Below are 72089 nucleotides of genomic sequence, written 5' to 3' on the forward strand. Positions count from 1 at the left end.
GAGAGAACTGAGCGTTCTGATTCTGCTGGGAACATGTTCGAGAGACTAGCCAAAGTTAAGTCACCATACTTTAAGGGGAAAACTGATCTTACCTTTTTAGAGAACTGGGTTAGAGAGTTTGAGAAACGGTTTGGGGCTGTGAACTGTATTGAGAACATGAGAGTGGGTCAAGTTGTACTGTACTTGAAAGATGAAGCTGATTTATGGTTGGGAGAAAATGGAGCTAGACTTAGCGCTGTTGAGGGATTCAATCGAGATTCGTTTGTTACTGCCCTAAGGAAAAAGTTTTATCCTCCTTTTATGAGAAAGCAAAAGGCACAAGAATTCATAAACCTTAGGATGAAAGTATGACCATTGCCGATTACTATAGCAAACTTATAATATCGTCAAGGTTTGCACCTGAGATTGTAGCCACAGAGGAGCTAAAGGCTCTGAGGTTTAAGCAAGGTTTGACTGAGGAGATCCAATTAGGATTAGGTAAGGAAACCTTTACATCTTTGGATACTGCTCATATTTATGGTTTGCTGTCTAGAAGGGACAAGAAAAATATTGTTGTTAGGGAGAAAAGAAAAGAGTAAAATGTTGGGGAAAACCAAGGGAAACCAGGGTTTAACCAATCCGGATATGGGAGTTCGAAGCCTATAGGGTCGCAGAATAACCTAGGGAACCACAATAAGTCTTCCAATGAGAACAACAACCATAATAAGGCACCGGGTAAACTATTCTTGATGAGTCGAAATGAAGCCGAACATTCTGCAGGCGTAGTTCATGTTACTTTTCCTATTAACTTTGTGCTAGTTGAAACGTTGTTTGATTTGGGAGTAACTCATTCTTTTGTTTTGTCATCTGTCATTAAGAGTCTGAAGTTAGTAGATTTTGAATGATTGATTTACCTGTTATTATGCCTACTGGTGTAACCATAAGGTGTATATTATGGAAGAACTTGCCTTTGAAGATAAAAGATTGCGTTTTCCCTTCTGATTTGATAAAAGTTTAATCTGAGGGACCTGGATGTAATTCTGGGGATGGACTGGCTAAGTTTGTACAAGGCTAAGGTAGACTGTGAAATTCATAAAGTAAGTTTAAGGAACTCTATTGAAAGGTTGAGCTCATGTAGATGTTTTGAGAAGTCGAAGAACCTTAGTTATTTCTGTAATGCAAGTGAGGAAATCGATGAATAGAGAGTGTGAACGATTTTTCTGTAGTGTGTTAGAGGTGAGTAAAGAGGTTGGAGTTAAATTCGAGGATGTTGCCATTGTGAGTGGATTCATTGATGTGTTTCCGAGTGAAATTGCAAGTATGTTACCAGCTAGAGCATTTGAGTTCACTATAGAGTTAAATCCTGAAACGACACCTATAAATGATCTAATTAGGACACAATTGCAAGAGTTGTTTCGTTAAGGAGTATGTTAGGCCTAGTGCGTCACCGTGAGGAGCTCCTGTGTCGTTTATTAAGGAGAAAGATAAGAGTATGGAATTGTGCATCGAATTTAGGGAACTAAACACCATCAAGAACAAGTACCCTTTGCCTAGGATAGATGACATGTTGGATTAATTGAATTGGGCGAGTGTGTTCTCGAAAACTGATTTGTGTTTGAAGTACCACCAATTTAGAATAGCTGATAAGGGCCTAAGACCTCATTAGGATTCGTATTGTCATTGTGGGTTTAGAATAATGTCTTTTAGGTTAACCAATGTACCTGCATTAATTATGGATTTGATGAATGAGATTTTCTACGAATTCCGAATTAAGTTCGTTATTATGTTATTGATGATATCCCGATTTATTCAAGGAACAAGAAAGAGCATGACAAACACTTGAGGATTACTTGGAGACGCTTAGAAAGAATCTAGTTTTATTAAATGAAGTATACAAATCTTGAAGTCATATGTGTATAAGTGACACCGACGGAAAAGTGAAGGACTAAATTGATTGAGAACTATGTTACGTAAGGGAATAAATTTAAGAGAAGATTTGAGTGGTCCAGGATCGTTTGAAATCATCTGTTGTCTTGAAAAGATGGTAATGTATGAATTGGTGAAAGTGCTAAGAGTTAAGCCCAAGAGTTATACACCCATGAAAGGCGTAATGAGGATCACTAGAAAGAGAAAGCTGAGTAGAAGGAGTTTCTGTAAATCCTACTAAGAATCAAGCTGTGAGTGAGTGACCTACTCCAAAGGAACGTGTCTGATATCTGAAGTTTCCTAGGCCTAGCTGACTATTATAGGGGGTTTATGGAAGACTTTTCGAACAAAGAAAAACCAATGACCATTTTGATGAAAAAGGAATCGAAATTCGAGTGGAGTGAGAAATGTGAGAAAGCTTTCTAGAATTTAAAAGAGCGTTTGACCTCCGCACCTGTCGTCGCGACAATTGAAACCTCATGAAATCAATTACCCTACCCATGACCTAGAGTCAGCTGTTATTGTGTTCACTTTGAACGATTTGGAGACATTATCTTTATGGGGCAACATTTGAGATCCTTACCAACCATAAAAGTCTGAAACTTTGGCAAAAAGGTCTAGTGAATCTTGGGGACGACATTGAAAATGAGTACTGCTTTCCACCATGCGATCGATGGACAAACTGAGATTACTAACGGAAAATATGTTGAGAGACTGTGTTATTGACTTGAAAAGTAATTGGGAAGACCATCTAGATTCGATTGAGTTTCTTGCAACAATAGTAACTATGTGAGCTTTAAGATAGCACTTATTGAGGCATTGTGTGGAAAGAAGTGTAGAAATCCAAAGTTATTCCCTGAGATGAGTTACGAGGGCGTAACTCGTTTTCTTTAAGGGGGGTAGAATGCGATAGAAATTCGCGCTTTTTACCTATTTTTATGGTATTTTTATGCTTATTTTAGCAAATTATGCACGTTGATGCAAGTAATTAGATTCTCTGCATAAGAAAAGCGTGTTCATGAGTAACACAAACAACTTTAAGTTGGCAAAAGAGTGCACATAGGTGGCACAAGTACTCCTCTAGTAAGAACGAGTTAAAGACTTTTGAAAAATGTGTGAGTTTTCGTGTCAAGTTTCGGGACGAAACTTCTTTTAAGAGGGGTAGATTGTAATCCCCGTAAATTTATAAAGTTATTAATATATTTTAACGTTTAATTATTTATATTTAAATGAAATTTGTGAATTTTAGAAATAAATATATATTAAATGTATATTTATTTTATTTAAATGCATTTCAAATATTTTAATGATTTATGAAATCAAACATTTTTGGAATCATAATTCAAAAAAGAAAGATTTGAAACATAGAAACAATTCGGTTTTAGAAAAGTATTCCTATTCGGGTTTGACTCGAACACTATTAAAGTTAGAAAAAGAATCCTAATTCTAGCCCAATTAAAATAGCCAAGCCCAACTCTCTTCTCCTTGCTCTTCACGTGAAACAGAAAAGAAAAAAAAAAAAAACCCTCATAAACTCTCAAACTTGCTCTTCCTCCCTTTCACGTGAAGCAGTAACTAAATCTCCTCCTTGCTGCGCCGCCACCTCCGTTGGCCAACCACCCCCCAACCGCCGGCGCTAGCCTCCTCAACCGTCCGGTCAGTTCCTTCTGGTACTCCTCTTTCGTTCTTCTTTTTCTTTATTTTGTTTTTCTCTCCTCCTTAATGCTTGTTTTTATGTTCACTCAACTAGACACCTCCGGCCACCGCCGTTCGCACCACCGTCTCGCGCTGTGCCACCGACCACCCGTGCGCAAGCCATCGTTGTTGCCTTCGGCCAGCATTCTTCTTGCTTCCCTTTTCTTTGCTTTCTTCTTTCGCAAGCTACACCACCATTCGCGCCACCACCGTTGGCTGTACCCGCTAATCGTGCCGCCCAGCCAGCGACCACCGTACCTGCTGCCGTCGTGCCTTGCCTGCTGGCAGCCTTGCTCTCTCCCTCTTTTGGTTAATTCCTTTTAAACCCTAAGCTAATTTAATTATTTAATTACGTTTTATTAATTCAATTTATATTTTTCTTGAGTTAAGTTTATGATTTTATGATTTAATTACGAATTTAAGACTTACTTGTTTGCATAATTAAATTATCAAATTTCAGATTACATAATTCGATTGAAACAAGAATTTGAATTATTTAAGACATGAATTTTAATGTTTTAATGGTTTTAAATCATGGTAGAATGAGTATGAATTATTGAAACTATTATTTTTATGTTCTAAGCATGATAAGTTGGTTTTGGGAAGTTTGTAAACGAATTTATATTGCTGAAAATTTAAGTATGATATTTGCAAAGAGTTTTCAACGAATTTCAATCTTTAATTCAATAATTGTTATGCTAGGAAATCAAATATTCAAGTTTTGTTATTGGAGAAAAGTTCTAAATATGTTTAGGATGTAGTTAGAATGTGTTAGTATAGTTGTGAATGATTAGAAGTTGATTGGGAATATTTGTTGGTTGTTTTAGGCGGAGAATTCTCTGTAGGCGACTTTTGAATTATTAAAGTGGTCTTGCAGTTTGTTTACACAAGGTACGTACATACCTGTGTGCTTGGAATGTGTGCTAATTGTTGAAACCATGTTGAATTATTGATGAACTTGGTTATGTTGATATCGTTGATGAATTTAGTCAGGTTGAATATTGCATGTTTAATACTGTTGGTTAGACATATTGAACCTATATTGCATTTTGAGGATTATAGCATGTTAGTATGGATGATTGATACAAACATGTTTGATTGGGAACACTAGATTACTTTGTATATAATTCAGATCAGTGGATTGTTGTTCCCCTTTAGCTTTTCACTACTTTATGAGGGCCGAGGACCTCATTTAGTAAGTTGAAACCTTATACCCATATACAGGGTTGATCAGTATTAAAGGAAGGATTGGAGTTAATTGGAATGAGTCTTGTTTGATGCCTTTGTGATCACTTACTTAATTCCAAGATAAAAACAGTTGTAAATAAATGTGGATTGTATGCCTTATGTGATTGTTGAGTCATAACAGAGTGTCAATTTGTAAATCATGTAAAGTGAAACTGAGTAGCAATAGCTTTAGACTGTGCACGTCTAAAGTGACGGACAAACATGAGTTGGGGTTCATGGTGGTAGCCCATGGCCTTTAATTCGGACCGGATTGATCACCGTGTCCTATTTTTTTATTCAAACGTTCCTCGATATCGCAGGTCACTGAGGTTACGGAGTCGCGCCCGTACCTCGTCTTCCTTAGTGAAGCCTCTAGCTAGAAAACTCGGTCCATTATCTATTTCAACTAAAATAATATTATTGTTATTAAAGTCCAGTCTAGCCTAGTCTAGTTAAGTATGGTCGTCAAATTATCATGTTTGTCTGCCCTTATTTATGTTCATTAATATCATGTTAGGATGGTTCGTTGATAGTATCATGTTAGGATTATTATTGCTTTTAGTATGTAGTACTCAACTTTGCTGATTACGTGCTTTGTTTGTGTGTGTTGATCATGGCTATGCCTTTTTGATCCTGTGATGACCCATCTTTGGTGAGCAGTCTCTAAGGATCAATAAGCGTTGTCCATCTACAGGTTTGAAGATGATGCATCATTGGGATCGGGATTAGAGAGCTTGTAGTTATATTTGTTTTATTAAGTGATTTGGTTTGTTAACTTGGATTTGAAAGTTGTCGTACTATTCGTATTTCCTTATTTCCGTTAATTGGTTTTGGACTTAATATGTAATCGATTATTTATGAACCTAAAAGTTAGTTTTATATTTTCCGCTGCAAAATTCTGAATAAGCCGTTACGTTTTCACACGGGCGATAATGCCTTGATAATTATCTACGTTTTATATTAAAAGGTTATTTTAGAAAAGAGAGAATTGTCGGGGTGTTACAGTTATACATATATTTATAACTCTTAAATGAATTTGAGAGGTGAAAAGATAAATTTGATTTGAATCTTAAGGAGTCTTAACAATAATTTAAGTATTTAATATCAATTGAATGCCGACATGGCATTAGAAGAAAGTCTTAAGACAAAACCCCATTGATCTTGCTCTTATTATATTCACAATAATTAATTGCTCCATTATACTCATACTATCCTTTATAAAACGTATTAACCAGTATTACTTCCGTTTTATAATGATTTTTTTGGTTACTATTTTATGCAAATATTAAAATAAAGAAATAGAGTGTGTAAAAGATGGGTGAATATAATAAAATATGGATACAATAAGAAAAATGTGTAAAAATGTAGGTAGATGTAAGAAAAAAATAAAAAAAAAAACTGGGTGAAAAATTGGTAAATATAGTGGGGTTAAAAGGGATAATGTAGTAAATTTTTATGATAAAAAATAGAATAAAGAACAATGTAAAAACATTATAAAACGGACTAAAATAAAGTGTAATTTTTTTTTTGAAACAGATGTAGTACGAAGTATTGTACAACCCATATTTCTCATGTTGTTTACAAATTAGAGACAGAGGTCACAAGTTTGAGTCTTGTACAACACAAATATCTTTTTTTAAATAAATGTCCATGACATAGAATATTGGAGTTAGATTCATAATATGAGAGTGTCACGTGGCCCATGATCCCATTGTCAGATTTCGATGGTAACACAAGATCAATGAGTATCCGACTAATCAACAACCTTCCCACTTTGAAGTCTCGTATGCGAAATCAATAGAAAGTTAAATTTTGTTCTTCATGATTAGTTGATTATTTATACGAAGTATTTTTAAAAAACGAGCTTGAATTATTTTATGTTTTGGCTAATGTATCATTTTAATTTAGTTCCGATTCCAAATTACGGGTACTCAATATTGAAATCGGCGTTTACAAGGTAGCCCAACAGATCGAGTACCTGTTCCAAAATATTTGAGAACTGAAAGCCAGAATCTAATGCAACATGTTCTCAACTTTGAGAACTGGAACACCCACGTACATTAGTCCTATACTCCTATAGGTTGTATAAGCCAAACTGCATGTTGCTTATTATAGAGGGGAAAGATCATTAGTGTGTGAAGCAGAAGAGCGATTAACTCCCAAATTCAGCAATGCTATGCAAGTCAGGCTTCCATTGCTCCCCGCCACCAAGATGCCTACCTACGCGTCTGCTGCCACCGCTCCTACTGATGCTACTCCCTGTCCCGTGACCATCCTGCAAAACATTTTTTGTCACATTTTGGCATTGTTAGATATTAGTCTTCAAATTGTGTGACTGTGTGAGTAGGAGTATTCTCCCACATAGAAGATAAATGAAGTTTTGGTTGTTTTTAAATATACCCATGTGCCTCATATATTGAATATGAGATGGCTTGGCTTATTGGGCCTATTGGAGCATTAATATAGTTATATATTATTAATCAAGATTTAGCACTATTAATTAATTAATTCAAATAAGGGAAGTTATTGGAGAATGGTTTAATTTGCTGTATTCTATTCTTGATTAGGAAATCCTGGGGCTAGATTAGCTTTGAATCCCATCAGCAATATAGTTGGGGGTACGATAAAATTTAAGGTTTTTCAAATTTGTACAACAATTTTTTTTTGAGATTTATGGTCAAATTCCTATTGAAAAGATGAGCATATATTCAGGGGAAATAAAAAGATCATGCTTTCTCAGCAAAGTTTTAATGAAACACCTAGATAAACATGTCGTTGAATGAATCAATTAAGTTCAGCGCAAGAGCACTAAATTAAGTACTGAATTCCCTGCTACTCATTAAGCTAATCACATGTGTCAATATATCACCATGATGGAATATCAAACGTCAAAACTATCAGCTAATTAGGCATACCCATTAGATATATGAAAACATATCAACCATAACATTTTTGCATTGGGTCGTCATTTTTGTACAGTGTCATCATCGATCATTCATCCAGACTATCCTACGTACCCACAAGGATCACCTCCAAGCCAACCAACCTAACAATAGTACCCCAATATACCTCAAATAATTCACAAATGATAACGAAGCAAACAACCAGTAATGGAGGGAAGTTAACAATCAAATGCGGAAGACTAAAATGCAAGCAACACACTAACTAGTATACGTGGAAACCCCCTCTGACTGAAAACCAAAAACCATGGGACTTGTGAGGAGTCCACAATGAAGCCAAGTCAACCGTAGAAAGATTTAAAACCCTGCAATACTTCCATACATAAGAGATGAACAATTGTGAAATAAAAGATGAAGAATATCACTAAATTCCTTAACTTTTGTCCAGCTGCGACCACAGACGAACCAGAGCTCAAAACGACAATCCAATACCTAAAAAAGAGGGCCTATTTGTCCCCAACAGACTTTTTTTATGTTGTATGATAGATAGGAAGCATTTTGTAGCTTCCAAATGGAAAGTCTATTATTCTTGACAAGTTATGCATCTACCCCATAACTACTGCATGTATAGAGAGAAAGTACAGTAAGTAATTGCCTAACTATTAGGCAATTAGCCAGACTCATTTGAGTCATTTCACAAGAGTATTTTACTCCACCAAACAATTAAACAACTCCTACGGTAAAAGTAATTACGGACAGCAAAAGATTAGAAACATGCACGTCAGCAAGTGTACTACTTCAGCTCAAAACAAAAGGACGAGTAGTCTTGTACAAAAGCTCACTCTGTTCCAATGATGCAGGATTATTAAGCGATTAATTTAAAATATCACTTGAGTAGTGCAAATCATCAGGTCCCATACAATTTTTAACTAAAGAGATAATCCCTCTGCCCTTAATATTCGACATATTTTGACCGGATACGCTTGTCAATACACAACTTTGACCATCAATATTTTTAACTACATATTATACAAACTTATAAAAATATTAATATTTAGAAAATATATATTAAGATGAAACCAACAATATATTACTCCCTCCGTATTTTTTTAAGAGATACACTTGCCTTTTCCGGCCGTATTTATTTAAGAGATACACTTGCCATTTTTAGTAACTTATCAACCCAACCATCTAATTAAATAATACTCCCTCCGTCCCAAAATTATCTTCCTACTTTCCTAAACGAGCGTCCCAAAATTATCTTCCTGTTTCTAATTTTGGCTACTAAGGCCCCCACTTTCTCATGTACTATATTAATTAAAATTGAATTGAAAACTCCACCCATGTACTATATTCCACTTTTCCCATGTACTATATTCCACTTTTCCTATGTACTATATTCTCTTTCACATGTACTTTATTCCACTTTTCCATACAACTCCATCATCATTTGTACTTTATTCCACTTTTTCATGTACTATATTCCACTTTTCTTAAAATCCGTGTTTTTGGTCAAACAGGAAGATAATTATGGGACGGAGGGAGTACATCTAATATACCATATCACCCACCATCCTATTAAACAAATATTTTCATAAACCCACCCCACCCTCCACCCACCAAAATGACATGGTCCCCACATATTTAATTATTAAAATATCTATCCAACCCCACTTGCTTTATTATTTTATTTTATTCAATTATTCTTCTTAATGTCCGTGCCCGACCAAGTGTATCTCTCAAAAAAATACGGATGGAGTATATAATAACAATTATTTTCATAGACTAGAAATAAAATAGGGTCAAAGTGAATTATGTGAATAGTGAAAAAAGTCAAAATAGATCGAGTATTAAGGGATGGAGGAAGTATGATGTATGAAGTACAGTATTCTCCCAATTCACTAGTCATTTTCATCAAAAAGTTCAAGTACAGGTACCTATTTTGACTTATTTTTGTTAGTAATAAGTTAAAATAAACCGACTGTTTCTCAGATAAAGTTAATTATTCAACACCAAGTGAAATTTAGAATTAATTATTTCACGAAAACCTAGGTAGGTAGACAAAATCATAATTAACATGTTTTTATTCATAAAAATAGGAATATATCAGCAATCCTCTAGGAATCAATGTGCACACAGTTCATAATTTATCGACCATGAATAAAGTTTTTTTTTTTTTAATAAAATAAAATACCTGGGTTTGATCGACACTCAAGACACCACTATCGTTGTGTAATTTCCCTAATTTCACGGTCTTCTTCGATGCAAACTCCTTAATAACATCTACAAAAACACACAATTAAACCAAAAATAATAATTCATTACTAATTTTATTAATTAAGATTAAATTAATAATGTGGAGCAATTAAACCTTCAAAGGTGATGAGGCGATAAACGTGACCAACGTGCAAAATGTCAGTAGGTCTAAGAAGTTGAAGTTGATGTTTCACACCACCCTGTGGTGGTGGCGCGTTACTAGCTGTGACAATCGGATCAGACGACGGCGGTTCAACCACAAGCGCGACGTAGTGGCCAGGATTCGAACTCATGACCTCGTTTGCGCTGATCGCCCAATACATTCTCTCCACCTTGCCGTTTCCTGGATGTTGAACCACCACTTCCGCCGCCACCTGCGCCGCCGCCTGGCAATTCCCCATTTTTTTTATTAATTATTTTTTTAAGATCGATCGGAAGAATTAAGGTGGAGTAATAATTTTGAGGAGAGAGAATTAATTAACAGGAATTGAATTGCGATCAGACGATAGATGAAATGCGGGGAGTATGGCGGAATATCGAGACACTAACGAGTAACGAATTGACACAAATAAACTCTCTTTTTATTAGGGTTAATTAGGACATGAGCTAAAAAATAATGTTGGTTTTTATCGTGGATTTTTAGGGTTAATAAAAATTATCCTTTTAAAACTATAAAATTAATTATGTAACATTTTAAAATATTTATTCATAAAAAAAATATAATATTAAAGTTAATTAAAACATATTAAAAGTTGTCAAAAATCGATATTTACCATAAAAAAGGGTAAAACTTACATCAGTAAGCAATTAATTTATTGTACTCCTTATGTGTGCCACAATTGAATCGTTTAGTCTAGAAATAATTTTATTAGTTTTGGAAGGGGCAATGGGGAGGAATTGCAAAAATCCATAACGGCTATGTATTGCCAAATACATAACATGTATAAAAATGGTATGAAAAATGAAAATAATGATATAAAATAAGAACAATAGTATAAAAAAAATGAACAAATGTATGAAAAACAAGAACAATAGTATAAAAAAATGAACAAATGTATAAAAAATAAGAACAATGGTATAAAAAAAAGAATGGTATAAAAATTAAGAAAAGTGGCATTTTTATGTGAACAATGACGTTTTTATGTGATGCGAAATTATCATCATACCCGTATGATGTGTTTATAAAAATATAATAGTGTGTCGTCTCTCAGTTCTCGGCAGCGGGGAGGTTTATTTGTTCAAGAAAGGCAGGAATGGAAGGGAGAAAATGCAGAAATATATGAACTAGCATTAATGCACGAGATGTGTGTGCGCTTTACGTTTTTACAAACTTTTATATAAGGCGGTCTCACACAAAAGACCGTCTTGGTGTCATATAAGTTAAACAATGAAATCAATTAGTTAAGTACTAGAATTAATTAGTGAAGCACTGAAAATAATTAGTCAAGCAATAAAACCAATTAGTTAAGCAATCAAAGTGATCTTTTCAGTAAGACGGTATTACATAAAAGTTGCCGGTTTTTTTATATATATGTATTATAATATTATAAAAGAAAGTCTTTCAAAGTACGTAGATGATTAATAAGATTAAGCAAATGAAAAGATTCTATGTAATTTGTATGAAAGTACCTTTTTTAGAAAAAAATGATCTGATTTGTTTTTCATTTAAATAAACTAGATTTTAGCCCGTGCGATGCACGGATTCTATTAAATTGTATTAGATTAGTTTTTGATTTTGCATTGAATTTCATATTAGATTTATTTTTTTAACGGATTTTTCATGAAATGCCCCCGAGGTTTGCTTTAATGCACCAAATACCCCTAAACTTTCCAGAATGCACCAAATACCCTCGAGGTTTTAATAAATAACACAAAATGCCCATAATAAGCATTTTCCGTCCATTCCGTTAAGTCTCCGTTAACATTATTTTACTTTTTTACCCTTATTCAACAATTTTCTCTACTAATCATAATATTACCACTTAATTAAATTAATTAAACCCCTAAAAATAATAATTAACTATTATCTAAAAAATTAAGACCCTAAAAATCTAATTAATTAAAAAAAACAAAAATTGACCCAAAATATGTACGTGAAGTTAATTGCTTGTTCATCACCACACCACCATCATCATCTTTCTCATCATCATCATCTCAAACCACCATGAAAGCGTTATTTCCATCGACCGGCGCCATCATTATCATCATCTTTCTCATCTCAAACCACCATCATCTTTCTCATATCATCATCTTTCTCATCTCAAACCACCATGGAATTGAAGCGTCATTTCCATCGACCGACGCCATGTTCGGTAATCTGAAGCTCCGATCCTGTGAGTTTAGAGATGGAGATGATATGAGACCATCTGATGGAGGTATAGAGGATTCGTAGATCCTCCAGCCATTTTAACCAGGTGGGAATCAATGGAACACGATTTTGCGATTTAGGTTTAAATTGATTTGGGGAAAATCAATTTGGGGAAGAACACATTTTTTATTTTTTTTGGAATAAATCTGCACAGTAGGGTTTTGGAGTATTTTCATCGATTAATTTGGAGTATTTTTTGTTGGAAATTTTCTGGGATCTTGTTGGTTTTGAATTTTTTGTTGGTTTTGGATCTTGTTACGAATGTTTTGGTGATATAATCGTTGATTTTTGCTGATTTTTCTGGGATGTAAAAGTTGATTTTCTGGGTTTAAGAAAGAAAAGGAGAAGAGAAGAGGAAGGGTTCCTTGGTGGTTGTGGGTGGCGATGGATACTGATTTGGAAGAAGCAACGGGAGAGAGAAAGGAGCAAAGATGATGGGATTTGGAGGATTGACAGAGGGAGTTAGAAAGGAGCGGAGATTATGGAATTTGGAGGATTGATTTGCAGACTCCTGGGAAGAAGAGGAGACATCACAAAGGAACAAGAAAGAGAAAGAAAAAAAAGGAAAAGAAAAGAAAAAAATTTAATGTTAACGGAGACTTAACGGAATGGACGAAAAATGCTTATTATGGGCATTTTGTGTTATTTATTAAAACCTCGAGGGTATTTGGTGCATTCTGGAAAGTTTAGGGGTATTTGGTGCATTAAAGCAAACCTCGGGGGCATTTCATGAAAAATCCGTTTTTTTAATTATGAGAGTGTTTGTTTTTGGATGAAATTGTATATGCGTAAATTAATAATTAATTAATTAATATATCTACGTGACACTTAATTATTTATCTACGTGGCACTCCACTTTTTTAATTCAAAATTAATTTTGAAATCTTATTTTTCATTGGCAGAAACCATTATATTTCCTACGTGGCGCTCTAATATTGGATTAATTTTTGATTTTAAATTGAATCTTATTTATTTTATTTTAGATTAGTGTTTAATTTTGGATGAATTTTATTTTAGATGTATTTTTTAATTATTATAGTGTTTGATTTTAGATAGAGTTGTACATATTAGTAATTAATTAATTAAAATATCTACGTGGCACCTAATTAATTATCTACGTGGCAATCGATTTTTTTAATTCAAAAATAAATTAGAAATCTTATTTTTCATTGGCCGAAACCATTAGTAATCCTAGGTGGCGCTCTAATATTTCAGCAGATATGCCTCCTTTATATATATATATATTAGATTAAACATGTTAGTAAGGGTATAATAGATGTTTCCTTATAAAATAGAGATGGGATAAAATTTCAGGTTTGATTTTATTTCGATTTTATCATGCATGTAACTGACTTTGATAGAGATCATACCCATATATATTTATCTTATCCGAGTTTTTTAATTTATCATGCAAATAATTGACTTTATAGTGATCATACCCTGATACCCATATTGGTAGAGATCACACTTATATTTTCCAATTTTGACTTTGGGGAATGATTTTTGCTAGATTTTAAAATGGCAATATTAACTTTAATCATCCGTATCATTTCACTTGCTTCTTCTGAGTTATTTCCCTTGATAATCTTATGTGTATAGTGACATGGTTTTCCTTAATTAACATCTTCGTTATTTATTCTGTAATCTATACTACGTATAATTCATTTTAGTTATTAAGGTAATGAGGGTCTTTCGTCTTTTTACATGGACACCAAACTCCTCTGCTGTTGCCTTATATCATAGAGATTTGTACCAATTGAGGTTGACATGAGTGGTTAAGGATCTCTTGCTCTTTAACCAAGGTCTCGGGTTCGAGCCTTGGGAATGGAAAAAATCTCAACTGGCAGGGATGCTGCCCATCGAGGTACCCATGCAAACTCCCGCGGGAGATTAGTCCACTCGCCGAAGACGGTGGAAACTCCTTGTAATAGAACCAAAAAAAAATATCATAGAGATTTGTTACGTTAATGGGAGTGTGGTAACTAGTGATATCGAGGGAAGTGTGGCACTTAATATTGGCACTTGTGGGGTTTTGTAATTGCTAGGCTTCTTGCCTAAGATCTCTCATTCCACATTGATCCACACTTAAATCCTATGATTCGACATAACTCCGCACTTAATTACGAAGATGGGAAATGTTTTTCACACATCCTAAATCAACTCAAGTAAGTTTATATAAATTCTGATAAGTTCAGTTCATCAAAATTAATTAATTTTCAAACTATTTCTACAGATCGACAATTAAGGTTTTTTTCAGCAAAAATAAGTTCAGTTAAGTTAAACTAAGTTCAAATAAGTTATTTTAATCAATTTCAGCTGAACAAAACATATTGTTAGTCTTTGTTTTATTCATTTAACTTATCTCAGACAAGATAAGTTCAGTTAATTTCAGATAAATAGTCTACAAGAAAAAAAAATACATACAATTTTATACACAATTTTTTTTCAAACAAAATAAGTTTTTTTCAGATGAAATTAGTTAAGATAAATTCAGAAAAAATATTCGCATAGAACGGAGCTTTAGTTTGTTCCCAAAAAAACAACTATAATTGCTTGGCTTAAGTATTGGAGGGTGGTTGTTAAAATATAGATGGAATCTCTAAAAGATGAAGAATGAGAGAAATTTCACCTTTTAAATGCTTCTAGTGGATGTTTTAGGATTTTATATCCTTTGACAAGAAAATTATGAGTCCGGATCCTCTAGAGTTTTAATAAAACTCTACAAAATAGAGTTGTATCTAAACCATACATTTTAAAATCAACCGCTCATATTGATGAGAAAAAATAGGGGGAATTTTGGAAAGATAATATATAAACCATTGATTTTCAATCAATGGTTGATATGCTCAAACTCTACCTTGTAGAGTTATTTTAGAACTCTAGAGGATCCAAAACCGAAAATCATGTTACAAAGGTGATCCAAACTGATTTTTTAACACCTCTAACAACCTTACTTTTTTTCAACTATGGGATATTATGTATGTTCTTTTGGACGTTTTTAGAATTTCAGTTTTGTTTTGTTAAGCTCCAACAAATTTAATTTAACACTATCAATAAGTTCATGCAATTTAGGTCCAATAAATTCATGGTCCAGGTCCAACATTTGCCATTTTTCCCCTATTTAACCACAAACCCCAACAAACCTAACATCCAACATTTACTGTGATGTGTAATGAGTGATGACTGATGACCCATCACTTCATCAATATTAGGCAAGAAAGAGAAAAGAGAAAAGAGAAAAGAGAAAAGAGAACTACAAGTAAGAAAATGCCTAAATTAGCTAATGCACAGTGGTCAGACAATTTGGCTTTCATTAACTTTAACCCCATCTCGATCCATATTCATTCAACTTGCAAAAAAATAAAAGAATAATAATAATTAAAAAAATAATTTACCCATCATTTCATCCAATTTGATGGCCATATATCGTAATGCCATTCCCAAATTTACTGCGGATTACATAGATAGATTTAGCAGATACTCTCTTCGTTTTAAAATAAGTGGAAAATAAGTTTAATAATTAAAAACACATGAAATTTTGGATGATTGAATTAAGTTGATTATTTTAAATTAAAAATGTGTAAATTTGAGAATTAAACTAGATTAAGTAACCGGCACGCTCGAGGTATATGAAACTAGTCTTATATGCACGCGATGCGTGCGAGAGGACATATTATCTCTATTCTATAATACAATATTACTTCGTATCACCTCTAATGCGCTCTTATTTGAAAATAAACTTGTAAATTTTTTACCATCAGACCAAACTTAGCTTATTGTTCAAGCTCAAGATTCAATTCCCCATCTCATCTACCATCAACAAAACAATAATCAGTAAATCAATCAGAATGGCTCGATCTATTTGGCAAACTCCAACTCGTTTTCCCCCTCATTCGAATTCTCTATCCACCGCCGCGTCTCCACCCGTCTGATGAACTTTCGATACCGGTCGAATTTTCCAGAGATTAATTCCATTGAATCCCCGGTGGCGGATGATAAGGAGAAGGTGGCGATGAAAAATTTGGAGGATGAAATACATAATATAATTGTGAAGAGATCTCAACCTGATTCATTGCTCCGCCGCCACGTCAAAATCGGTATTTCTTTCTTCGAGTCGTGGGTGGCCTTCTTCTGCTCGTTCTTTTTGGCTCATTTCATCTTTTTTAGTTTGTAATTTATGTTTTGGAATCGACTTGTTTTACGTCAATCAATCAATTTCAATCAATCAATTACTCCAATAAATCAATTGCAATCAAAATGGACGTTTCTTGATTTGTGATAAGTTTTTACTGACTTCTTCATTTGGATTACTATCTTATCTATTTTTAATTAATTAATTAAATTTTAAGGTAATTGAAGGTATATTAGTATTTTACGCGGGGACACCAAAAGCGTGATTACGAAATAACCCTTCCATCTTGGATTATATAATAGAGATTATTATTTGACAATTTTTTAATAAAATATTGAATTGAATTAAATAGTTCCCCTTTAACAGTTTAACCGATGAGGTCGTCTCCTAGTGATTAAGACTCGGGGCTTGCATAAGATAAGTCTCATGTTCGAATCCCCATTTTTCATTTGTAATTTATTTTGCCTTTGTGGCTCATTAGCGTACACAAACACACACACAAAAATTAAAATTCTCACCTTAAAGTTGTTGTAAATAAGGGGTTTTCAAGGCAAAATACTAGAACAAGAATAAGAACGAGTAAAGGGAACTGTTGCGCCGTGGTAACCAAACCAATGCCTTGAAAACGAGATTTGTTGTAACTGGAGTACACAATTGTATTCACCGATTCGTCCCCTAAGGTTTGCACAACCCTCAACACTCAAATGCACTTTTGGATGATGAGATGGAGCTACATGAACTTATGCCCAAAAGAATAAGGAATGAAAAAGACTTAGAGAAAAGTATGGATCATCTTATATCAAAGTCTAGTTTGATACCCCTCATGAACTCAAATGAAGTGTGTATGTTATTCTCATGTTGGTTTTCCAAAAAGAAGAGTACATACACATATATATATATATATATATATATATATATATATATATATATATATATATATATATATATATATATATATATATATATATATATATATATATATATATATATAATATTTCAATTAAATATGTGAAGGAAGTTATAAGGGTTTGAGGAAAACCAACCACCAAAAGAAGTCCAAAGATCTAAAGAGATCAATGACAAATCAATAAAATTAATTCATGAAATGAAGAGTCATATTATATCCTTAAACAAGGATAATAACCCTCCATCAAAATTAGAAAAGAAGAAGAAAGGGAAACATAAAATTGTAACAACTAAAAGATGACCAAATGTTATGAGACCAATGTCATTAACAGAAAGTTAATAAGATGATTAACTCAAGAACATGAAAGACATGTAACCTCAAATCCATAAAAGGTAATCACTTATGACTATAATCATCAAAATACCAAAGGATTAATGTCAATTAAGATCACTACATAAGTTATAACAAAAGAAACTCGAGGAAGCAAAGAATCACAAAGAAAACCTCGCATTGACCTCCGACCGTTCAGACCAGGAAAGCCCGTCCAGTTGGGCAAACAGAACAACATGTTCGCCCGACAAGGTGATTTATCCTTTCCCGATTTTTTTAAGATCGCGCTTGGTAGGGAAACTCCGCCGGATACTACTGGGTGAAGCCATTTAACAAGATTTACTTCCAACAAAAGCTACTACATGCTAATAAATTTTAAACATACCCATTTAATCATATACTACCTCTATTCCGCAATACATGCACCAGTTCTCATTTGGGCACTATTCATCAACCAACTTTGATAATTATTCTTTCACCATTATGTAAGAATAAACATAGTTAAGTGAGATCTTGTTAAATTCGTATAAATGCGAGGATTCTGAATATCAAGTTTTTACAATTTTTACTTATATACAATTAGAGATATTAGGGCTCAAATAAGTGTGATGGAATACGTGAGAAAAGAAATGATGCAAATATTGTGAAACAGAGGTAGTAATATGCAATTTTCGTCGTACTACGTGGTACAAGTTTTATATGCTTGATAATAACTATGCTAATTTGACCAAAGTGTTGAGTAAATATATTTTTAATATTATTATACCAATTTGACTAAAATTCTAACCCTTTAAAAAGCAAGGAATGCCTCAATTTTTCTTAATAATAGTGGAATTACCACCCCACCCTTGAATTACTTCATGAAAAAAACTCAATTTCTCTTAATAACAATGTGTTTACCGCCATACCCTTCCACCTTTATCCAAAAACTTCGGACGAATATTTATTTTTTGGAATATGGTTACAAACACTGATGGATCGACTTGCATCAAACCCTGGTCGTATATTTTAGGGCTTTGGCACCATTTAAAAAGAAAGGAATTAGTGAATTTTCCTTAAGAATAGTGGAACCCCTTTTTTCATAGGGGTGATACACCAACTTGCAAGAGAATGTGAATTTTTTTTTTACATTCTTGTAGTTGTTACTTATAACTCACTATAGTTTGTTGGCTGATTCACATCAGTGATTGTACAAGTGCTATTGTTGGTTGTTCCTTTGAAATAGTAATATTGTTACAGATCGTTAGAAAGGAAATTTTGCATTGTATGATAATTCATCTATGATCGTTGCCAAAATATTTTGTTGCCACTATCCTCTATGACGTGTTATCATGTATTAGAAGTTTCGTATAAGAAACTAGAGAGACGGGGTTCTAAATCTTGTATATAGTGGCTTCTTGCCCAAGCTCAGGTATAAATCGTAGATTCTCTCTGCCTTCTTATTCTTTAAGTTCTGTCATCTTATTGATTTAATGTACAAAAAGCAGCCGGTGGTGGATACACTGTTGTACATCAATATCTTTACTAGAAAATAGTTCAGGGACTTGAATATCGCTTCCTCAAGGTATGCCATTGATATTCTATTTTATTTTTCCTTCAAATTAGTTCTCATGTCACCTTTTCATATTTGTCACGTATCAACTATTTGTTGTTTTGAGAGACAGGGGAAGAGAAGGGAGATAGGAAAGCAAGGACCATAAAAAAACACTAAACTGCATCGACCTTTGGCCATAGCAGTCTTGAATTGTGATGGTTTATGAAGCGACTAAGAAAACATTGGCAGGGTAAAGTTCCAAAGACCTTGCAAACATCAAGGAGTATTTGCTAAGGAGGGAAAAGGGGATGTTGGGTTCAGTTGTTTATATAAGAGACATAAAACAATGGTCTAATTAGACTAAAATTGTGATCATGTATGTTGCATTTCTTTATGATTTTGGCTTGACTTCAAATTATTGGGAGGATTGTGTTGCAACTTTTGATTTTGGAATTCACTTATAAGTATGTATAGAATTTTGGTTTCATGTTTGCACCTTCCTCCTAAATCAAGGAGATAAGAAGATAAACTTATTAATCTCACATTTTTGTTATGAGGGAATTAAAGAGACACTATGAACTTTGCATATGACAGGAGGGAGATAGAAATTATTATTGTAGTTTTTGTTAGTTATTTTTCTGATTGTTGAACATGAACTTCTCAAATAATAATATGCTAAAGAAATAAACAACTAGGCGTTGTTGTTGATCTATATTTTCAGGTCTAAGTCAATTTCACCAGAATAACTTATGTCCGTTTTTGTTTTTGTTTTACTGATACTTTATTTTCTTCCCTTCTCATACCTGCTTGAGTTTTCACGAAAGCGCTGCATTTTTTTGTACCTAATCGTTGAAGTTATACACTATTATTTTTTATTTTGTTATAATAAATAGGGCTTTGAGTTGCAATTTTATTTTAATTGTTGTATCTAACAATCATTACATGGTTCCTGCTCACTGCAAGACATGAACCTTGCCAGTAATATCATCCCAAAAATGGGTTTTTTTTTAAAAGGAAAAATGCATAACGGTTATCTAACGCAATAGTTCCCTACTGTGAAAAAAAGATAAATGATAAGTATGGTAATTGTGGTGTACGTATTCCTTTCTAAATTTAAAAAAGGCAATTGAGAACGGCCATGTTAGTTTTGCGTGAAAACGCCTCTTTCACATGTTCAATAAAATTTATAGGGTGTTTAACAAGAGATTAATAATAAAGAATTTTATAATGTATAATTTTCACATGTTAGCTAAACTATAATAACACAAATCTACTTTTTTAATGTTCACACGCATCGCATGTATATAAGATTAGTTAACATATCGCTAGAAAGACTACCTAGAGATGAGTAGATAATTGGAAATACGTACTTGTATTTGTCACGCAGTCTACAATCATGTATACCGGTCAAAAATCTTAGAATCACTAAAAATTAGCTAGTTCCTAAGCAATCACTTGTCACGTGGGAAAGAAGTTTAGTTATGAGTTTACAACCTTACACATTTCAATCACCAAGCTAGCAGGCGAAGTAGTCAAAAAACTCATACGCCGGAGAAATTTAGATCGATACAAAAAATAGATCGACTAACTTGTTCTCCTTTACAAATTAGAATTAGCATATATATGTGTAAACAAAATGGTCATTACTTGTATCTAATAAATTGAACTATTATGCATAGCTCGATCGATCTCAACGGTTGTAATGTGCGCCTTTATAGAACCTTTTTAGTCCATTCAACTTTCACGGGCTCACTTTGGCACTGCCGACCACAATACCGAACCCCTGCAACAAAATAAACGTATTAATTATTGCATGAAAGTAACGGACAAGCGAGATGATAAGCTATAAATAATTAATGGTTATTTACATGTATTTTATGAAGGCTCTCTTCAGTATTAAGCTCACGTACAAGTCACTTGACTTCCTCAAAGTCTTTTTAAAAAAGCTGCGGCTCTTATATTTCTTAAAATAATATTTCTTCATATTTTCCCCGAAAAAACTGAACATAGCAAGGTCTATATGTGTTTTGTATGTACAAAGTACAATGTACACCATGTTTAATTAATATTGACCAATTTAAACTAATTACGTTTTACACAAATTTAAATTTTACTATGGAGTTATTTTAAATTTGTATCTCATATTTTGTTAACCATATATAATAGGTACAAATAAATTTTATTTCAATAAAAGTATTTTTCAATTATAAATTATTATTTACGAATAACTAATAATACTCCGTAAACAAATTTAGTAACATATGTGTGTCGCACGGGTCATAACTTAGATATTAAAATTTTACTAATTTATTAAAATTTGACATTACATTTTTTAGTTTAGGTAAGGACTCTTGTCATAAATTTTTGAGTGTTAGTTAGAGCTCGTATAAGTTTTTGAGTATGTTGTAGAAAATATTGGTCAAAATTACCACAAATTATGATGAGTTTTGTTTTTAGTAGAATTTATTTATCATTACGTACTTATTATTATTACGGACTACTTCATATGACGTAAAATATATTGTTACTTTGGCCTAAAATCTGTAAATATAACATTTAATCTATGTTAGACCAATATTTTAAGTCAAAAACAATACTACTTATAATGTTCAGATTAATATATTTGATCTAAATAAAATTTCAAGTCTATGACAATTGTTGTAAACTTTTCAAATGGTAAAATGTAGCATTTTTTTAAATAAAATATTCACATAAATTTTTGAGAAATTTTTGATACTCACTCCATAAAATTTATTGCAATAATTAGGGGGAAGGAGGAATTGTCCATGAAATTATATTTTTTCTAAACATGTGTAAATTTATTCTAATATATAAGTCATATAAACAAGGAAAAATTATTTTAAATAATCCAACTTTTGGACCATTTTCTGAAATTAAGCCAACCTTTGGATTATTATTTATTAATCCAACCCTAATATCCCTCTAACTTTTATTACCCCTTGCAGGTCACCCAACAAGTTAAGCAGGTCATTTTGATGACGTGGCATATGTCCGTTAGTAACTCACGTGGGATGACCCTTTTTTCCTTTGTTTTTGCACGTGAATTTTAAAAAGTCCTCCCTCCCTCATTTTTTTTTCTTTCTTCGTTATTACTCTTCTTCGTTCCTTCTCCTCCCATTGTTCATCTCCATTGTAGAGCACCGGCCTCTACTTCAATTTCTTTTTTGTTTCCCAAATTTAACGACAATGGCAGTTTCGAAGGGGCAAAGCTCAGGTGGATCTGAATCTTTACAAAATTCACGAAGTGGGTTGATTTGTGACTGTGGTAATGAAGCGGTTGTGCGGACGGTGAAACACGGTCCAAATGTTGGAATGAAGTTCCATGGATGCCCTTTATGGTCAGTAAGTAAATCCCCCATCTCCCTTTAATTTGATCATCAATTGTAAAATTAATTTGGTGAAAAACCAAAAAATAATCCAATTAATTTCTCCCTCAATCGGGATTTTGTTTGAGAAATTAACTTGTTTTTGTTTGGTTTGGAGTAGAATACAACATGTAAATTTTTCTGATGTAAATTATAATAATCAAATAGAAGAGCTTGAGTGTAAGATTTTGGAGAAGGATTCTGTGATATTGAAGATGGAGAAGGAGCAAGAATTAATGGCAGAGAAAAACAAGAAATTGCAGGTGAAAAAAGATAATTTGGAGGAAGAGAATCAAGAGTTAAAAATCGAGCTTTTCCACACGCGCATTGAGCTTATGAGGACCTCTAGAAATGAGAACAAATTCTCGATGACTTTGTTATGTTCTTGGGTGTTTTTTTGCATCCTGATTATGTATTTGAAGTAGTTAATCGGGATGAATGTTTAACCGACTAATTATCTTTTGAAAACTGCAAGAGTCACAAAAAACAAGTTTTAGTTTTGTTTTAGATCAGTCATTGTGTAAGGGGTTATAAGATGTTCATGATTTGAAAGAAATTGCATAATTGACGAAATAAAATACGAGACTTTGTTTACACACAATCTGTTTCAAAATAGAAGAGCACCCTGATATGATAACATAGCATACGAGTAGTGGTAAAGATCATTACATATCATACGAGTAATGTTAAAGATCATTACACAACAAAAAAACCAGTAAAATGGGTGGGACAAAACTTCATTGTCAATGTCATTCATTAAGGATGATAACTAGCTAAACACGAGGCTGTGTTGCTTGGGAAAATTTGGAGGCTTGACTTGATGGGGTAGCTTCTTCGTTGACTGATCTAGCTTGTCAAGAATCTTGCTGCAAAAAAAAATACCAGTGTTAACAATCACCAACAATCAGACACCCCAGTGATTACAACAAACAACAAAAGAAACACTTACATTGGTGTGTGCAGACCCATCTGATGCAATGAACACCCCAATGCCCACTGGTACCTGCAATTAAAATAAGCAAGAGTATGAGTGACAACAACAAGAAACAACAACAAGAAAGCAGAAAACACACAAATTGCTCATCACATACTTGGTTTCTTCCCCTTCCTCTTCCTGTAGATGTCCTCCCTCCCCTTGAGCCTCTACCTCTTTATGTTCTCCCCCCGTGAATCGGCTCCACATCTGCACATCCTACCTCCTCGTCCAAGTTAACTAGGTTGTGCAGTTGCTTTGTGGTGATTAGTTGATGCCACTTGTGAGTGAGAGACCGGAGGTTGACCATCCTTCCTTGGTCTACCCCTTGGCATTTTTGGTTGGGGTTCATATGGGGCATGTGCACTGTCCTTGTTGGGCCATCGCCTTTTATTGTGGCCCTTAATATGACACACACTGCATGTCATTTCCATGCCAGTTCTTTTCAAGGTTCCGGGCTTCTTCGGATCCTCCATTGGATCCCTGATTCTGTTTACTCTAGGTCTCCCTGACTCAATTTTGACGGGGGGAGGATCTAAAGGATGCTTCACCCTAGGCCAATATCGTTCACATTCAATTGCTGGTATTGAACCTATTATTGGAAAACCATAAATGTCAAATGACTACTATTCCTAAACTTCAAATGCAAAAAATGACTCTGATTCCTTAGCTTCAAATGAAAAAAAACGACTACGCTATAGCTAAACAAACCAAGAGAACACAATAAGAGAACATGCTTACTTGAGTACGCTTTCAAATACACTTCCCTTTTGTAGCATTCATCTACATACGCTTCAGCTTCTTTGTTCAGGAAGTATATGCATGCAACGGCATGGCAACAAGGGATACCGAGCATATTCCACTTTCTACAACTGCAACTTTTGGCTTCTAGATCAACTACCAACTGATCCAAGTAGTAGCTCACATTGAACTTACTGTCAGTTGAGGGAATTACATCACATTTGGCAGCTTTGGTCTTCTCCTCATCAAGTTTTTTCTGAATTCCTGGACATATTACGGATGATGAATTCTCCATCTCCTACCTCTTTACAACCATTCTCTGCATCAAGGATAGTCTGATGTCTTCCAGCATATATAATAGATGTTTTGTCCTTGCATTAATGATGTATCCGTTGAATGTTTCTGCCATGTTGCTTGTGATCGCATCGGTCTTCATAGAACAATCCAAGTAAGCCCTGCAGAACAGTTTTAGGTTGTAAGAATTGAAGGCAGTCACAACTTCCTCATTTATCTCACCAAGTTCTACCAGTGCATCATTGTAATCTGCCAAGTTTTATGCTTTTGCAATTTTCCAAAAGAGCAGCTTCATTTCATCCCCTCTGAAGGCCTTGTGCCAGTGTGCAAATATATGTCTCGCACAATGTCTATGTTCTGCATTGGGGAGAACAGCAGCCCTACCATGGAGTATACCCTACACAAGTGAGCCCAATTAACACACAAATGTATCAGTGAGCATATATACTAGTGAGCATGTAACACACAAACCATAAATGTTAAAAGTTAAACAGAAATAAATACGTACCACGTGCTCGTCAGAAATTATAGGAAAGCCAAAACCATCCCCTAGGCCAAGGCAGTGTTGCAGATGCTTGAAGAACCATACCCAAGAGTTGTTGTTCTCACCCTCAGCAACTGGCCAGGCAATGGGATACATCTGATCGTTCCCGTCTCGACCAACTGCAACCAAGAGTTGACCACCTAGGAAAGTCTTCAAAAAGCAAGCATACACACATATGACCTTCCTAAACCCCTCTTTCCACCCCTGCTGCAAGTCTTCAAAACAGGTGAACAATCTTTGGAAAACTGGTGGGAGTTTTTCCTTGGTTGGGTCTGTCACCAATTCAATTTCCGTTCCTGGGCTAGCTGACTTGTGAGCTTCAATATACCCACCAACTTTCCTGTAATTCTCATGCATTGAATCATGAAGCATTTCATGGGAAGCATACTTGATCTTATAAGCTAGACTTCTCTTAATTAACACTTTGAAATCCCTCCTCACTGACTCCATAATTTCTCGGGCTGGCCTATGCGGTCTTGCCTTGAATGCATCCAGAAACTGTTTATCTACCCAAGAATTAATCCTTCAACTGCCTATTATTTTTCATATTTCTTTGACAAGTGTGCTCCCCTACCACTCTTTTAACCACCAGAACTGCTCTCTTTGAATCCCAAGAAGCATACAGGTAGAATTGACAAGATTGCACACACTTAATACCCAACCTTTGCTGTCTTTTTCTGTCACTCACTATAAATTAAAAATTTCTACCTTATAATACCCCATACATAGCCACTGCATCCTTAAATGCCTTCCTGTTTGGAAACCTCTGCCCTACAGTCCACTTAAACTTAGAGAAATCAGTGTTAGCACCAACTAGAATCCCTTTCTTCTTCTTTCTTTCCCCAACATCTCCTGAATCTGGTGGTGTGTGTATGTCATCCTCACTGTCTTCATACTCACTATGATAACCATCTCCACCATTTTGTGGCTCCCCAGGTTCATAATCTTGCTCAGCAGACCTCTCTGACTGGAACCTAGCATAATCAACCTCCTTATCTTCACTTTCACACTCATACTCTAGGTTGACATTATCTAGATCTATGCCAATACCACCATCACCATATGTGTAATCATCATCATCTGTGCACTCATCATCACCATCAATATACTGAACATCATCTGAATTTTGTACTACTGACTTACCCTTATCAGTGTAAGGATTATATAGTGGATCTTGGTCTTCCTCAGAATCATTGAACTCATACTCATGTAGGTTCACAGGGCTATCATCTCTAGGATCTTCCCACTCATAATCTCTTAGAAACTCATTTTCAACTTCACCTTGAATCGGGCTTGTTTGTGTTTGAGAAAAAGAGAGAGAAGTGTATTTCAGGGAGGGTTTTGGATCTGGAGTAGAGGGGGAATGAAGTGGTTGGGAAGGTTGGGGTTGTTGTATGTTGTTATTTTTGATGGGGCTAATGTTTTTAGGGGTTGTTTTTGTGGGACCAGTCAAACAAGTATCTTTAGGGAAAGCATCTTTTTGGGTTGATGGTAGTTTTTTTGCTTTTTGTGTGCTTTTAGGTTGGGAAGCAGCAGCTACATCAGTGGGTTTTTTTTTTGCACTTGACCCACACTTTCTAGGACTTGATCTTAAAGAATCCAATAGGGTTGGAGGTGGGGCCCTTTTTGGCTGTAATTTTTTAGCCTTTGGAGCTATATGTGAAAGCTCAACCCCATGATTTACACAAACTTCAACACACCTACTCTTCAATGCTAACTCAACCATCTCCAAAACCTGCCCATCCTCATACACCTTCCTTAATCCATTTGCCAATGATTGCTCAGGAACAATATATAACAACCCCCCAATTGTATCATAATCCCCACATTTCTTTGCTAACTCGAGTAGATCCCACCAAAACAACATATCGGAATCAATTTGGCAAGTCTTACCCCTCCCACCAAGATAACTTAAATGACCATTACTAATCGTCTAAAAGATCCCACCATGCCAAAATTTCAAAGTCACAACTCCCATCCTAGACAAATTTAAAAATTATTCAGTACGTTGTCCCCGATTACACAAAAATGTACAAATTTATTCCCATCACAACAACCGCAAACAAAATATTGAATTCACACTATCAATTTGAATTTGTGCCCTAAATAATCGATTAATTAACCCAACAAAATAATGTAGTTAACAATTACACAATTACTCAATTCAATCAACCATTACTCAATTTACCTACTTTATTCACTTGTTCGAATAATTAGGGAAAAATTCACAATTTCGTAAAATTAACAAAATTAGGGAAAAAATTACAAAATACGCATAATTAACGTAAAATTCCACATACAGAACATCAATTGTTAAAAGAATCACCCAAGAATCAAAATTTACCCAAAATTGAGAGCGAAATTAGGGTTCCAACTAACCTGAATTGCGGCAATTTATTGTGTTTTTTTGTAGTAAGTTGTCCTTCAAGCTTCAAATGACCGATGATTTCATCAAGGTACAAAGATGTCGTCACTTTGCTCGTACAAAATTTAGGTTTAAGATGTTGAGTGCAATTATGATTGCGAAAGATCGAGAGTGACGGGAGAGAGAGAGAGCAAGAGAGAGTGTATAAATTGAAGAAGGTGGGTGGTGGGAGTAAATGCCTGTTTTGGAGGGAGAATGGAAAAAACGAAAAGTCACACACTTTGATTGACTTTGTAAGCCGGTTGCCAGTCAGTATGGGGCAATAAAAGTTAGAGGGGTATTAAGATTGGATTAATAATAATAATTCAAAGGTTGGCTTAATTTCAGAAAATGGTCCAAAAGTTAGATTATTTAAAGTAATTTTTCCTATAAACAAAACCATAAAATTTATTTAGCGAATAAATTCGACCTGTACTTTGGCTCACGCAAGAATCTACCCGGTCAGATCAAAGAGACTTTTGATAGTCGGAGGAAAATGTCAACTACGTAGTACATACTTGATATTTTTTTCTACTTTATCATTTAATTGCTGCTGCTATAATGATGAGAATGGGAGCTTTTACATTACTAATATCTAATTTAGGAATATAGAGAGATAGAATACCAATCCTTTAAGAAATAAATAAAGATAGAATACCAATGGAGAGAAAGACTATTGAGAGAGAAAGGAAGGAAGCGACGGTTCTAACAAGGAAGCAATAAGGTTTATGAGTTTCACATGAGCTTTTGTAGATAAGATATATAAATATTTAGTATCACGAATCCAGGTTGGATTCGGATACGTTGGACTCAACACAAGGTCTGAATTCGATCCGCCTCCTATTCGGATTCATACTTTTTTTTTATCGGATTCAGACTCGGACTTTTTCTATGTCGAATTCAGATCAGATTTTTTCCCTTCGGATAGGATCGGACTCGGATTTCCATCCCTATCTAAGTGTACTCAATACGGATCTCAAATGTTATGCGTGATCTTCTTCGCTCTTCGAATGCACCAAGATATCATCTATGAAAACCTCTACAAACTTGCCCTAATGGCATAACTGTGAACTCCTAATGACCATATCCAGTCTGAAATGCAGTTTTTGGTATATCCTTATATGCGATTCTCAATTTGATGATAACCCGATCGCATATCGATCTTCGAGAAGATTCCTGCTCCTTTCAGTTGATCAAATAGGTCATCTATCCTAGGCAAAGGATACTTGTTCTTGATTGTGACTTTACTGAGCTCCATGTAGTTTATACATAGCCTCATTCCGTCCTTCTTTAAACACAGATATACTGCTCCCCATGGTGATGCACTTAGTCTAATGTAACCTTTATCCAACAGATTCTCCCATTGACCCTTCAACTTACTCATTTCTGCTGGAGACATTCAATATGGAGCTTTTGATATAGGCGTGGTTCCAAGTACTAAGTCTATGGTGAAACCGATAGGTCTACTAGGAGGCATTCCGGGATCTCTTCCGGAAACACGTCTAAGAACTCATTCACAATTGCAATGTCCTATGGCCTAACTTTGGTTTCGCTCTCGAGGTCTCTCATATTGCACAGAAATACAGGGGTTCCCTTGTTGATTAGCTTTATTAAATTCATGGCCGAGATGATTCCTACACTTCTGGGCTTACCAAAAAGACAACAGGATACCATTTTTCATGTACTTGCTCTCAAATTAACCTTCTGTTTCTCACAGACAATCTTGGCTTTGAACATAGCCAACCAGTCCATTCCCAAGATTACATCCAATTCTTCCAACTCAAGTTCAATTAGGTTAGATGAAAAATATATTTAGCTATGGTCAATTGTACATTTCTACGGATTTTGGTACACTTAACTACACTACCTGTTGGTATAACTATCAGTACCTCAATTGTTCCAGGTTCACTCAACCCTAACTTTCCCAAAGTTTCTACCGAGATAAATGAATAAGTACGTGACACCAAAATCAAATAGTACTTTAACTAAAATGGACTTAATAGAAAAAGTACTAGCTATAACGTTAGAGGATGTTTTTTCTTCCTACCTGGTGATCACATTCAGCTTCCCTTAAGCATTCCCCTTGTTATATTCATTCCAGTTGATGTTCCATTCCCATTCTCGTTACCATTTTGTTGATTCCCTCCTGACTTTCCATTTCCATTCCTATTTCCATTATTGTTACCTCCTTGGTAACCCCTTTGTTGTCCTCTATTTCCTCCAGAACTTCCCTCATTCGTTTTCTTTTTGCATAACACTCATATTCCATGTGACCTAACTTGTTACAGAATATGCAAGTTACTAGGTTACCATCACAATCCTTTCCAGGATGGTTTCGAGGACACATATTGCACTTGTAGGTCCTTCCTCCATTCTTCCCTGACTGATTCCTGTTATTGGAGTTACGGTTTCCACTATTGTTCCCCTTGAACTGGAAGTTATTGTGTCCATTGTTTTTCTTTAAATTACCCTGGTTTTGTTGGGTACCCCTAGGGATGGCAAAGTTAAATGGATATCCATTTACCCAATCCACCCGCAATTATTAAATGGATGGATACTCGAACTAAACGAATGATATGCGGGTGACGGATTAAGCGGGTGATAGATCGGGTTGGATACGGATGACCCTCGCTCCATCCGTTTATCATCCATCCACCCGTATAATATATTTTTCACCAAAACTTTAATAAAAAATATTATATATTCAAGAATTTTTTTTTAATTCTTGTTGCAAATTATTTTTTTCAAAGATTTTGTTGTTATCTTTTGATATAAAATGTTTTATTATTGATGAAAATGACTGTGTGTTAAAGTTGATGCATGTAACTTCTTTTGTAATAAAACATTCATTCTTTATTCACCCGATCCACCTGTTTCATCCGCGGATAACGGATGGGTGGATGCGGGTGATGGGTTAAGCGGGTGACGGGTGGAGCAGATTGATAAACAGATGGATGCGGTTGAAACCCCACCCGATCCGAATCCGATCCATTGTCATCCCTAGTATTACCAAAAACCAAATTTAGCATGCTAAATTTATATACATGCTAAATTCGTTTTTTGGTAATACTAGGGATAGGAATGGATCGGATTCAGATTGGGTAGGGCTTCACCCTCATCCATCCGTTTATCAATCCGCTCCACCTGTCACCCGCATCCACCCATTCATCATCCGTGGATGAAACGGGTGGATCAGGTGTACGGATGAATGTTTTATTACAAAAAAAAGTTACATGCTATATATATATATATATATATATATATATATATATATATATATATATATATATATATATATATATATATATATATAAATATATATATATATATATATAAATATATATATATATATGTAATTTATTATATTATATTAAATGGGAGGAGAAATAAAAAATCTATTATACTCCCTCTGTATTTATTTAAGAGATACACTTGCCTTTTCCGGCCGTATTTATTTAAGAGATACACTTGCCATTTTTAGTAACTTATCAACCCCACCATCTAATTAAATAATCTATCTACACCCCATCCCCACCCCCATCCCCTAAAATGACATGGTCCCCACTTGTTTTACTTATTAAAATATCTACCCAACCCCACTTGTTTTATTACTTTATTTCATTTAATTCTTTTTCTTAATACCCGTGCCCGACCAAGTGTATCTCTTAAATAAATACGGAGGGAGTAGTTTATTAAAACAATTCGACATCAGGAGTGACACGTATCACTTTCTAATGTAAAATTTTACTACTAAAAAATTTCTAAAAAAATCTTTTTTGTATGTATTTTTTTTATTTTCTATCCTTCTTTATTAATTATTTTTGTAAGGAAAAAAGTATTTATAAATTATGGAAATAATATATGCCACATATATAGTATCTCTTTCGTTGTTTTTTAGTTGACATATTTATTTTATCATGTTTGCCAATGCAATATTTCAATCATTACTATCTTTGCCCAAAAGACGATTTCACATTACCCTGGTGCAGTTAAATCACGCACTACAAGATTATCATGACACTAAGCCTTGTATGCACTCACAAGCCTCGATTGAAGACCAAAATATTTTCCCAATAAAATTGTATGTGTGCAAGAGAAAATGAAAAGTTTCAGAGGTTTTATGCGTTGTGGTGTTTTTTTTCCCTGATAAAAAACGTTGATTAATATAACCAAGTTTGCAAAAAGAAACAATTAAAAGGAAGAGTTACGAGGAGAGAATAAATGACGGGTACTAATAATAAACACAAAAGCCCACAAGTCGTGCAATTCCCCTCATATCGAGACAAAACCAGACAGTCCCGTACACGCGTGTGTGTTCGACAAGACATTATTTCCGCTCTTTAAACAAGTACTCTCACACTCCAATATACAAAAAAGGAAATTAAATGATTGTTTAATATGCATGGAATAAACAATTTTCCTCACTTTTTCCACTTTCTCTTTATTTGTGGGTGGCTTTCTTTGGTGAACTAATTTTGGCACACCAAAAATTGAGTTTAGCACACCCACTGTGAGAGCACAGTTTTTGTGGTCTATTCACAAGGTGGTGTGCCAAAATCAATGATGGGGTGTGTCAAAACCAGTTTTCCTTTCTTTGACATAACTTAGAACTTCCAACACATTCCACCATATACGTTACTTCATTATATTTTCTTACAACAATCTACTTTCTTTTTCTTGCTTTCAATCATTACCTTGGTTTTTGTGAAAAGCAAAGTGTAACCATCGAAACGAACCGGAGGGAGACTTCTTGTAACAAGAAAAGTCAAAGCATTTTCCAAGCTTTTCCACCATGCAAGTTGAATCTTTTGAGTCTACCGAAAAACATGACTAGAATAAGAACACATTTTCCAGCACTACTCCATCGCCCACAAAACCCATACATTTTGTCCTCGCAATGTTCATCTGTATTTAACTGTCGTTTACAACTGTAGCCCGTTGACAAACCCACATTACCATAGGCACTGCAACAATCAAAATTTTCGTACAATAATTAATTATGCATCTTATACTTTATTCGTTTCAAAATGATTTTTACACTTTTTGTTTTACTCTGTTTCATAATTTTCTTTCGTTTGTGTTTTATGTTATTTTTTAACATGAAAATGTATCATCTTGTTGCTCATACTCACAAATTTTACATATTTCCACTCAGTTTTTCTTACTTTGTTTGATTTTTTCGCATACTCACCCACCTTTTTACATTATCTTTCTTACTTTATCCATATTTCATTTTATTATACTCACCCACTTTTTTACACACTTTATTACAATTGTCTTAATATTTGTATAAGTAATAACTATAATGATCATTGCGAAACGAAGGTACTCCCTCCGTCCCAAAATGTTCTTTACGTTTGTTATTTTGCACGCGATTTAATGACTAATTAATGTACATTGACATTCCTCTATTTTTTTAAACAAGGAAAATTACGTTTATATATAATATTTTGACTTTTATAAAAAATCTAATATTAGGAAAATGGAAAAGTATTTAATGTCCCAATTAAAAAGTGTGAGAGATTAAATACCCGGATGAATTTAATTGTTAAAATAATCATTTGACACAAATTTTAATAGAATATTAAAGCATTTATGTGATATTATAAAAGGAAATGTAAGAATATTTTTTGACACTCGAAATGCAATACGTGAATAACATTTTGGGACGGAAGGAGTAGTATATATTAAAAGACATTTATAATCAAATTCATCTGCCACGTGAGGCTCTCCCTCTTCTCTATTTTAAATGGTCTTACTCCATGCACTTACATACAATAAAAAATAGAATTATTGTTTATACAAGACTCGACCCTTGACCTCAAGTTTCCAACAATAAAGACCTGTCCACTAGACTATATGTCATATTTAATTTGATTTCGTTTTTCCCGCACAAAATATAATAAATAATAAAATAATAGTAGCAGCATATCATTTTTTATATTTTTTGGTAAGGGCATGCATACTGTTTTCATGTAATGATCCGGGGCATTGTCCGAGATCAAAAACTAGTTTGTTAAATTACATGTATATAAGAGTAAAGTGAACATATTTGCTCACTATTAGAGCACCACGTAGGAAATCATTATATTTCGGCTAAAGTGAAATAAGATTGCTAAGTTATTTTAGAATAAAATAAGTTTATATCACGTAGATTAAATAATTAGGTGTCATGTAGATATTTAATTACTTACTCAATCAATTAACGGGGGATCTATATCACCATATAAGAGTTTCATCTAGATATTTTAATTAAGTGAGTAAAAAGAGTTTGGGACAAATATTAATACTCAATTACATAGTACTTGTGTAGTTAAAATACTAGTCATCTATGCACGCGATGCTTGCTAAGATATATATAAAAAATAAAATTATGTTATGTAGAAAAATTATTCGCAAACGTTCTCTACAGGAAGATATGCATCAATTATACGGGATTTATATGTATTATAGAGTGTATTTTTTATTGAATAAAAAAATTTAAATTTAAATATACTTTATTAATGACAATACAAAAATGTGGCATAATAAAGTACTTGAAAGGAAAAATAAATTATGTGATTAATAAGGAATCTATTTGGCTTTGATAAGTGTGTGATTGTGATTTTCTTTTTTTACTTTTGACTTTTTGTCTGTTAAGATTAAATCTGATTGACTAACTATTTTTCTTCTATGTGTTTTATTTTATTTTACAATTAATGTTAATATAATTGGTAAATACTCTGTAGTATTAATAGACTAATTTTCTTTTATGTTTTTTTCTAGAGATTGCATGATAATCCATGATTTACAATAGCCTTTCTTAATTGGTGATTTAATTGCATTAAACAATCGATTTTTAAATTAATTCAATTCAATATCATAAAACAATCAGCTTTTTAATTAATTCAATTTGATGATGAAGTTATGGAGAGTATTTAAGACTATTCTATGGAGGGATACCAAATATGCATTACAAAGATGACCTCAAGAGTTCTCTTATAGAATAGAGATAAATTATAATTCTTAATTTAGGCTCCGTTTGGTATGGTGTAAAAGGTTTTATTGGAAAAGATTATCCTCTTTCCAATCATTTTACGTTGTTTAGTTGTACAAGGGATGAAAAACAAATTTTCATAAATCCCTCAAATGTGGAAAAAAATTTTCCATTTGAAAGGAAGGAAAATCACTTTTCCACCTTTCCTCCTTACCTCTCTCTCCCCTCTTCCTCTCAATTTTCACCCATCTTCTCCCATTTGTTTTTCCTATTAATTGTCGATTTTTCTTTTAAGGAACGAAAAAAAAAAAAAAAAACTAGTTTGGAATTGTGTTTTCTGTGGAAAATCATCTTTTATTAAAACGGTTTACACCAAATCGAACGGAGCCCTAAATAAAATTACATAGAAATAAAATTTAACGAAGACTCCAGAAAATTATACACAAAAAACCGATAAATGTTGTTTTAATATTACTAACTAGTGTAGGACCCGTGCGAGGCATGAGTTACTTATTTTAACTTTAAGTGCAACGTTAAATTAATTTAGAAAAGAAACATAGAAAAGTACGTAGATTTTTTTATACTTTTTTCACGCACCATCCATAATTTCATGTTAGGTATAAAAATTAGTTATCATGCTATAATATACGAGATGTCAATTCTCAACTTGAATCGTTGAACCCGCTAGGCTGGTCTGATCGTTAAGAACCAAAACCGTTAATGACCCGCGAGCTGGAACCCAAAATTCGGTCAGATTATATTCAACCCGAACCGATCGAAAAATATTAACCCGATTAAGATCCGAAACCTGATAACAAATCGTTTCACAGCAACCCGATCAGTTTCAACCCGAATAATATGGATTCGAAACCCGTTAATAACCCAATCCGTTCCAATCCAAATCGTTTGAACCCGAGGTAAACTCGTTTACAACCCGAGTTGTTTTAACTCGTAACCTGCTTAATCCGAACCGTATAAAACCAGTAACCCGTTTAATTCGTATCGTTTATAACCCATAACCGATTTAATCCCGCTACTGATCTTAAATTCTTAACACTCTTAAAAGTTAGTAATTGCCTTTATCTCTAGTTAAGGCCTCAATATTAGCATTTATAAACGTATTTATAATTGTGATTTTATAATTTGAAATCGAATTCACCTAAGTCGAAGCACAACCCTCTACCAATTTCATCTCGCAACTGATTTATCCTCATTGTATGAACCTAAAACGATAAAAACCTGAACAGATATAAACTTAAACCCGATATAATCAACTATACCTATTCAACTTGGCCCATTTCGGATCCGATATTAAATTTAAATACTATCTCATTTTTTATTGTGTTACCCGTACCCATTTTGTTACCCGCCCCATCTCAAGTTTATTCTCTTGAAATCGGGTCTGATCAAATCCATAAATTTTAATTAGGACCTATTTGATTTAATCAGGTCCGATTCCAGTAAGTTTAAATAAGTCAGATAAGTTCAAAAATTTTATTTCAAATAAGGTGAAGAGACCGCACTCAATCTTCATTTTACTTTGTTCCACTCCCTTATTATACATGTGGTCAAAATAATAAATAAATGAATAACATATTTGTTAGGTTATGAACAATCTAATTGATATGCGAAAAACCATAACTGTCAGAATCTAAGTAAAATTCACATTATCAATTAGCATAATTGAGAATATATACAATTAATGATGTGTGCCTTCCCTAGCTGCTCCTGAACCGAACAAGAACAAGTTTAGGGCTCCAAATGTCACCCCTCCGTAGATAGTCCACATCACATTCTAATTCACCTTAATTTTGACCAACTAGAATCTCGGTATAAGTAGATTTTTAAGAATTTCGGAATCTCACTCTTAGGTGATAGACAAAATTACAATGTTCCCTTGAATTGTAATTCACATGTGACTTTGTGTGTTTAATTATGTGCGTAAATAATTCTCCCTAAGCTCTTATCTATAGAGTAAGGAATATTCTAGAGTTTCCATAAATCATAACGCACTATAATTAGGAAACTAAAATTATGGTAGATTTAGGAAACAAATCCATATAGTCCATTAAGGAATCAACCGGCCGTGAGGAAGGCTTGTGGCCCAAGTAACTTGCTTGGCAAGTTAACTTGGTGCCCAAGCGAAGCTTACGACCAGCTATGCGTTGGACCCTTGCACGCGCGCGCTAGTTGTCCCCTTGTACGCGCGCGCTAGTTGTCCCCTTGCACGCGCGCGCTAGTTGTCCCCTTGCACGCACGCGCTGGCCTACTTGCTCGCGGGTCCGCGTTGTGCGCTTGCGAGCAGGCACTGGCCTGTGACGTTGACGCTTGCGTGCCGCCCCATGGGCGCTGTCCTGACGCTTTTGCTGGAAGTTGCTCTGAAGCTTGTCTGGCACGCGTGTTCTCCATGGGTCGTGTTGTACGCGACCCTTTGGCCCGTGCTTCCGGCTCATGGATCGAGATTCGCGTTTCTGATTCGTACAATATTTTCGTTTCTGGTAATATTTCCAATTCCGAGAATATTTCCATTTTCGACAATATTTTCGATTCGAACAATATTTCCATTTCCGACAATATTTTCCTTTCCGAAACTATCTATATTTCGAATAATATTTCCGTTTCCGACATTTCTGCTTGTGGTAATATTTCTATTTCTGATAATATTTCCGATACGAACTATATTTTTGTTTCCGGCAATATCTTCATTTCAGACAAATATTCTCGTCTTTGCCTTTCGATGGTTTGTTTAGCTTCCACTGAAACCAACATCCATCATTTTCGATTATCCATTTATTAGAGTATTTACTGAATATTATATTCACCTAAATGCTTGACATGTTCACGTACTATTTGTGTGACCCTACGAGTTCAGTCAAGAATAAATTGTGGCGTTGATAATATTAATTCCACTTGAACTGAAGCGGCATCTAATTAGGCATTCATATCACTTGATCTCATTGAATAATTAATTTGCTTAATTAATTCTGAAAAACATTTTTTAGAATTCACATTAAATGCATTAAATGAAATCTTGGAGCAAAGACATATTTTCTTCAATATTGATTATACTTAATGGAGTATATATGAAAGAATAGAACGTATTAATTTATTTATACATAATTATATGAATCTTTAAAAAGGGAAATCTTAATAATTATACTTTTACGTAAATATAAAAATTACATATCATTAAGCGATTGAGCTGCAAAAAAATATTGTGAATAGTTTCCACCATTTTTCTGTACACAAAAAATAGAAATATTGCATACTTTTCCTCGGCTAAAAGGTTTGAAATATTAAGAACAAAGATTATTTACATAATTTTGTATCCCGCATCCCCTAATAAATACGAAATAATATACTAAAATATGTATTTAATATACAAAAAAATCATAAACTAATATAAAAATATAAAGGAGGTATCCTACATGGTGACCTAATGGTATTGAAAATGCTACATATTGGAAATTTTTTATTTGATTTTCAATATCATGGTATATATTACATACTATTAATCAAGGTGACCTTGACATATTATTGTCCTTAGTGTATGCCTTAAGTGATGCATGCGAGTGATAATTTCTCCACTATATATGCCAAGTATATATTAAGTTGAATAATTAAGTAAATTTAGTTTATGGTACAATAGTAATACGTATATATGATGAATAAGGTATATTTTTTTTAATTGGTAATTTAAGAAGAAAGGAGCATATTGAACCAACACCTGACACAGGTTAACCAATCCAGCTATGCACTTTTGAAATATTTAGTTCGTATATTCCTATACGTTCGTGTTGTTAAGAATCTCAATAAATTATATTTACACAATAAACATTCCTATAAAATGGATAACTTTAATTGTATTCCTATTATCCATTTGTGCCCTCAATTATTAGAGAATAAAAGTAATGTACGGAGTAGTTTGCTAATAAACATGTGTGCCGTCAATTATTCATCTATTGATGATTAGTAAACTTAACGTGGTTAAACAACTATAGCTTATTTTTACTGGAGATTATACATATACTCTTGTACAAGTTATTGCGGCACAATAAATCATGTTTAGTATTGCATATTTGCAAAATATTCAATGTTTACTAGTGTATTTAGTAGAATATTTGACATACCATTATTAAGGTTTTTGTTTTATTATTTACCCCCTCCTTTTCTTTTTGTTCTTTACGTTTGTCCTTTTGCACTTTTGTTAACGACTAATTAATATGCATTGATATTCCTCTATTTTTTTATTTAAACAAGGAAAATTACGTTTATTTATAATGTTTTCACTGTTATCAAAATTCTGATATTGGGAAAATGAGAAAAATTTAATGTCCCAATAGAAAAGTGTGAGAGATTAAATGACCCAATAAATTTAATTGGTTAAAATAATCATTTGACAAAATTTTTGATAGAATATTAAAGCATTTATGTGATAATATAAAAAAATGTAAAGAACATTTTGAGAGACCCAAAAAAAAAATGTAAAAAACATAAAGAAATGGAGGGAGTATTATATTGTAGGAGAGGCAATTCAAAGAGTGACACTTGTCAACTTCACATTGATTTTCTCTCTTTTTATTACAGTTATAGATAGATATCTCAAAAATTTTATGCAAATATTCTATGATATTATAAGGGGCTTACTATTTACCGGCCCATATTACTCAAAACCGCCCCACTATTTTACCCATATACCCTCCTTTATTTACCCCCTCATTCAACATTTACCATCCTCATTCATCCTCTTACCTTCCCACCCCAAACCGAACCACCGCCGGCCAGCACCGCCGGCCAGCACCCCCGTCCACCACCGCCGGCCTGCACCCCCGCCACCACGTCATCAGTGACAAAATGCGTATAATGGTTAGATGGCCGAGTCTACCGATGGAATGTCGAATTCACAAGAGGGTATTTTTTTTGTCCGGAAAAAATTTCAGAAACTTATGCTTTTTAGCTTGTACCATGGTATAATCTTATGAATTTTAAGCTTGTACCATGGTACAGACTTATGAGTTTTTAGCTTGTACCATGGTAAAGACTTATGCATTTTAAGTTTGTACCATGGACGGAGCTTAAAATTCACAAGTCTACGCCATGGTGTGAGCTTAATATGCATAAGTGTATATTATTTAAGGTTTTGATTTGCTGTTAATTTTATTTAATCTACTTGGAAAAAAAATTAGAGACTTATGAATTTTTAGCTTCGACCATGGTATAGATTTATAAATTTTAAGATCGTACCATGGTACGAGCTTAAACTGCATAAGTCTATACCACGGTCGAAGCTAAAAACTCATAAGCCTGTACCATGGTACAAGCTTAAAATTCATAAGCATGTACCATGATACAAGCTAAAAATGCATAAGTTTCTGAAATTTTTCCGGACAAAAAAAAATACCCTCTTGTGAATTTGACGTTCTACCGGTAGACTCGGTCATGTAACATTACTACACACTTTGTCGCCGACGACGTGGTGGCGGAGTTGGTGGCGGCGTTGCTGGCCGACGGTGGTGGACGGTGATGTTGGCCGGTGGTGGTCCAGTTTGGGGTGGGAAGGTAAGAGGGTAAATGAGGATAGCAAATATTGAATGAGGGGGTAAATAAAGGAGGGTATGTGGGTAAAATAGTGGGGCAATTTTGAGTAATATGGGGCGGCATTTAGTGCTCCACTATTATAATAATGAAGTAGGTACAAGTTATTTGTAATACTAGATTAGATCCTGTGCACGCACGAATATCTAAAATTATTATTTGATCAATTTTTGTATGAAATGTTTTAACTGATATACTTCTCCTCAAAGAGCAAATGCATAATAAATAAATCAGTTACTTACTTAGTTAATCATTTAATATGCAATTTTCGTCCTACTGAGTATTACATATTTTATATGCTTAATATATATGCTAATTTGACAAAAATATTAAGTAAATAAAATTTTCATTTGATATACTTATTTGATTAAAATATTACCAGAATCATTTAAAGCAAATTATTATGTGGTATCTATTAGCTATCATATACATTCTAATATTTTTTTCCATACGTAAACAATTTATAAAAAAATGATAGAAAATATAAAATAATAAAGTAGATATATTTTTAGAAAAACGATTTTTGCTGGAAATTTTGCACTAGGAAGTGGCACGTGTCACTCCTGGTGTCTGTTTTAGTATAATGTAATCGATAGATATATAGACAGACTAGATTTTAGCCCGTGCGACGCACGGATTCTATTTAATTGTTACGTTAATATAAAACTCCTATATATATCAACTGCTATGTTTTATATATTAGATTAGATTTTTTTTTTTGGATTGAATTTTATTTTAATTATTATGGTGTTTGATTTTGGATGAAATTATATAAAAGAAATATTAATAATTAATTAATAAAAATATCTACGTGGCACCTAATTATTTATCTACGTGGCATTCAACTTTTTAATTCAAAAATAATTTTGAAGTCTTATTTTTCATTCATTGGCCGAAGCCATTAGATTTCCTACGTGACGCTCTAATATTGGATTAATGTTTGATTCTGGATTGAATTTTATTTTAGATTTGTGTTTGATTTTGGATGAATTTTATTTTAGATTAATTTTTTATTTATTAGAGCGTTTGATTTTGGATGGAATTGTATATATTAGGAATTAATTAATTAATTTAAATATCTTCATAGCACCTAATTAATTATCTACGTGACACTCGATTTTTTTAATTCAAAAATAAATTAGAAATCTTATTTTTCATTGGCCGAAAACATTAGTAATTCTAGGTGGCGCTCTAATAGTTTCTATATTAGATTATACATTAGTAAAATTATTAAATTTCTATATTTTTAAAGTATTTATCGAGATTAACCAAACAAGAATTCACGTGAATATGTTTTCTCTTATGTACAGAAAAGAATTAAAAATTTCTCTTCAATTATAAATAGTGTCAAGATTTTAAATTGAAACATCATGGTTGAAACGCATGAAGTACGATGTATAACGAGACTATATAAAATTTTACCTTATGACTTCAAAGACAATGTTTAGAACGTTGAAGTTGAGAGGGTCATCCGTCAAACTTTTCCTTTCGGTGATGCATATAACAATCACAAAGATCACCAAGTAAGATAATTGGGAAAACAATATATTCTCTCTCATCTTCTTCTGCTTTTTTATCCTTATTATTGTTTGTGGTGCGTCTTCTTGTTCATGGCTGATTGGAATAAATGAAGTGTATGGTGGAAGAAACCTTTAAATATTAACCAAATTAAAGCTTAATTAATTAAGCACTCAATATTAGTGACAAATCAAATCAAACAAAACAATAATAATAATAATAATAATAATAATAATAATAGTAATAATAATAGTAATGATTTTTTTTTTTTTTTTTTATTTTTTAACAAGCTTAACAAGCTACAAAGAACAAGTGAACTACAAGAAGTTGGAGGGGAGCCGAGATACAATCTGGGCCCCCACTCCTCTAGCTAGGCGAACCCGATCCTGCTGAAAATGTGGGCAGCTGCCCGCGCCCCAATGTCCTGAGCCCTGGAGTACGTCTTGACCCGCTTCAGCAAAGAAACAGCCCCTTTCTCTAATTCCCAAAAAGAAGAGAAGGAAAAAGGAAAGAATAATAGTAATGATAATAATAATAATAAACCATTTTGTGACAACATTTACCACTATATTTTATTTGAGATTTGTTGGGGAATACAGGCAAGTCAAACATAGGTTTTTAGTGGAAGTCCTATTCAAACGTAAGATTTAGAGCAACTCTAATGGTTACAAAATGCACCTACTCATAAAAAAAATGAACATGTGAGCAGGTAGTTCACCATTGTTACAACAATGACACAAGCAACTATTAAAACCTTGTAGCTATTTTGGGCTACATAACTCAAAAAATATATAGCTCAAAAAATATATAGCTCAAATAAATAAATTATTTAAATAAACGTTATAGGGAGTTACAAAGTATTGTAGCCCACCAATGTGATAATTTATAGTTTAAATCAATTTCAGTTAGAAATTTGATGTGGTAAACGTAGCCACAACATCTTGTAGCTCACCATTGGAGTTGCACTCACTCCGTATTACTCCCTCCGAATCTAAATGTTTTTCCCATTTTCTTTTTAAGTGTCCCAAAATGATATTCTCATTTGTTTTATTTCCTTTTTAACCTTGTAATCTTATTGGTTTATTAATATAAAACCATGAAATCTCATTGGTTAGTTTTAAGTATTGATAGATTGATGAGTTGACATTTTTATTCCTTAAATTCTAGTATTGGTTTTCACAAGTAAAAACATTAAAAGTTGTTTTGTTTTCTTGTGAAAAAAATCAGCAAACACAACAACTCCCCATAAAATACAACAATAAATGCATATCAACTTTCAATGTTGCTTTGTTTTCTTTCTCTTAATTACCTCGTAAAATAGCAAATGGGAAAAACATTTAGATTCAAAGGGAGTATATAAGTAGTATTAGCTTCCACTCTTTGCAAACATGCCCGCAGACGCACTAGACCAAAACCTCATTACCTTGGTCGATGATCCTATTGTAAAATAAAGGTAGTGTTTTTTAAAAATCTTAAAAAGTAGCAAATTACAAAAGTGACAAACTAAAAAGTATATTTTCACACATTTTCCTAATCTTAATGTATTTTCAAATATAAAGTATGTAGCTTTATAAATATAAAATTGCATACATTTACAATCAAATTAGTAAATTAACAAGTGTACCAGTTAAACTGTTACAAATATTCTGAAATAGGGGGAGTATCATGTTAAAATCTTGTTAGATTCGTGTCTTGATATGTATTTTTCAAATATTAACTTTTTTATAATTTGTTCTCTTACAAAATTGAATATATTAACACCTAAATAGTAAGCGTAAAGAACGTACTTATGTACCCTATAGCAAGAATTCCAATCCAGTTGATCTCACACTCTCACTAGCTCACTACAACTTGTACAAATATACAAACCATTATTGTTTCAATTAAGGATAAAGTTCGTACGTCATTGAACGTTAATTTGATAAGTTCGGTGGTGCTCTTTCTTTTATTTTTTTATTGTTCTATAGTAAAAGTTTACTTTATGAAAAATCGGGGTTAAAAATTGCAAATCTAATCTAATATACATATATAAATGAAGCATATTTGCTGGAAGATTAGAGCGCCACCTAGGATTACTAATGGTTATGTATAAAGGAGACATATTTGCTGAAAGATTAGAACGCCACCTACGATTACTAATGGTTTCGGCCAATGAAAAATAAGATTTCAAATTTATTTTTGAATTAAAAAAATCAAGTGCCACGTAGATAATTAATTAGGTGCCACGTAGATATTTTAATGAATTAATTAATTACTAATATATATAACTCCATCTAAAATCAAACACTCTAATAATTTAACAATTAAAAAATAATATATAAAGGAGGCATATTTGCTGAAATATTAGAGCGCCACCTAGAATTACTAATGGTTTCGGCCAATGAAAAATAAGATTTCTAATCTATTTTTGAATTAAAAAAATCGATTGCCACGTGGATATTATAATTAATTAATTACTAATATATACAACTTCATCCAAAATCAAACACTCTAAAAGCCAAAAAATAAATCTAAAATAAAATTCATCAAAAATCAAACACTACTCTAAAATAAAATAAATAAATTCAATTTAAAATCAAACATTAATCCAATATTAGAGCGCCGCGTAGGAAACCTAATGGTTTAGGCCAATGAAAAATAAGATTTCAAAATTAATTTTGAATTAAAAAAAAGTCGAGTGCCACGTAGATAAATAATTAATGGTCACGTAGATATTTTTTTATTAATTAATTATTAATATTCCGCATATAAAATTTCATCCAAAAAAAAAATTCTCATAATTAAAAAAATAAATCTAAAATAAAATTCAATGCAAAATCAAAAACTAATATAATCTAATATATAAAATTGGTATATAGGAGTTCTATTTAAACGTAACAATTTAGTAGAATTCGTGCATCGCACGGGCTAAAATCTAGTGAGTTGATAAAGTAGATAAGTCATGAGGAGAAAGATGGAAAGAGAACAAGTGAAAAAATAGGGAATACTATTTAAAGCATGGGGCAATCTAAAAGGAACATCCCAAAATAAAAATAAGGCATCAAAAGGGACAAAGCTAGTATAAGTGAGGTTTCCTAATTCTCTAATTGGTAGGAGATTGGAAATGGTATACTAGTTTAAGGACAAAATAATAACTTCGGGTGGTATACTAAGTATTAAAGGATAAATTCAGTCAATAAATTGAGTCTGACTCACGAAAAATGACATTTATCTTTTATTAGTTGTTTGGTACCAAACAAAAATACAATCACGTTACCAAACTATTTTGTTTGATACCACATGAGAAAATGCAACTACTCTTTTTCAGCCACATGAGAAAAAAACTATTATGTTGTTTGGTACTAAAGGAAAATGCAAACTATCACTACAAAAAATTGTACCATTAAGGACGAGAAATCACGTCGCTAAAGGCCATTAATCGTTGATTAATGACGGAATTTTCTATCGCGAACCCGTCATAAAAGGGGTCCGTCGTTAATGGAAAATCACATCGTTAACCCGTCGTAAAAGACATTTGCGACGGTTGTTCCCGTCCTTGTTTGGTTGTTTGCCCCGTTGCAAAAAAATTTGCTACAAAATTTTGACCCGTTGTAATTAGGTTGTCATTAAAGATACAAATTCTTGTACACTACAAGAAATTGTACTATTAACGACGGGAAATTCCGTCGCTAAAAGCCAACAATTGTTGATTAACGACGGGATTTTCCTTCGCAAACCCGTCATAAAAGGGGGCCGTCGTTAATGGAAAATCCTGTCGTTAACCCGTCGTAAAAGACATTTGCGACGGTTGTTCCCGTCGTTGTTGGGTTGTTATCACCGTCGCAAAAGCCCTTTTACGACGGAATTTTTACCTGTCGTTATTAAGTTGTCATAAAAAATACAAATTCTTATAGTAATGTATTATTATATTGTGAGTATAGCATTTCAAATCTCTACTGATTATAGAACAAGACTTCCTCAATAAAAGTGGACATAGGGTTCCGAATTCTAGTCAATTTTCGAATTATATTCCAAATGGAGGATTCCGTAAAATGATCATTCATTCATGTGGACCAAGATTCAATGCGATCTAAAAATTAATTTTTTATATGAATCCAGGTCTATTTCCGTATTTTTATTAAATAGTGCACCTCCTTAAATTACTTTATTAAAAGGCGACTTTCCATTTTTGATATATTTTTATTAAATAGTTCTCCTCCTTAAATTACTTTTTTTCCTTAAATTACTTTGTATTATGGTACCCGATCTGACCTACTTCATAGTAGTATGTTATTATTTTTTTATATCTATATTTTTTAACAATTTAATAATACCTTCATTATCATTTACACAAATCCTTTTTCAAAGTAAAATTTAGCTCAAATTGCTTAAAAAGTTATCCTATATATGTAAAACTTATCTGTTTTAATGATAATTTTTTCATTTTAATCAAAATCATTAATAATGTACGAAATATAAGGTAACTAATTTAATCGTTTAAAATATTTATTCATCGATATTTTTTTCCATAATATAAAAAATTAATAAAAACATACGGTGTATTAAAAATTACAAAAAATGAGCATTTTTTTTATACACCTAGCTCTACGTGCATGTAAAATATTAGACCTGGTCAAAAGGTGGGCTGAACCGGAACGCAGCCAAACAGAGATTTCTGTAAAAAAAAAACCGCTAATTCGAGCCGGAACAATCTTAAATAAACCTTTAAATCCAATTTTGAGTTATCATAAACTCACAAAAAAATTTTAAAATTGATCCAGACTCAAAAAACGGGCCTTAAAATTTTGCCAAAACCCACTACATTTAGGGCGGGTCAGACCGGGCTCGTAATGATCAGGTCTACTCTAATTGCAAAGAAGAGTTTAAAAAGGAGAAAGAGAGAATTAGTACTCACATCATGAGGGTGAATAAAACCAAGACAGCAGAAGAAACTAGAGAGAGATCAACAATATATTCCCCAGCATGGCGTGTATTCGCTGATTGAAACAACGATCCTACAAACTTCTGGTACGAGTTCATCCCTTCCATAACTCCAGACCTCCATTCCATACCAACAAAAACCACAACTTGTAAACCCAAAAACGCGATCACGGTGGCGGTAATACACCAACACTCTTTACTAGAGAACAAGTGACAATACCCGATCTCTTTGTTATGGTTCAACATGTAAGAAAACTCTGTTCTCTTAGTAAACCTCTCTAAAACCCATATAAAAACCCTTAACATTGGGGGATACAATGTGTTTCCTAAGAAGACGAAAGGGAGTACAATCAAAAGGAGACCGGGATTTCTCCTAAAAATGATCATGTTCTCATTTGTAGGGAGATAACCACAACTCGAAAAAGTTGAAACTATGGTAAATATGGAGAAAGTGTTTAGGACAAGTCCTTTGCTTTTAAGGACATTATGTGCACTTGGGGTCATGATCATGTATAAGGTTACCAAAGTTGACCCTAGTGTGTGTATTATTATGAGGTATCCTAGGACTACATACCCTAAATATTTGGTACACTTGTTGTAACACTTTATTGTATCATCATCATCATCATCATCTTCAATGGAATTGTTGTCAATCTTTTTTAGGGTTTTACTACGGAGATGGAGACCGAGCATGGAGGTGAAGACTTCGCCACCAACGAGCATTAGAAAGGTCATGAAAATGAGTTGGGTGTTAGAGAACACTTCCATTTCAAGTGTTGCCATGCTTGAGTTGGTTGTTGCTGAAACTGATGTGAAATATAAATCAAGATTGTAAAGCTTAGTAGTAGTGTTGTTGCCATTAATATTGGTGGTTCTTGGATTTGTGACCTTCAAAGCTATGTACCCGGATAACGAAACGACGAGGAAATAACAAAGATGAAGCCAAAATGGTGTAGCATGAGATATGATGGGGTGAAATACAAAGGTTTTCATGAAGGAGATGGATGGGGTGAAGGATAACATTTTGGGGAATATTTTTTTTTTCCAAAGGTGCTCAAAATGATTTGTTGCCTATGAATTATCTAGAGCATATTACATGTACGGTTCCCTTTCACATTTTCCCTTTGTAAGGAGAAATTTGTTGGGAACACCAATGAAAATAAAAATGCTTTTGAGTGCCCTGCATTCGGGTACTACTATAAGAATTTGTATTATTAATGATAAATCAATGCTGACAGGTCAAAAATTTCGTCACTACGGGGTTAACAACCAAATAAAGACAGCAACGAGCCTTTTACGACAGGCTAACAACGAATCAATAACAATACTTTTTAATGACGGGTTCACGATAGGAAATATCTTTTTTTTTTGCAAAGGTGCTCAAAATGATTATTATTTGTTGTCCTACGAATGATCAAGAGCATATCATATGTACCTGGGTGCACGCGCGGTACACCCTCTTACATTTTTCATTTCCATGTAAGGAGAAAATATGATAGAGATCACCAATAAACATAAAAATACCCTTAGATACACGGTGCACCAGAGTACACTCAGTATTTTCCGCAAAAGATCGTGGACATTGTGGGGTTATATATTTTAAATATTTATATATAGATAGTGCGAAGGAAAGCTCAACCAATGGAATTTATTCTGCGAGTACACGTAATTCAATTCACAAGCCCAATTGCCCAATTGCCCAATTGCCAAATAGCCAATAATTGAGGTTTTTATTATTTCTATTATTTTATGATTAATATTCAAAAAGAAAAAAAAATAGAGCCTTTTCCTACCGTACCATCTATATATATTGGTGCAATTGGCAAATAATCAATCGAGCTATTGGTTACAAACTTTTTTGTTTTGACTGCTTCAAAATTAAGAGTTGGCTTATTAGTTGGAGGTCCTCTTTCCATTCTATGATAGATGTTTGATTCTCATCGAGTTAAGGTGAAAGTTAGGGTTTAACCTTTTACGTTTTTCATCGTTTGAGACCCATATCTCTTTTCCACATTTTCTACCTATTATTTATTTTCCGACCGTACTTAATCAAAGGAAACACAAGATAAGTCACTTAGGTTAAAAGTTCAGTCCCTTAGGTTAAGTTCCGCGTGTTCGGGTTTCATTTGCTTTGCCGTTTACAACGCAAGCTCATCAGCCCCATTTTCTCTCCTCTCAACAAGTTATTAAATTAACCCTTAAACCAACTCGACTATACTTGCATTCCTAGCGTTCTTGTGGTAGTAGGTCCTCGGTCTTCGTCACTAGCTAAGATTACCTTGAAAAACCCCGATAGGTTGACATAATCCATTTCTGGAGGATGGAGAAACCTTAAAAAAGCCAGATGATGTTGTTGCAAAATTGCATGTTGATCCGAACCTTGCTTAATGAGTGCATGAACCGTGGATGACGTAGTAGCTTCACCCCTAAAAATGTGGTCACCCCAAAGTGTACTTGTAAAGTAAACACTTCTCGAGCTATACTTACCATCCTAAGATTGAAATAGTCGTATATAAACAAAAAATCATTACGCGAATGAAATGGTTGTGTTGTATTATGAGTGAATAGCTAGTGACCCACTCCTCCAAACTTGTTGCGCAACATTGGAAAAACTAAAAGGATATTGAATATCTTCCTCCCGTGCGCTACATAAATCACAAAGCGTAGAAAGTTGGTGTAACGCCCCGACCTCTAATTCAATTATTAAAGCATAACTAGCAGCGGAATTAACCTAATTAGTCGGGACATTACCTGCCGTAACTTCCTTTTTGGAAATTACAAGGCAAACATCAATCATATGCTATTAAATACTCCAAAATATATATATAATCCTTTATATTATCAAAATGAAAATACATAACTTAATAAAAGTCTTTAATTAAAACTTATTAAACTATTAAAACTGTAAGCATAAACTAGGTGGATAATATTAAATTGAAATTCCTCGCCAGTACTCGTGTCCATCGTCCCCATCGGTACCTAAAACAGAAAACAAAAACGGTGAGCCGAAGACTCAGTAACGAACTATTCTAGCAGCGTAAATTCATTTCAATTCATTTTATTTAATAATACAGGGAGAATAGAATGGGTAAAACATTTAATAAAACATCATATCTAATTCATTCATAAGCTTTGCAATTTAACATGCTAGTTGTCGGCAAGTACGAACCGTGAAGGAATTCTCCACTGGGCCTGGGCCCATAAGAGCCTGGGCTCATCATCGTAACATGGGCCTGGGCCCTGAGCCTGGGCTCATAAACCATGGGAGCCTGGGCTCGTGATCCATGGGTGGACATGTGTCCGTGGTGCATGCATGACCGATAGATAGGAAGATGGTAGTTTATATACCGCCAGACAAACCAGGTCTTTCACTTTCATTTATCATGTTGTATGTAATTTTACCAAGCCTTGGCTTGTATTTCAGTTGAAATAACATAACTCATTTTATGTCATAAATCATCATTTTGATCCTGGGATCAATAAAAATATCATTTCTTTCATAGCATTGCATAAACATCATTTTATGAGAAAACTCAATCAAATCATATTATAGGAAACAATTCAATCAAATCATATTTCATCCCACAATCCGTAAAACACATCAAAACATTTAATTCATAAATTCAATCATAACGTCATAATTTCATAAATCATATTTATAAGGGGATTGCGGGTACTAGCAATAGCCGTTACCTCACTTCCACGACTTTGCTAAGGGTTTTGCTTTCTTTGGTTCGTTCGTCCCGAGCTCCGAGTCCAATTCTTTCAAAATATTAAATCATTGAATTAGTACTAAATCGATAAATAATTTAAAATCAATATTCTATAAAATCATAAATTTTATAAGTAATAAATTTTATAAATAACGAGTTTTAATATAAATAACGAATTTTAATAAAATTATAATTTCGAAGTTTAACGAAAATGTTATTATTAATCGAATTTTCAATCGAAATACATATATATTTTATAATCGATTTTCATGTAAATAATATTAAAAATTCAAGTTTTCTCTCTGGTGCATGATACCTTATCGTGTACCCCTGCCATGGCAAGAAAATCTGGATCAAAAAATCAGGGGAACAAGCATGGAAATGGTAAGTCGAAACCTCGAGGTCCATCATCTGATTCTCAAGCTCTGAAAACTCCCTCATTGGAGGAAGTTCTTGGGGTGGAAGCAATTGATTTTGGCATTGAGAATGAAGTGCTGACGCCTAAATCGAGTTTGCACCCACTTCAAATTCGCTCTGAATTGCGACATTCTTTCAATGATTACTTGCAAGCAATACACAATTCCAATGGTATTGCGAGTCGCACTCAATCCAGAAACAATTTGGACGTAGGTACAATCCCTATCCTACTTGATGAAACTGTTGATGATAATACTGATGATGAATCGAATAATATTGTGATTGATAATGAGGTTGGGAATAAAGTTGAACCTCTGGATGTGAATGGTGATGATTCTAATGAGACTGAACCCAATAATCCTGTAGAAATTGAGTTGGAAGATATTCAGGAAGAGGTTGAGTTTTGGATGTCAGCTGTAGTTTGTTATGTTGTGGGTGCTAATCCTCCAATTAATGTTATGGAGGGATTCATTAGGCGCATCTGGAAACATTTGAATGTTGATAAAGTGGTTATGGTGAAGAGGGGAGTATTCATTGTTAGATTTCTAACCATGGACTCGAGGGATAAGGTCTTAAATGGCCATTACTTTTTTGATAGCAAACCCTTAATAATGAAGCCATGGGATTCTGATATGGACATGGATAGAGAGGAGGTGAAATCTGTGCCTATTTGGGTGCAATTAAAGCTTGGTTTCAAATACTGGGGGGAGAGAGCTCTGTTCAAGATCATTAGCCAAATAGGGAAACCTATTAAGAGAGATCAAGCTACAATAAATAGGGACAAGTTGCAATTTGCTCGAGTAATGGTGGATGTTCCATTATCTAAGGAGCTCCCTGATTGTATTTCCTTTAGAGATGAGAATGGATTGATGGTGAAAGTAGGATTGTATTATGAATGGAGGCCTACATTGTGTTCTAAGTGCAAGATGATAGGACATTTGCAGGAAGAGTGTAGACAGGGCAAAGCTAAAAGAGTATGGGTGCAGAAGGCTAAGCAAGTGCAGCCAGATGTAACACTGCATACTGCTACAAGTCCAGTGGTTGATCCAGATGGGTTCCAAAGATCTCTAAGACCTATTAGAGTTAGAACATCTCCAAGGGAACCAGTTAGAACCTCCAATGTGTTTCAGATTCTTGATACTAGATTGAATGGAGATGCAGGTGTGTGTGATGATGCCAACATTGGTGAGGAACATAGAGTTATTACTCCTGGAAGGGGGGACCCTTCCCACCCTCATGGATAGAATAGCTGCTTGGAATGTCAGAGGCCTTAACTCACTTCAGAAGCAGAATGAAGTTAAACACTTCATTCAGAAATATGAAGTGGGATTGGTGGGGCTTCTGGAGCATAAGGTGAAGCTGCCTAACCTGGGTAAGCTTTATCAGAAAGTTTTTGCAAAGTGGTGTTTTACTAGTAATGCTAGTTATCATCCTGGTGGTAGAATAGTTGTAGCTTGGAAGGCTGGTAGCTTCAATGTCAATATAGTTGCTGCATCTAGTCAGTTTTTGCATTGTCATATTACTCCTGCTAGTGGTATGCCTGCTTTTTTCTGTACTTTCATATATGCACATAATGAAGCTGGGTTGAGAGAGGATCTATGGAGAGATTTAAATCTAATTCATACTGCTGCCCCTTGGATTTTATGTGGAGATTTTAATTGTGTTATGGCCCCCGAGGAAAGGATAGGTGCTCCTGTTAAGCAATGTGATATAGTGGAAATGTGTGGGTGTATGCATAATTGTGGTATGGAGGATTTGAAGAGTGTAGGGAATTTGTTTACTTGGAATAATAAACAACAAGGGAGTAAGAGAGTCTTTTCAAAGATTGATAGAATGTTATCAAATCAAGCATGGCTAGATGTTTATCCTGATGCAAAAGTTTGTTACCTACCTGAAGGTCAGTTTGATCATTCCCCAGGGTTACTTACTGTTTATCCTAGAGTAAATGGAGGAAAAAAACCTTTTAAATACTTTACTATGTGGAAATCATCTCCAGTTTTTACTGATACTATTAAGACAGCCTGGAACACTCAGATTGGGGGGAGTAAAATGTTTATAGTTGTCAGCAAGTTGAAAAAAGTGAAGATTGCTCTGAAGGATTTGAACAAGAGTGGTTTTACTGATGTGCATGCTTCTAACTTGAGAGCTCACAATGAGCTCATAGCAGCTCAAGGAGCTATGCATAAAGATCCCACTAATATGGAGCTAGCTGATGCTGAGTTGAGAGCTATTCATGAGTACAAAGAGAAGCATAAGATTTATTTAGAGTTTTTGAGCCAAAAAGCTAAAGTATCATGGCTAAAAGATGGGGATGAAAACACTGCTTTGTTTCATCAGAGTATCAGAAGCAGAAATTTGAAGAATCAAATTTACAGCATACATGATATGGGTGGTGTATGGAAGGATAATCCTAATGAGGTTGCTGATGCCTTTCTAGATTATTACAAGCAGCTGTTGGGGAGTAAACATGAGAATAGAACCCCTGTATTGAAGGAGGTGGTGCAGTTAGGTCCTGTGTGTCAAGCTCATCACAAAGCAATTTTAAATGCAAGTTACACTGCAGATGAAGTTAGGGCTGCCCTTTTTTCTATTCCAGGAGCCAAGGCACCTGGTCCAGATGGATTTGGCTCTCATTTTTATAGAGATTCTTGGCATATTGTTGGTGATGAAGTGGTTGCTGTTGTTCTTGATATGCTGCAGCATGACAAAATTTTGAAAGAGTTGAATCATACAGTGATTACCTTGATCCCAAAAACCAATTGCCCTAAAGATGTGACTGAATTTAGACCAATATCTTGTTGTAACTAGGGATGGCAGCGGGTCCAGGACCCTACCCGGACCCTGTCAGACCCTACCCTAAAATTAGGGTATGGATCTTTATTTTTTAGACCCTTTAAGGGTAGGGTATGGGCATATGCTGTTTTTTTTAGGGTAGGGTAAGGGTCTTAATTTTTCAGACCCGTACCCTACCCATACCCTACCCGCGGACCCTTAAGACCCATACCCTACCCATACCCTATATTTAGACCCACTTAAATTTTGTTATTTTTATGTACTTCACTTTTTTTGTAGGATCTTGATGATGAAGTAGATGATGATATGGACGATAACTACTACTAAAGTACTGAATGGATGCCTATTTATTAACATTAATGTTGTGTAGTTAAGAATGTGGGATTTTGTAATTTATGAGCTTCGTACTTTAAAATGTATTGTGTTTAAGGAAAGACAAGGATAATTTTTGAAGACTAGCTATTTATTTGTTTTAAAATGCCTTATTAATCGTTGTTCTTGTATTATTTTTGCATATTACATATAATTGCATACAAAAAAGGAAATAAAAGTTATAGTTTTACGCGGACCCGCATAAGACCCTAGACCCTACCCATACCCTGTCGGACCCATAGGGTCCGGGTAAGGGTTTTATAATTTTAGACCTTATAGGGTAAGGGTAGGGTATGGGTATATGTCAAAAAGTTAGGGTCCGGGTATTACTAGACCCTACCCAGACCCTACCCATTGCCATCCCTAGTTGTAACACACTTTACAAGTGTCTTACTAAGGTGCTGTGTGGAAGGCTTAGACAGATTCTGCCAGATCTTATCTTAGACAACCAAGGGGGCTTTGTGCATGGTAGGTTCATTGTTCATAATATAATGGTTGTTCAGGATTTGGTGAGACAGTATGGAAGGAAGGGGGTGAAGCCTAGTTGTCTCATGAAAATAGATTTACAAAAAGCTTATGATACTGTGGATTGGCAATTTCTTCAGGAAATGTTAGAGCAGTTAGAGTTTCCACAGCATTTTGTAAACTTGGTGATGCAATGTGTTTCCACTCCCATGTTCTCTCTGATGTTCAATGGTTCCATGCATGGGTTTAATTAAATCCAAGAGGGGATTGAGGCAGGGTGATCCCATTTTACCACTCTTATTTGTCATATGCATGGAGTATCTGTCAAGACTCTTACATAAGATGAGTGATATGCCTGTGTTTAGATTTCATCCAAGGTGTAGAGAGATCAAACTCACCCATCTGTGCTTTGCTGATGACTTGATCTTATGTTGTAAGGGTGAGTATCCTTCTATTCTTTTGCTGCTCAAGACTTTTAAACTCTTTCCTGTTTCTTCTGGCCTAAAAGCTAATCAACAGAAGTCATTCATTTACTGTCATGGCATTCAGATACTGAAGTTCAGAGGGTGGTAGATGTTTCTGGTTTTACCAGAAGCTATCTTCCTTTCAAATACTTGGGGGTTCCAATATAATCTAAAAAGATCTCTGTTGCTCAATGCAGTCATTTGGTGGATAAAATTATAGCTAGAATCAAAATTTGGAGCTCCAAAAATCTGTCTTATTCTGCAAGAGTGCAGTTGATCAATTCTGTTTTGTTGAGTCTGCATATCTACTGGGCTCAAATTTATGTGTTGCCAAAGAGTGTGTTGCATGACATTGGGAGGATCTGTAGGGCTTTCTTGTGGAGTGGACAAGCATACAGCCAGAAACCTAGCAATGTTGCTTGGGATAATACTTGTTGTGGCAAGCAATTTGGTGGTTTGGGTTTTAGGGATATAAATCTGTGGAATACAGCAGCAATGGGCAAATATGTTTGGGCTCTGGCTATTAAGAAGGATAATGTGTTGATCAAGTGGATCTCTTCAGTGTATCTCAAAGATGGGGATTGGTGGGAGTATAAACCTCCAGTTTCTGCAAGTTGGTATTGGAAGCAAATCTGTAAAACAAAAGAACAACTGAAGCAGTTCTTCACTCAGTCTGACTTCAGAGGTATGACAACTTATTCTGTGAAGCAGGTCTATGAAACAATAATTAGCACTAAACCTAGAGTACATTGGGATAAAGTAGTTTGGAATAGATTGAATGACCCCAAACATAGATTTATTGGCTGGCTAGCCATGTAATCAAGACTCCAGACCACCTCAAAGCTGGCCAGAATTGGAGTTAGTCAGTCAGCTATGTGTTTGATCTGTGGGCAAGGAGATGAAACTCATCAGCATCTGTTTTTTCAATGTGTTTATAGCTGTGACTGCATCAGAGCTGTTAAATCCTGGTTGGGTATGTCCATTAATAGTAACAGCCTCACCAGTTTGATTAGTCAAATTGGACATAGCAGGTGGTCTAAATTTAAGAAGCATGTATATTATACAGTTTTGATGGCTGCAGTGTATCTGATTTGGCATTGTAGGAATACTAGTTTCTGGGAAAACTATATTCCTACTGTGAATCATACTGTGAACAAGTTGAAGCAAGTGGTGAGAGGTAGAATTCATGCTGTCATGCCTAAAAATGTTAGCAAAAGAGACAGTGAGTGGTTCATGAGCTTGTAATGTTGTAGCTTGTTGTTTTTTGCAGCTTTGTATAGCTGGTTGTTTGCTGACTCCTTGTGATTAAGGTCCCACCTAGTTGGTTCATAATGCTTGGAGTTAGCTTAGGTTGTATTCTTGTCTGACATTAATATATCTCTCACTTGCTTAGCAAAAAAAATATTAAAAATTCCTTTTTGTTAAATAAAACTAGAATCTTTATTCTCATAAAATTGATAATAAAATCTGAAAATAATAAATAATTTATTAGTAATTAATTAGATTATAAAAACTATTTATTAAAACGTAAATATTATAGAAATTCTGAAAATAATAAACAATTTTTATTAGTAATTATGTATTTTGTAAAAATTATTAAACCATAAGTATTGACAAATTAAGAATCTGAAAATTCAGATTTAGCCTTACCAAAGGCCCAAATGGAATTTGGCCCAATTGTATGGGGGTTTGAGGAGAATAAAAACAAGGCCAAAAATCTGATTTTTATTTTGTTTGGTTTTGGTTGAGGCACGAGCAAAACAGAGAAGAAAGGGAGGAGAGGAGGAGGGAGGAAGAGAGCGTGGAGGCTGGCTGGGCGGCTCAGTGAAGAGATGATGCGCCAGTGAAGGCGACGACGATGGTGACGGTGGTGGAGCGACGGCGCATCAGTAAAGGGGGGGTGGTGATTTGCGAAACAGGGGAAGCAGGGGAGGGGAAGGTGCGAGGGAGAGGGAGGACGACGGGGTGGTTCTGGGCGGTGGTTTGGTGGACGTGGTTGTTGATGGTGGTTGGAGGAGTAGAGTGGTGCTGGTGGTGTGGTGGTTGTGGTGGTGGCGTGGGGCGAAAGAGGAGAAAGAAAGAAGGAGGCAAGGGAGTGCGGTGGTGATTGCGGTGGTGAACGGAGATAGACAGTGGGGGCAGGGGTGGTTGAGCGGCGCGCTGGTGGTCGGGATAGGAGGGGAATGAGGGGTGGTTTGGTGCTTTCGGTGGTGGTCGTTGGTGGTGGTGGTGGTTGGTCCGAATCAGGGAACAAAAAGAGGAGAAAAATTGAAATTGAATTTGGTTTTTGAGATTGAAATTGAATTTGGGTTTTGTTTGTTGTTGAAATTTCACCTTAATTTTCTGAATTTGTATATGGGAAGTATGATGAACAAGGGAGTGTACTTGGGGTCCAAGCATCTGCATTTGGACTGAATTGAGAGGAAAAGGGGAAGGAAGGAAGGAAAATGCTCCTTGTTTTGTACGTGGGAAGCAAGGGAAGAGGAGCAAAATGGAATCTTGCTATTCCAAAGGCATTTTTTTTTTGTAATTTCACAATATTAGGTCCAAAAATTCAGAAATTATTGTAACTTTTAGAAATTTATAAAAATAGAAAAGTTTAAATAAATAAATTCGTATAAAAGTGTCGTTAACGAAAAATAATTAAATTTTCGTTCATAATTTTATCGTTTAAAATAAATCGTAAAAACGATTAAAATAACGAAATTGATTATTCGTAATTTATTTAAAACGAAATCAAGTTAATAAATATTTTTAATTTTAATAAATCGAGTTTAAAATTTCGGGGTATTACATCCTTACCCCTTTAGAAAAAGTTTCGTCCTCGAAACTGGAGCTCAGTCGAACTAGCCATTCATAGAATCATATAATTCATACTTAATCGTTCTATTCGCTAGACAAACATGGCGGAATAACATTATAACATAATCATTCAAATAGTATATTAAAATTCATACATCTTATCGTTTCTAAACGAATAACTGGGGATATTTCGATCTCATTTGCGCTTCGACTTCCCATGTAGCTTCAGATGTCAAGTGATTGGCCCACAAGACTTTAACCATTGGAATTACTTTGCTTCTAAGTCGTTTCTCTCTTTGTTCTAGAATTTCAATTGGTTTCTCCTCGTAAGTCAAATCGTTTCGCAATAACAAGGGTTCGTGCGTGATCACATGGCTAGGATCAGGAACATATTTTCTTAACATCGACACGTGGAACACATTATGCACCTTCTCCAAGTCGGTTGGTAAATCTAGTCGATACGCTACTGCACCTACTCTTTCTAGTATCTCATATGGCCCGATGTATCTTGGGCTCAACTTCCCTGTTTGACCAAATCTCATTATTCCTTTCGTTGGCGAAATTTTCAAGAACACGTGATCTCCGACCTCAAACTCTAGTGGTCTTCTTCGTTGGTCCGCATAACTCTTTTGCCTACTTTGCGCTGCCATCATTCTTGATTGGATTAAACGAATCTTGTCAGTAGTTTCTTGAATCAATTCTGGTCCTATAACACGTGCCTCATCGATATCACTCCAACATAATGGTGTTCGACATTTCCTTCCATAAAGTGCTTCGTACGGTGCCATACCAATAGTGGCCTGATAACTGTTGTTGTACGAAAATTCAACCATAGGCAGAAACTTTTCCCAGGTTCCTTGGAAATCTAAAACACATGCTCTCAACATATCCTCAACAATTTGATTAGTGCGTTATGTTTGTCCATCAGTCGTTGGATGAAATGCAGTACTGAAGTTAAGTTTCGTCCCAAGAGCTTTATGCAATTCTTTCCAATAGGTTGATTGATACCTCGTATCACGATCAGAAACAATCGAACTAGGCACTCCATGCAATCGCACAATAGTGTTCACATATAGTTCAGCAAGTTGATCTAAACTCGAATTGCTCTTCATTGCTAAGAAATGCGCTGACTTTGTTAATCGATCAACAATTACCCAAATAGCATTCATTCCCTTGGTCGATCTTGGTAAACCGATGATAAAATCCATTGAAACTGAATCCCATTTCCATTCTGGCACATCCAGAGGTTGCAACAAACCTGCTGGTCTTTGATGCTCGATTTTGATTCTCTGACATGTCAAACATTTAGCCACATATTCTGCCACTTCTTGCTTCATGTTGCTCCACCAATACACTTGCCTCAAATCCTTATACATCTTATTTCCTCCAGGGTGAATCGAGTATGGTGAACTATGGGCTTCTTCTAAGATTCTCTTTTTCAACTTCTCATCATTAGGCACACATAATCTTCCCTGAAACCTTAACGTGCCATCTTCTTGAATGACAAAACCAGGTGACTTCCCATTTTCCACTTCACTCCTTATTCTTTCTAATTGTGAGTCCTTACATTGCGCTTCCTTAATCTCATCAATCAAAGTTGGCTTCATTACCAACACATTCAAGCAAGCATCTCCTTTGATAAACTCAATTTCCATCTTTTGTAGATCATCTCGGTTGACTCGTGAAAAATTTAGGATAGAATTTAAGTGAGACTTCCGACTTAATGCATCTGCAACAATGTTAGCCTTTCCGGGATGGTATTGAATATCAAGGTCATAATCTTTAAGAAGTTCTAACAACCTACGTTGCCTCATGTTGAGTTCTTTTTGGGTGAAAATATACTTAAGACTCTTATGGTCGGTGAAAATTTGACACGAAACTCCATACAAATAATGTCTCCAAATCTTAAGGGCGAAAACAACAACTGCAAGTTCGAGGTCATGGGTAGGGTAATTTTGTTCATGGACGTTGAGTTGGCGTGAAGCATAAGCTATAACTTTTCCGTTTTGCATCAAGACACATCCTAACCCATTCTTGGAAGCATCACTATAGATTACAAATCCGTCAGTTCCAGATGGAAGGGTAAGAATAGGGGCAGTGGTGAGACGTTTCTTAAGTTCTTGAAATGCACATTCACAATCATCATTCCACACAAATTTGGTATTCTTTCTAACTAATCGGGTTATGGGTAAGGCAACCTTAGAAAAATCTTGAACGAATCTTCGATAGTATCCAGCTAAACCCATAAAACTTCGTACTTCGGGTACATTAGTTGGTCTAGACCATTCCACAATTTCTTTTATTTTCTCAGGATCAACAGATACACCTTTCTCAGAGATAATATGACCTAAAAATGATATTTCCTTAAGCCAGAATTCACATTTCGACAACTTAGCATATAACTAGTTTTCAATCAACATATCTAACACTTTTCTCAGATGCTCCTCGTGTTCCTCATTACTCTTAGAATATACCAGAATATCATCAATGAAAACAACTACAAACTTATCAAGGTATGGTTTAAAAATACGGTTCATTAAATCCATAAATACAGCTAGTGCATTGGTTAACCCAAAAGGCATCACAACAAACTCATAGTGACCATATCTAGTTCTAAAGGCTGTCTTCGGAATACCCTCGTGTTTAATTCGAAGTTGATGGTAACCTGACCTCAAATCAATCTTAGATAACACTTTTGCACCTCGAAGTTGGTCAAACAAATCATCAATACGGGGTAAAGGATACTTATTCTTAATAGTAATCTTGTTTAACTCTCGATAGTCTATGCATAACCTCATAGTTCCGTCCTTTTTCTTCACAAACAAGACAGGAGCTCCCCAAGGTGAAACACTAGGTCGAATATATCCTTTCTCAAGTAACTCATCTAATTGTTTCTTTAATTCTTGTAACTCAGCTGGTGCCATTCTATATGGTGCCTTAGAAATAGGGGTGGATCCTGGAATTAATTCAATGCTGAAATCTAATTCTCTTGGTGGGGGCATACTAGGTATTTCTTCTGGAAAAACATGTGGGTACTCACAAACAACAGGTATGTCGGTAATGGAAGGTCCGGAGGTATTTAAGTCAATAACACTACACAAATAACCAGATAAACCACTCTCAATCATTTTATGTGCTCTCAAAGCATGGACAATTTGAATCGTTGGTTTTCTTACTAACTTATGGAATGAAACTCCATCTCCATCTGGCGTTTTAAGGGTCACGCTTTGCCTCGAACAATTAAGGTTAGCTTCATACTTAGTCAACCAATTCATTCCCAAGATTACATCAAATTCAGATAGGTCAAAAGCTATTAAGTCTGCTCGAAACTCAACTTTCTCTATTATAATAGGGCAATCCTTATACATGGTTCTACATTTCACAATTTCTCCACTAGGAAGGGAAACACTCATAGCATGAAAGTCACAACATGGTTTCAAATTTAAACATTTTGCAAACAATGGAGAAATAAAGGAATGTGAAGCTCCAGAATCAAAAAAAACATGGGCTGCTAAAGAATGGATAGAGAAGGTACCGGTGATAACATTATCATTTTCATCTGCCTCATCCTGTCTCATCACAAAAACTCTTCCAGCTGGCGGTGGTCGGGGTGGGTTGCGGCTTGAACCTTCTGTGTTGTTGTTGTTCCGACCACGATCGTTGTTAGTTGAAACTGGTCCTCTCGTGGTTGGGGTTACCTGCTTCGGACAATCTCTGATGTAATGATCATGGCTCCCACATCGAAAACAAGTGTTCGATCCTACACGACATTCACTCCCGATGTGGCCTCTTCTCCCACACTTGGCACATTCTTGTGCCCTATTATTCTGGTTTCCACGATAACCTTGTCCTTTGTTTCCAACATCGTTCCTCCGTTGATTTCCCTGATAGCCCTGGTTAGGCTTCTTTGCTCCTCCTTGACTTTGGTTTTCATTTCTCCTTTTATACCCAACATTCTTCGCTTCTCGGAGCAGTACCACTCTCTCTACATTAGCTGCAATATCAACCATATCCTGGTATGAAGTAAACCTCTGAGTGGACAACCTATCCTGGTACTTAAGGTGCAAACCTCGCTCGAAACGGTTCATCCTGGACTGCTCTGTCGACACCAAGTCTGGTGCAAACCTTGACAACTCCATAAACTTATTTGCGTATTCCAACACGCTCATTGTTCCTTGTTGCAAGTGTAGAAATTCATCTTCTTTTTGCTTCCTCAAGGATGGTGGATAATACTTGTCTCTCATTAACTTCTGTAGTTCGTTCCAACCAAATCCAGGCCCATTCTTTCGTTCCTTGTTAACTTTCCACCATAATCCTGCTTGACCCGATAAGTAAAACACTGCGAAATCAACTCTCCATTTCTCAGGGCATTGCAGGGTTTCAAACAACTGATCAATGCGACTTATCCAATCCTCGAACTCAACTGGATCGGGCTTGCCATCATAGGATGGTGGGTTGAGTGACGAAAAGTTCTTGAACATCGTTGCGCTCTCGTTCCCACTAACATCTTTCTTTTTCCGAGAATCATGGACTAATTCGGCCAACATTGCACTCACATTTTCCAATCGTTCCATCCTTTCCTCGTGGCCATTAACATGGACATACTCCTCGTGAGTAATGTCGTTATCATCGTGAACATGATGCTCGTTGCGAGCTCCGTTGGTAACATCGTTGATAGCATCAATGGTCGACATTCTGCATAACATATCTTATCAGATTGAAGCGAAATAATAATATAAAATAAACCCTTTGATCTCGTTCCTACACTCACACTCATATTCATTTTAACTTAGCAGGATTTTAGAAAATTCTTTTTAACTTATTCCTTAAAATTCTTACTTAAAGCCTAATGAATTCTATTCGTGCGAAAACTCGTAAGGTTTAGCACTTATGGTCCAGAACCTTTGCTCTTGATACCAAACTGTAACGCCCCGACCTCTAATTCAATTATTAAAGCACAACTAGCAGCGGAATTAACCTAATTAGTCGGGACATTACCTGCCGTAACTTCCTTTTTGGAAATTACAAGGCAAACATCAATCATATGCTATTAAATACTCCAAAATATATATATAATCCTTTATATTATCAAAATGAAAATACATAACTTAATAAAAGTCTTTAATTAAAACTTATTAAACTATTAAAACTGTAAGCATAAACTAGGTGGATAATATTAAATTGAAATTCCTTGCCACTACTCGTGTCCATCGTCCCCATCGGTACCTAAAACAGAAAACAAAAACGGTGAGCCGAAGACTCAGTAACGAACTATTCTAGCAGCGTAAATTCATTTCAATTCATTTTATTTAATAATACAGGGAGAATAGAATGGGTAAAACATTTAATAAAACATCATATTTAATTCATTCATAAGCTTTGCAATTTAACATGCTAGTTGTCGGCAAGTACGAACCGTGAAGGAATTCTCCACTGGGCCTGGGCCCATAAGAGCCTGGGCTCATCATCGTAACATGGGCCTGGGCCCTGAGCCTGGGCTCATAAACCATGGGAGCCTGGGCTCGTGATCCATGGGTGGATAGGTGTCCGTGGTGCATGCATGACCGATAGATAGGAAGATGGTAGTTTATATACCGCCAGACAAACCAGGTCTTTCACTTTCATTTATCATGTTGTATGTAATTTTACCAAGCCTTGGCTTGTATTTCAGTTGAAATAACATAACTCATTTTATGTCATAAATCATCATTTTGATCCTGGGATCAATAAAAATATCATTTCTTTCATAGCATTGCATAAACATCATTTTATGAGAAAACTCAATCAAATCATATTATAGGAAACAATTCAATCAAATCATATTTCATCCCACAATCCGTAAAACACATCAAAATATTTAATTCATAAATTCAATCATAACGTCATAATTTCATAAATCATACTTATAAGGGGATTGCGGGTACTAGCAATAGCCGTTACCTCACTTCCACGACTTTGCTAAGGGTTTTGCTTTCTTTGGTTCGTTCGTCCCGAGCTCCGAGTCCAATTCTTTCAAAATATTAAATCATTGAATTAGTACTAAATCGATAAATAATTTAAAATCAATATTCTATAAAATCATAAATTTTATAAGTAATGAATTTTATAAATAACGAGTTTTAATATAAATAACGAATTTTAATAAAATTATAATTTCGAAGTTTAACGAAAATGTTATTATTAATCGAATTTTCAATCGAAATACATATATATTTTATAATCGATTTTCATGTAAATAATATTAAAAATTCCGTTTTGTTAAATAAAACTAGAATCTTTATTCTCATAAAATTGATAATAAAATCTGAAAATAATAAATAATTTATTAGTAATTAATTAGATTATAAAAACTATTTATTAAAACGTAAATATTATAGAAATTCTGTAATTATGTATTTTGTAAAAATTATTATTAAAACTATTTAGTAATTATGTATTTTGTAAAAATTATTATTAAAACTATTTAGTAATTATGTATTTTGTAAAAATTATTAAACCATAAGTATTGACAAATTAAGAATCTGAAAATTCAGATTTAGCCTTACCAAAGGCCCAAATGGAATTTGGCCCAATTGTATGGGGGTTTGAGGAGAATAAAAACAAGGCCAAAAATCTGATTTTTATTTTGTTTGGTTTTGGTTGAGGCACGAGCAAAACATAGAAGAAAGGGAGGAGAGGAGGAGGGAGGAAGAGAGCGTGGAGGCTGGCTGGGCGGCTCAGTGAAGAGATGATGCGCCGGTGAAGGCGACGACGATGGTGACGGTGGTGGAGCGGCGGCGCAGCAGTTAAGGGGGGGGGGGTGGTGATTTGCGAAACAGGGGAAGCAGGGGAGGGGAAGGTGCGAGGGAGAGGGAGGACGACGGGGTGGTTCTGGGCGGTGGTTTGGTGGACGTGGTTGTTGATGGTGGTCTGGTTTTGGGCGGTGGTGCTGGTGGTGTGGTGGTTGTGGTGGTGGCGTGGGGCGAACGAGGAGAAAGAAAGAAGGAGGCAGGGGAGTGCGGTGGTGATTGCGGTGGTGAACGGAGATAGACAGTGGGGGCAGGGGTCATTGGGCGGCGCGCTGGTGGTCGGGATAGGAGGGGAATGAGGGGTGGCTTGGTGCTTTCGGTGGTGGTCGTTGGTGGTGGTGGTGGTTGGTCCGAATCAGGGAACAAAAAGAGGAGAAAAATTGAAATTGAATTTGGTTTTTGAGATTGAAATTGAAATTGGGTTTTGTTTGTTGTGGAAATTTCACCTTAATTTTCTGAATTTGTATATGGGAAGTGTGATGAACAAGGGAGTGTACTTGGGGTCCAAGCATCTGCATTTGGACTGAATTGAGAGGAAAAGGGGAAGGAAGGAAAATGCTCCTTGTTTTGTACGTGGGAAGCAAGGGAAGAGGAGCAAAATGGATTCTTGCTATTCCAAAGGCAATTTTTTTTTTTTGTAATTTCACAATATTAGGTCCAAAAATTCAGAAATTATTGTAACTTTTAGAAATTTATAAAAATAGAAAAGTTTATTCGTATAAAAGTGTCGTTAACGAAAAATAATTAAATTTTCGTTCATAATTTTATCGTTTAAAATAAATCGTAAAAACGATTAAAATAACGAAATTCGATTATTAGTAATTTATTTAAAACGAAATCAAGTTAATAAATATTTTTAATTTTAATAAATCGAGTTTAAAATTTCGGGGTATTACTGTTGGATTCCTCTTCTTTTTCGAGATTTACCTTAGTAGCAATTTCAGTACGAAGAGGTTTCCAAAGGAACAATTTCCATTTAAGAATTGCTCATTGTAGACACCTACTTTTGTCCCCATTCCCGAAAGGGAAAGGTTCGATGATGAAATCATAAATCTCCACTTGACAACGCATCTCCTATAAAATAAACGAATCTCGATTCCCCATTTCATTTCACCCGAAACCTGCTATTTATGGAAACCTGCTAAAAATAGTAACTGCCGTAAAAGGTAGCTTCTAAAAGTGGCAAATCATAAAGGATAGAAACCTGTCAGAATTAGGTGTTGCATTCCAACATAAATCCTAAATGAGATAGAAAACTGCGAGAATCCTATTCCTAATATGATTCGGAAATAAGAGTTACGTATGAATTAAAATCCTAACGAGCCTAGAGTTCGTAACGGGCCAGACGCATTCCGTCATAAAATTGATACGCGCTAAAAGACTCGAATTAATCTCAAACTCTACGGATTTCAGGAATCCGAATCTGACTAAAGAAAACAGCCCAGACCCTATTTTCAACGCCTGGCTCCGGGCGCCGAAATCTTCGGCGCCCAGGCCTGGGCGCTGAAAGTACCTGGGTATGTGTTTTTTCCTAATTCTTTGTGGATTAGAACTCTGCAATTCTATCTTTCCACGAACTTTTCCCTATAAATAGGCCCCTGAATTCGACGTGAAAGAACACACAACAACACATAATTATATTCTGAGTATTGACTCCAACCCTTAGCCTAAGCCTCTCGCTGCGAAATTGTTCACGCGTTCTGTCGCAATCGATCCATAAATCGAACAGAACGTATCCTGTCCCATAATTGAGATTCGTTAAATAAAAAGGAGAAATAGCAAAGTCAAAGTGGTTAGTTTTCTGAGAACCGTGACGCACCTCTCAAGGGTGCGTCGTAATGTGTCCCTTTTCGATGATTTAACTGCTTTCCTCGCCCTTTTTATGAACTGTTAAACTAACCTAATCTGATTGTTCTATCACGCCTAACAAATATAATATTTTTGGGAAATCGGATTATCATGCTAGGTCCCTTAATGCTATTTAAATCAGATAATCACGACCGAATTAGTATTATATGTTGCATCTTGCTAAAATCAATTCAGATTAGTTTAATAGTTAACGCATATCCCTTCAATTATTTATGCTGAGCTAGTAAGGATATCCTGCCTCTGGAGTTATCGACGAGCGAAGTACTCCTCTCGGTAGTTACAGTCCCCCGAACCCTCAATCTCTACCTTGCGGGTGTATGTTGAGAGATCCCCACACCAGGGATCACAAGGGAACCTACGGCCGTCGTGGTCAAACATAATTGCACTCCCTTTATGTCACGATAACCGAGTTTGTCAGTTTTTCTCATTGTCGTTAAAAACTGAATGACGACTCCTATATTACTAGTCAATTGGGTGTATACTCACAGGAAATCCAATTACACTTGATTGGAAAAAAAGAATCGTCACACCCATGAGGGACGAGGTCACGCATTAGCCTCGTGCTTTTTCGACCCCCTCACAGTGGCGACTCCACTGGGGATAGTGAAGGAAATATTCGTGCTTGTAGGTAATCAAAAAAGCCGAAGGGTGAAACGATCCTACCCCGCGTTTGTTTCCCCATCAAGTTGGGACGACCTGAAAATCAGCATATTAATGTGAACAGGCAGAACCGCATAACGAATCTCGGCTCCCTCGGAATTGGGACTAAGGATACCTTTTTTCGCCAATAGGGGGGTGCATACGCCGCGCATGTTTCCCACTCGCTACTTGTGCAGGTAGTACACCTATCCCGAACCCAATCGCTCGCTCATTAGGTCCCTCTCGCGTGCATGCCCCCTTGGCTTGCACTTGGGGGTTGGCCTCTTGGGCGAAATTCGTCTGTTGAAGACACTACCTCGACCGGGGCATGTGTTGGATCTACGATAGAAGAGGTACCAAAAATAAGCGACGCTCGGGATGGCCTGTAACGAATCCCCCAAACGGTGCTACGCGTAAAGGACGTTATTAGGCAAGCACGCAAGTCGAAGTCGCATAAACAGAAGACAGAAAACGAGAACCAGCCAGGGACACATTTTCAACGCCCCTGGCTGGGCGCCAGTTTCTCACGCCCCTAGCTGGGCGCTGAAGTAGCTGCTTGGCCTTCTGGTCAGGCGCAGCAGCCTCGGTGCCCGAGCGAAAGGAAAATACGTAGCACAAAAAATGTTCGTAAAAAGAATTGCTACGAGGGCGTAAGAAAAGCACTCGATTTCAAAAGCGACTCGTGAAAAAAAAATAACTCTTTGAGTCGTTGTTAGGCCTCCTACGACGACAATACTCGGCACCAAAACCGAACGTGCTAATAACTATGAATGTCACACGGGCAAGTGTTTCGAAAATCCAAAGAATGACCAAAATAAAACAAAAAACCAAAAAGTGTACCGACAAAAGAAAGAGTGAAAAACCAATTTAGAGAGTCGAAGTCTAGACTAAGTAATGCTTGAAACTTTGGGAACCTAAACTTTAGCTTATCTTATGCCTAGGACTGGTCCTGCCACTTGGTGCCGATCAGGGAATCAACGGTTAGTGCGTCTCGAAGATACATCGCCAACATCAGGTTTAGTGACTCCAAGCTCCGTCTGTCGTCCCTCATTTCAAGGATTTCTGCTTCCCCAACCTCGATTCGCACCTTCAAACATGTCCATCGAAGATTTGCGAGACCAGATGGTCCAAATGACCCAACTTATGGGCCAATTGAAAATGGAAAATGAAGCTTTAGCGGCTGCACAAGCCAAAAATGACCTCGATAACGAGAAGAGGGTTTGAAAAAATGGTCCTACAGCAAACCATGGGGAGAAAATACTTCTCCCTCGATCCTGAACCTTTTCCTGGCAAACTACCAGAAAAGTTCAGTTCGTCTGACTTACCAAAGTTCAAGGCCACGGACAACCCCCGTGATCATCTACTGAGCTTTGTGAATACCATGAACTTGAAAGGCGTGGACAAGTCCATGTACTTACCTGCCTTTCCTTTGTCCTTGGAACCTGTGCCGCTCAAATGGTACTATCACCAGGACCCTAAGCTCTTCCCCACTTGGGAAGACTTTGTCAATGTCTTCATCAAGCAATACTCGTCGAACATGGATTTCCAAGTCACCATGCGCGAGCTGGAAGTTCTCTTCCAAAAGAAAAACGAGGGTTTCACAACCTACTTTGCTAGATGGAGGGACCAGGCGGCCCAGCTAATCAATAGGCCTCCCGAAACAGAATTGGTCCAAAAATTTATTGACAACCTGGACCTTAGGTACCTGGGACTTGACACTTTCAAAAGAGTTTATGATGTGGGAATAAAGATCGAGGACGACCTCTCCAAAACCATACAGAGCAAACCCACATATAAGACCAACACCTATAATCAGGGTAACACATCCCAAGCCCAAGAAGTCCATGCTGTAGAAGAAACTCCCGCCCGAAGAAACCCTGGAAGATGGGTCCGAGACCGAAAGTTTGCCCCACTCGGGTCGACTTTGGTACAAGCCTTTGAAAGACTAACCAATCAAGGAAAGTTGAGACCTATAGGCCCCACCCGTGACCCTCCTGTCAAAAGAAAATATTGGGTCGAAGGTACTTACTGCAAATTCCATCAAGGAAATGGGCATGACACTGAAAACTGCTGGAATCTAAAACATACGATCCAGGACATGATAGAGGATGAAGTGATACCTCTCCCTAACGTTGGCAAACCCAACAACAACAAGAGCCCACTCGGCTCTTGTCACATCTCTCTCGACCAACCAGAGAATTTCGACCCCACGGTGTATATTACACCTCAAGGTGCACCACTCGCTGTGGTCCCTATGGATCGAATCGAGAGGGAAGTGTGCGATGTGTGGAATGATGATGCTGAAGACGTTTACCTATCTCAAGTCTCGGGCCAGGACCTCTTCACTGAAATTTGGCCCGGGTATGCTCTCATTGACACCACCACTCAGGAGCCCGAGGTCGACAACCTCACCCGATCCGGAAGGATATACCAACCGGATATTCACCCACCTCCTATGGACGACATCCCGGTTAGGCAAACTCCTGAGAATGGACGGCACGCCACCGTCGCGAAAGTCATTGAAAATCCTCTTTTGAAACAATTGAAAAGAACCAAAGCCGAGATTACCATCTGGGATCTTATGTGTACTTCAAAGGAACATCGCGAAAAGCTTATTCGCTCACTTGACCTCATCTCAGTACCTACAGATATCACACCTGACTCATTGGTTAGCCATGTCACGAGAAATGCCGGAGAAAAGGCCATAGTTTTCACTGATAAAGACTTACCCAAAGAGGGGGGTGCTCACAATAAAACCCTTTACCTAGTGGTTGGATGCAAAGGACAAAACATCCCCCTAGCACTCGTAGATAATGGCTCGGCGGTTAATGTCTGCCCATTGTGAACCGCCCATTGCTTGGGGCTAGGAAACGATGACTTCCAAACCTCCACGCAAGGGGTACGAGCTTATGATAACTCCCGAAGGCCTGTATTGGGAAAAATCAACCTTACCATACAAACCGGGCCTGTGGCACGCACCACGGAGTTTCAAATAATCGACATCAAGCCCACTTTCGACCTCCTCTTGGGGCAACCTTGGCTCCATGACTTAGGAGGTGTGGCTTCTACCTTGCACCAAATGGTTAAACTTAACCATAACGGGGTAATACTAGAAATCCGCGCCCCTCCTCTCGACGTCAGTTGTACTATGGTCGGAACGGCTGAAACTGCAGACGACTTTTATGGGTTTCAAATGAAAGAAACAATCCAGTTCATCGAAGATTATGATCCAGCATTCCTAGACCCGCATGCATCCCGAGTCATCCCTAGAATGCTGCTAGCTCAAGGTTATTTCCCAGGAACCCCATTGGGCATAAGGAAGAAGGAATACACATTCCATCCTTTTCCCGACAAATCTACTCCCTTTAGCTTAGGTTATGGACCAACGGAGGAAGATATTGCTGACCGCCTATCTAGGCTACGCCTTAACAAAGCCAAACAAACCACCCTCTTTCCCCCATATCAAAGGACCCTTAACGGGATGTTCGTTCGGGAAGGAGAAGAACACCCATGCTGTGATTTCCCTGAACCCTTCGTTCAGGATGGCTTGCTAAAACCCGAATTTGAAATTTTCCATGATTGCCACACCTTGGATGAGGCACCCCACCTCGCCAAGACTAAAACAGCTGAAATATTGGACAACCAGGCTCTATGGACATTGTTTAACGAATCGAGGCCTATGGAGAACGAGACTGTGATGACTACCCTAGCTTTACAAGATGAAGGTTTCGATCCAACCCGGTTAATCTCTCCTGCATCAACACTAGAAGAGGTCGAGAACGGATGAGTGAAGACATATCAGTGGGTCAATGCAAAAGGAATGGAATTCAAGATGAGTACCGGTGAAGGACCAAAGTTTTATGAGACTAAACCCCAGGCTTGAGCCACATAGAGCACCATTAGTACAAAGCGCCTAGTAGTTCTTTAGATTGATAGAAAAAATAATAGAGACTTTAGATGGTCCTAAGGCCGCTTAGAATATAGGTCAGTTTTATTTCAGTGTGTTTTCCTTACTTTCCGAATCAATAAAGGCGTAATATTTCTCCTAAAAATTTTTATTCTAACACTAAATAAACACCAAATGTACTTGCAAAATACAAAAATAAAGAGGCGGCCCACTCTAGGCCCAACAAACAAAGCCCACTCGGTTTTGAAATAGTGCCATGGGAACCAATTCCCGAAACCCACAAAATAAACCACACTATCCCATTCATATCCCCAAAACCTAAAAAGCCAACCAGTGTCATCATAAGAGCCAATCCATGCAACCCAAAATCAAAGGAAATCAAAAATTTAAAACAATGCAAATGTTACCAAAAAAAACATATTCATAAAACATAGATTCCATCATACCCTTCACTAACAACCCACCTCCAAAGCCTACACAAAGATCTTCATAACTTCCGCACCCTAACTCCATTTTCAAAACTGTTTCGAGTCACCAATAGAAAAAATTAATCCAGACAAAAGTGCATTTCACGCTAACAGTCAAAAAAGCCTCTAAATTTGCCTCAAAATTAACTTTAAATACGCAGCAAAATATCAAGGCACAAAAAAAAGAAATAGAAATAAACGCAAGAACATGTGAAGCAAAGCGTCAAAAATTGACCGCCCAAGTCATTTTCAGCGCCCAGGGCTGGGCGCCGAAATTTCTGACGCCCCAGCCTGGGCGTTGAAACTCTCTGCCTGCCAAAAGTTTTCTTTTTGAAAGTGCTCGTCATTTTTTCCGCACACAACGGTAAAATAACGAACACTTGGGGGGTACAGTACGTATCCAAATACCAAGAATATAGCTATACCAATTAGTCGAATTTTACGCAACCTATGGCAAAAAAAAATGGCAGATGAAAATAATGATAATACTTCACTCATTTGACCGATCAAGTAATATGTTTCCACCTCAGGGCATATCTACCGAAATCCGGCATACTAGAATTTATTCTAAAACTAGAACTACGCGCGACCTGATTCTGACAAGATACGTAGGAAATCCTTACCAAGGATTCGGTCCAAATAAAAAAAAAAATATTCTTTGTGCAAAAAGTGTTAGACATATAAAATACATAAAAAGAGGAGAAACAAAATAAAAAGAGTGAAAATAAAAACTAAAAATACGCCTTTATTAAAATATAATAAGAAGGAAAACAAAGTGCTAGGAATAA

The 72089-nt window shown here is 35.5% G+C and overlaps 4 protein-coding genes across 5 annotated transcripts; 1 reads left to right on the plus strand and 3 right to left on the minus strand.

Annotated features, from left to right (window-relative positions):
- Positions 1-6668: 6668 nt before the first annotated feature.
- On the minus strand, positions 6669-10580 carry LOC110800826 (uncharacterized). Of its 2 annotated transcripts, none has more exons than XM_022006149.2 (3): positions 10099-10579; positions 9922-10010; positions 6669-7102 (listed from the first exon to the last, which is right to left on the minus strand). In XM_022006149.2, the coding sequence occupies exons 1-3, from the start codon at positions 10382-10384 to the stop codon at positions 6980-6982; spliced, it is 498 nt and encodes a 165-aa protein (XP_021861841.1). In that variant the 5' UTR covers positions 10385-10579; the 3' UTR covers positions 6669-6979. The 2 variants fall into 2 exon arrangements, with proteins under 2 accessions (XP_021861841.1, XP_056695407.1); XM_056839429.1 differs by lacking the exon at positions 6669-7102 and adding an exon at positions 7142-8092 and having other exon boundaries at positions 10099-10580.
- A 12669-nt stretch (positions 10581-23249) lies between these two features.
- On the minus strand, positions 23250-27309 carry LOC130470571 (uncharacterized). The gene is made up of 5 exons (XM_056840929.1): positions 25157-27309; positions 24355-25045; positions 23732-24205; positions 23590-23643; positions 23250-23506 (listed from the first exon to the last, which is right to left on the minus strand). Exon 1 carries the CDS (start codon positions 27057-27059, stop codon positions 25902-25904), a length of 1158 nt encoding a protein of 385 aa, XP_056696907.1. The 5' UTR covers positions 27060-27309; the 3' UTR covers positions 23250-23506; positions 23590-23643; positions 23732-24205; positions 24355-25045; positions 25157-25901.
- Positions 27310-31546: 4237 nt separating this feature from the next.
- LOC110800823 (cation transporter HKT1;3) lies at positions 31547-47653 on the minus strand. Its single transcript, XM_056840928.1, has 3 exons — positions 46580-47653; positions 41590-41817; positions 31547-32560 (listed from the first exon to the last, which is right to left on the minus strand). Exons 1-3 carry the CDS (start codon positions 47626-47628, stop codon positions 32362-32364), a joined length of 1476 nt encoding a protein of 491 aa, XP_056696906.1. The 5' UTR covers positions 47629-47653; the 3' UTR covers positions 31547-32361.
- Positions 47654-50653: 3000 nt separating this feature from the next.
- On the plus strand, positions 50654-53855 carry LOC130470176 (uncharacterized). The gene is made up of 3 exons (XM_056839807.1): positions 50654-51841; positions 51897-53507; positions 53808-53855. The coding sequence occupies exons 1-3, from the start codon at positions 50654-50656 to the stop codon at positions 53853-53855; spliced, it is 2847 nt and encodes a 948-aa protein (XP_056695785.1).
- Positions 53856-72089: the final 18234 nt, after the last annotated feature.

The sequence above is a fragment of the Spinacia oleracea genome, chromosome 3 (genome assembly GCF_020520425.1).
Source record: "Spinacia oleracea cultivar Varoflay chromosome 3, BTI_SOV_V1, whole genome shotgun sequence".
NCBI classification, from domain to species: Eukaryota; Viridiplantae; Streptophyta; class Magnoliopsida; order Caryophyllales; family Amaranthaceae; genus Spinacia; species Spinacia oleracea.

What these genes read in the sequence shown, in the direction of transcription:
- LOC130470571 (XM_056840929.1), bottom strand. Translation starts at nt 27,059, where the DNA reads ATGTTGTTTTGGTGGGATCTACTCGAGTTAGCAAAGAAATGTGGGGAT.
- LOC130470176 (XM_056839807.1), top strand. Translation starts at nt 50,654, where the DNA reads ATGGCAAGAAAATCTGGATCAAAAAATCAGGGGAACAAGCATGGAAAT. An exon ending in GAACATCTCCAAGGGAACCA is followed by an intron (nt 51,842 to 51,896) that starts GTTAGAACCTCC and finishes ATGGAGATGCAG; the next exon opens with GTGTGTGTGATGATGCCAAC. An exon ending in AAACCAATTGCCCTAAAGAT is followed by an intron (nt 53,508 to 53,807) that starts GTGACTGAATTT and finishes CTTTTTTTGTAG; the next exon opens with GATCTTGATGATGAAGTAGA.
- LOC110800823 (XM_056840928.1), bottom strand. Translation starts at nt 47,628, where the DNA reads ATGTTATCCTTCACCCCATCCATCTCCTTCATGAAAACCTTTGTATTT. An exon ending in GTTTTATTCACCCTCATGAT is followed by an intron (nt 41,818 to 46,579) that starts GTGAGTACTAAT and finishes TAATATTTAAAG; the next exon opens with GTTTCTTCCACCATACACTT. An exon ending in ATTGTCTTTGAAGTCATAAG is followed by an intron (nt 32,561 to 41,589) that starts GTAAAATTTTAT and finishes TGATTGTTGCAG; the next exon opens with TGCCTATGGTAATGTGGGTT.
- LOC110800826 (XM_022006149.2), bottom strand. Translation starts at nt 10,384, where the DNA reads ATGGGGAATTGCCAGGCGGCGGCGCAGGTGGCGGCGGAAGTGGTGGTT. An exon ending in TCGCCTCATCACCTTTGAAG is followed by an intron (nt 10,011 to 10,098) that starts GTTTAATTGCTC and finishes GTGTTTTTGTAG; the next exon opens with ATGTTATTAAGGAGTTTGCA. An exon ending in TGAGTGTCGATCAAACCCAG is followed by an intron (nt 7,103 to 9,921) that starts GTATTTTATTTT and finishes AATGTTTTGCAG; the next exon opens with GATGGTCACGGGACAGGGAG.